The sequence below is a fragment of the Helicoverpa armigera genome, chromosome 12 (genome assembly GCF_030705265.1).
Source record: "Helicoverpa armigera isolate CAAS_96S chromosome 12, ASM3070526v1, whole genome shotgun sequence".
Taxonomy (NCBI): Eukaryota; Metazoa; Arthropoda; class Insecta; order Lepidoptera; family Noctuidae; genus Helicoverpa; species Helicoverpa armigera.
The window spans coordinates 7,410,042-7,482,130 of record NC_087131.1 but is presented as its reverse complement, the minus strand read 5'-3'; the positions used below and the strand labels follow the sequence as shown (position 1 = coordinate 7,482,130).

Genomic DNA, 72,089 nt, shown 5'->3' with positions numbered 1-72,089 from the left:
GTTTGCCAACCTGCGAGAATAAACATGTCATGAGTATTCCTATCTACTTCATAGGACAATTTTCCAGAACTTTTGAAGACAGACAACCATGGTTTCTTCTCTTTGCCACTCACCTCAACTGAGCCAGTGAATGAAATCTTGGCGACATCACTGTGATGAGTGAGAGCTGTTCCGGCACCAGGGCCGAAACCATTGACCACGTTCACGACGCCCTTGGGTACCCCGGCTTCCTTTAGCAGCGCTGCCAGCACCAACGCGGTTAACGGGTCTGCTCTGCCGGCTTGACGATCACAGTGCAACCTTCAAGACATTACGAAAGAAAAATAAATATAGGTACTGTCCTTTTATATTAACGTATTAGGACGTCAATTTATAAAATTATATTTACTTACCGGCGGCTAAGGCAGTGCAAACTTTGTTTATGAACATGCCAATGGGTACATTCCAAGGAAGAATAAGTCCACACACTCCAACTGGCTGTTTCAGGGTATAAGAGAACACATCACCATCTGTTGACAGTAAAGTAAAGTTACATATTATATGCCATTCAGTTCGATACGAATGTGTCTTTATAATACATATGGTTTTGTCTTTACCTGCAGCAAGGGTATCGCCGTGTAATTTATCAGCGCAAGATGATAAATAACGAGCAGTCTTCACAAATCTTGATACAAATTGTGAAGCGAAATTCAGTACTGTGCCATTGTTGTATGATTCCAACTCTGCAATGTACTGGGCGTCTCTTTCGATGAGGTCTGCGAACTTGCGAATAATTTCACCACGCTGAGAGCGTCCAATTGCCGCCATTCGGAATTCCGATGGAAAGCCCGTTTTGCGGCAGCGACTGCTAAGTCAATGTCAGCCTGAAATTTTTATATTCGCTGTTTTAATATCTCTTGAAACATAAAACTTTTACCAAGTCTGTCTTCGATCAATTCGATTTCATTGTGACCTAAACTGAAATCAAAAAGTAGACGTAGCCCTGAATCAGTAACCACCATAAAAAATTTAGTATGATACAATTAATCTAACTTTAAAAATTTTCGAAGGTCCCAACTTAGTCGGGATTTCTAAAAAGAAAGGGAGTGAATAGTTTATATAAATTTTAGGATTTCGATCGCGCGTAGGTTAACCGCAACAACTGTTAAACGAGGATATTATTATTATTGCTTATTTTCGAGGAATTGAAAGAAGGACTGTTTCTTTCTTGAAAGTACTCAACATACCTTATCACCTTCAGCCACTTTGGCGATGACGGATCCATCATGAGGGTTGTATGTCTCAAAAGTCTTTCCACTCTGCGCGTCAACCCACTCATTGTCGATGAACAACTGAAACCAATTTGTTTCGAGATATAAAATAAAAACCCTGTACTCCAATTCTTCTGAATTGTTCGTCACTTTTGCAGTCATCATAAGCAATTTTTCTGGACCCCAAAGATTAAAAGGCATACCTTGGTATATTTTATTTGTGGTGCCATTTTAATAAAATATTATAAATTAATGTTGAGGTAAGCACAATCGGAAACTCGATACAACGACCGGCACTAACACCAGTCTGATATCAACTGTAGATCTGATATATTTATTGTTGATTCTATCGAAACAAATCTATCTTAGATTAGTCACGATGATATGGCTAATACGGTGACCGCCAGTGAATCGTACTTACGTAAATACTGCAGGGGGATAATGTGCCTTGGTTGAAACATCACCATTCTTAGAATAAAGTCCTCAGTGTCCCTAGTCTGATGTAGCCTATCCTTTCTGTTCAGTAAATCTTGAGCAATTTTTGTACGAACGGACTTCTCCATTAGATAGTTCAGATGTAAGGCTTAGGTATGCCCATTTTCTATTTTTTGGAATACTTACAATTTTTTTGGGGCTTATGATCATAAACTTCAATATTTTTATATAAGTAATAATACCTGAGCGTTTCAACCCTAAAAAGTACGAAAATATGGTTCAAAAATATTATTTTTTCAAATCATAAGACAATCCCCAAAAACATACCAACTTCACCACTTCCTATGTGTTATTGCTGACAAGAAAAGTGGTGTAACAAACTCCCTAGCCTGTTAAGTTTGTGGAATCTTAATATAAATTATGCCATTCATGACATACTTGACAAAAAAGATGATATTAAACAAAAATAATGGTTATCAATACAAGGTAAAATATCTCCAATCAATATTGGCTACACACCCCTACAAATCTCAAGATGTTAATACAAATTCAAAACAATGCTATCGTTAAAATCTTTGAATTTATCATTATCTATTAACAAATCCTTGGGTGTCTTATCATAAATTGTTATTCACCTGAGTTGATAAACCCACCTATTAATGGTTATGTAATTAACAGAGCCTTTTAACCTAATTTACAGAGCATTTATTTAACCAATGGAATCTTCTAATAATGTTTACTCGTTGATATCTAATAAAAAAGAAAATTGTAGGTAAGGCGGAAAATAAAATGCTTTTAGGTTCTAATAAACATTTAATTATATAAAACGTAAATTAATAATGACCTTTCTGCATAGTCAGTCCTTTCAAAATAAATTGCCGTTTTCAAATCTCAACAAGTCGTTTATTCTAGTTTACACCTTCTTGGGCAGGGAAATGGTGACAGTCTTGACTTCGAGGTAAGCATCGAGAGAACCCATGCCACTGAAACAGATGATACATTCCATTACCAAATTGATGAAATCAGTGAGGAACACTGAATCCTCTAAATTAACTTGTTCAGGAGGTTAGGTTGGTTAAGAGGCATTGTACGGTTTACTTACTTTTCACGTCCAATTCCAGACTCCTTGAAACCACCGAAGGGTGCTTGAGGACAGAGACCTAAGTACATGTTGACCCTGCAAAATTAAAATACAGTTAGGAAGCGTAAATGATATATGTATATACAAAGCATTTAAAAGCTTTAATAGATTAGTCAATGAGCAGGGTCTTCATTAAAATCAATCCTACCAGACGACGCCAGCCTCAGCATATTTAGAGAACTGTAGTGCGGTATTGACATTTGTTGTGAAGATTCCAGCTGCCAAACCATAGTTGGTGTTGTTTGCTCGGTCTATGACTTCCTCTAAGGTGTCGAACTTCAAAATACTTTGTACCGGGCCAAAAATCTACAAGAAAGTCGAAAGGAATTGTAAAAAATCATCATTATAATTCAATCATGTAATGAACCCTTTGAATGAATTGTTCACGGTAAAATTAAAGTTGAGTTACCTCTTCCTTTGCGATAGTCATATCATCTGTAACGTCAGCGAAGACTGTAGGCTGGATGTAGTAGCCAGTTGTGCCGATTCTGTTACCACCGCAAAGCAATTTTGCGCCTTCCTTTTTGCCCTTTTCAATGTATCCAAGTACCTTTGTCATCATAGTTTCATCGACCTGAAAATTAAGTCAATTTTGTGTTGATTCATTATCGTCATTAAAATTAAGAGTTATTTTTATTCCAGTTTTAACTTTGTTTCTTTTTTTTTACCTGAGGACCGTTCTGTGAGGTTGGATCCGTGGGGTTTCCGACCTTGATGGTTTGTGCGTGCTTCACAGCTGCTTCAACAAACTTGTCATAGATACCAGACTGAACGAACAAGCGGGAAGCTGCTATGCATATTTGTCCTTGATGGAAGAATACTCCATTTGCAGCATAAGGAACCGCTATGTTTACTGAAACATACGAAGTTAGTTTTAGAAAGTTAATTTTAGTGATTAGTTAACATATTAGTTAAACAAAAAACCTACGATCAGCGTCGTTCATGATAACAAGAGGACTCTTGCCACCCAGTTCCAGAGTCACACGCTTCAGATTGTTAGCTCCAGCTGCTTGTTGTATCAGTTTGCCAACCTGCGAGAGTAAATAATGTCATGAGCATTCCTATCTACTTCATAGGACAATTTTCGAGAACTTTTGAAGACAGACAACCATGGTTTCTTCTCTTTGCCACTCACCTCAACTGAGCCGGTGAATGAAATCTTGGCGACATCGCTGTGATGAGTGAGAGCGGTTCCAGCGCCAGGGCCGAAGCCATTGACCACATTGACGACGCCCTTGGGTACACCGGCTTTAGCAGTGCCGCCAATACCAACGCGGTTAATGGAGTCTGTTCTGCTGGCTTGACGACCACAGTGCATCCTTCAAGACATTACGAAAGAAAAAGAAAATATAGGTACTGTACTTTTATACTAACGTATTCGGTATGGGACGTCAAATTATAAAATCGTTATTACTTACCCGCGGCTAAGGCAGTGCAAACTTTATTTATGAACATGCCAACTGGTACATTCCATGGAAGGATAAGTCCACAAACTCCCACAGGCTGTTTCAGGGTATAAGAGAACACCTCACCATCTGTTGATAGTAAAGTAAACTTGTAAATACATGGCCATTTTGTAAAATATGAGTAATCCATTTTGTTTTGTCTTTGAAATAAAGGAATTAATAAAATTTACCTGCAGCAAGGGTATCGCCGTGTAATTTATCAGCGCAAGACGCTACAAAACGAGCAGTCTTCACAAAGCTTCCGACAAACATTGAAGGAAATTTAGAACTGTGCCATTGTTGTATGATTCCAACTCCGCAATGTACTGGGCGTCTCTTTCGATGAGGTCTGCGAACTTGCGAATAATTTCACCACGCTGAGAGGCGTCCAATTGCCGCCATTCAGAATTCCGATGGAAAGCCCGTTTTGCGGCAGCGACTGCTAAGTCAATATCAGCCTGAAATTTTAATATTCGGTTTAGTATTTTTCAATTTCATCTCTTTGAGTATATATTTGAAACAAGTTTTTCTTTTAGTGCTTTTGTATTTTTTAGACAAAGACAGATGAAGTGAAATGTGTAAGTGAAGAGCCAAGACCCAAAAACTGTATGATGAAGTTATTCCAACTTTTATAATTTCCAAAGATCCCAACTAAGTCTTGCTCCTGAAAGTAAAGAAGGGTGAATAATTCTGATAGCACCTTTTTTTCTTTTACCCAATTTATTACCTTTTTACCTTTGTTTTAAGCCTTAGGCGGAAATATTTGTTCATTCTCAAGATATTTAACCGAGGCCTGTTTTTTGTATAATCAAAAATTAAGAGATATACTCAACATACCTTGTCACCTTCAGCCACTTTGGCGATGACGGATCCATCATGAGGGTTGTATGCCTCAAAGGTCTTTCCACTCTGCGCGTCAACCCACTCATTGTCGATGAACAACTGCAATCAATTCGTTTCGAGACATAAAATAAAAACCTCAAATGAATTGTTCGTCACTTTTGTATGTATTGCAACCAATTTTAGGCCTCAAAGATTAAAAAGCTTTTCATTGAGTTCTGACATAAAATTGAGTAATTTAATAAAATTAGCACGTCAAATAACGAAATAACCAACCTTGGTGTATTTTATTTGTGGTGCCATTTTAATATAATATTATAAATTAATTTTCAGGTAAGCACAATCACAAACTCGACACCACGACCGGCACTAACACCAGTCTGATATTTACTGAAGATCTGATATATTTATTGTTGGTTTTATCGAAACAAATCTATCTTAGATTAGTCACGATGATATGGCTGATACGGTGACCGCCAGTGAATCGTACTTACGTAAATACTGCAGGGGGATAATGAGCCTTGGTTGAAACATCACCAAACTCAAAACATAGTACCCAGTATTTTTTTTTAGATTATTACCTATAGCAGATCTAACTCAAAATTACTTAATGGATTTTCACCATGAGATAGTTCAATAGGAAGGCTTAGCCCATTTCCAACTTTTTTGTTATAGATAAATATTTTACAAAATTTTTGGGGCTTATGATGATAAACTTCAATATTGTTATGCAACAATTGGGTAAATTATTTAATTTACTTCATTGTCATAAAGTGCTTTGTCATGATGTGTATGTAAAGTTACATCGATGTAGGTACTTATGCTTACACTAGATTGGCAGTGATATGGACGAGCCCCAAAATACTTTTTACGCTAGTGTGAGTGTGAAGTTTATGTGTGAGTAAATCGTGCGTTATAAAGATATGCACGTTTAATGTATGTACCTGTCTACTTAAATCATATTTAAAATCAACTCTAGTAAAAGGATTATTATTATAATTTTCAGGTATGTATTGACAAAATTCAACCATATTTTCACAGCTCAGTTGCCCTTCTCGAATCTCGAAGTGGATTTTGATACGATAATATCCCAATGTATAAAACCGTGAAAAACGCCGTTTGCCTCACGTGTGGATTTATCACTACAGTCTAGGCAAGATTAGCCGAGAATCCGCCGAGACTGTAATGACGAACAAACCTACTGCACTTGTATCAAAATATGTACAATAACTTTCAGTAGCAAGTAAAAGAAGATTACCTATTGATGGAAGAATTACCTAAGAAGTTTATACTCTAAATAAAATCACGAGTCAAGATACAGCCTCACCCGCGTCCTGTAGGAACTGCTGCCGGTACCTGGATAAAAGCCTACAGGGCACACAGTAGCTTTCCCACAGCTAAAGATTTTTCAAATTAGTCAAACAGTTTCAGAGCTTATTCATGTAAAAACGGACAATAATATTAGTGCAGCTGCAAATTGAGAACAACATTTCTTCCTGAAGGTTGTTGAAACTTCCCAAGTGAACATACCAACATTAAAAAACTCCTTCCAATTAAGAACCTACTACCTTTTCAAGACCATAAAAAGAGAAACCGACTTCAAAAGACACTGAAATCTATGTTTAATCTTTGTATAATTTGCCACCGACTGTGAATTTAGCGTACCGTTCCTTAAATGTGGATAAAGGTACCATTATAAGATCACTTGCAGTTCTATTTTTGGGTGTTTGAAGAATCTCCTAATTATACTTTTGATCATTCCGAGGGTCAGTTGACTTACAAAGTGTGTCGATCAAACAGTGCATTTATTCCAGTGACTATTTGTTTGCAAATGCCAAATAGACTGAGGTCCATTTTCAGTGACTATATGAACAAGTTTATCTTAAAACTTTTACTTTCAAAATTGATAGGTGAAAATGTGAATTTAGGTCAGATCTGAGGGCCCGGTCTTACTAATTTTGCATGTTGAAAATGAGAAGTAGTAATAGTAGTAGGTACATAACAAATAAATAAAAATACCAAGCTTATTATAATAATCATTTACTTAAAGAATAATAAGTAGAATTTAAAACAATATATTTTTGGTTAATAGCGTTTTCTTCACGCACAGGTACCTTCGTCGACAACAGTACATTTCAAATGTAAATGTCTTCAGACCTTCTTGGGCAATGAAAAGCATACAGTCTTCACTTCGGTGTAAGATAGCACAGAGTCCAGGCCACTGGAAAAAGAGAAAGCTATTGTAACACTCATAGAAGGTAGAGTAGGTAAGAGCCTAAAGAAGAATTATTGACCACAACATGAAGCCCCACACTAAACTTCTTCGCACTTGACTTCCCAGTTCAGTAAATTATTAAGAATGGTTATTGAGATTTTTTTAGGTTATTTCTTGCCCGGTTCAAAGGTCATTACTTCTTCGGCTAATGTGTGGGACTTCAGAAATATGAAAGTTGATGTGTCGAACGTATTGTGACAACTTACTTTTCACGTCCAACTCCAGACTCTTTGAAACCTCCGAACGGTGTCTGAGGAGTGAAGTGTAAGTATGTGTTGACCCTGCAAAATAAATATTTTTAGTTAAATACCTTCATACAAATATTGTACTTTCATACCTGCATAGACTGTTTATTCACAGGCAAGAACATAATAATCAGAGAACTACTTCTACGTGAACTTTAATATGTTCGTTAAAAAACATCTTTATTTAGAGTTAACCAGCTATCCCAGTCTTTTTAAAATCATTACTTAAATATCTAAAAAGGTCTTACCAAACTGTGCCAGCCTCGACGTGCTTGGAGTATTGTAAGGCGGTGTTAACATTGGTGGTGAAGATTCCAGCTGCCAAACCATAGTTTGTGTTGTTGGATCTGTCAATGACTTCCTCCAGGGTGTCAAACTTCAGAATACTTTGCACTGGGCCGAAAATCTACAAGAACAACAGAAAGAAACAGCTGTGAATGATAAAGGCCAAACAAACAAAAAAGGCAAACTTGATAATAATTTTGATTATGTATTGATTATGAAATTATCATAAATGACAAATGAATTACCTCTTCCTTTGCGATAGTCATATCATCTGTGACGTCAGCGAAAATTGTAGGCTGGATGTAGTAGCCAGTTGTGCCGATTCTATTACCACCGCAAAGCAACTTTGCACCTTCCTTTTTGCCCTTTTCAATGTATCCAAGCACTTTTGTCATCATTTCGTTGTCAATCTATGCAAATGAAATATGTTTTAAATAAAAAAGATTTCAAAATAGTTGATTCTTATGATAACTGAAATATTTATGAAAGTACCTGTGGACCGTTTTGGGTAGCGGGATCTCTTGGGTTTCCAACCTTGATAGTCTTTGCGTATTTTACAGCTTCTTCCAAGAATTTCTTGTAGATGCCAGATTGAACGTATAAGGGAAGCTGCTACGCATACTTGTCCTTGATGGAAGAATACTCCATTAGCAGCAAAAGGTACCGCCACATTCACTGAAAAGTATTAAATAAGTTAGTACATTAGTTGCAATGTATAGTTTGGTTAGTAAGTATGTATTCCAAGTGGCCGAAGAACTCACAATCAGCATCGTTCATGATAACCAACGGGCTCTTGCCACCAAGCTCCAATGTCACCCTCTTTAAGTTATTTACTCCAGCAGCTTGTTGGATCAATTTGCCGACCTGTGGGGGTAAGGCATACATTAGCGTGTTTAATTCAGGCACTTGCATTCAAACGTGTGAATTACATGATATTGTCACTATGCGTATGATTCTTACAGTGTATGGCTTACCTCAACTGATCCTGTGAAAGAAATCTTAGCAACATCGCTGTGATGAGTGAGTGCTGTTCCAGCGCCAGGGCCGAAGCCATTTACGACATTGACGACGCCCTTGGGCACACCGGCCTCGGCTAGCAGTGACGCCAGCACCAACGCAGTTAATGGAGTCTGCTCTGCCGGCTTGACAACCACGGTACATCCTTAAAATAAACATCATTGTAAGGTATCATTTCAGAATTCCAATAAATCGAAATACAACTCATGTTATGAAATAAGCAAGGTGAGTTTCGTAATCCACGCAAAGGTCTACAAAAAGCCTAAGGTATTTCAACTCTGATTCCTCCTGATTCTCAAATTGTAATGACTTGTTAGTGAGTATATTTTTTTTATGGGGACTAACTGTCAACTAACCTGCTGCTAATGCTGTGCAAACTTTGTTCGCGAATAGGTAAATGGGACCGTTCCAAGGAGGATGATGCCGCAGACACCAATAGGGTGCCTTGTTGTATATGTGAACACCTCGCCATCTGTTGAAAAGCAAGTACTTGAGTCATAAATGTCCTCTAAACATTGTGATACTCTTATTAGCCTATATTGTTATGGTTACTTATTTACCTGCAGGAATGGTGTCTCCATGCACCTTATCGGCACACGAGGCTGCAGACCGAATAACGTTAACAGCACTTCCAACAAACACTTTTGCATTGTTGAGTACCATGCCATTGTTATAGGATTCCAACTCAGTGAGATAGTCTATATCTCTTACGACGAGGTCAGAGAACTTGCGAATGATTTCACCACGCTGTGAGGCGTCTAGTTGCCGCCATGGGGAGTTACGGTGGAAAGCACGCTTTGCTGCAGCCACGGCTAAGTCGATATCCGCCTGGAATACATAAAAATAATTGTATTAAATGCTAGCTGCATCACACTGCGTCAAAAATATAAAGATTCGGTCTCTCTTGTTGCATTCACATATTTAATACAGGATTACTTATTTTTTGGATCAGCAAGACTAATGGAATCATAGCGACTTTGCGAAAGATTTTGAATGTCACTGATCTGTTCTAAGCTTTTTTCTTTCTTGGTTTAGTTAGGATCACAATAATATATAAAAGATCTATGTATTATAAAGTTAAGTTATCTCAACAGTGGACTCTAAATGCTAAATGAATTTATTCTCCATTAAACTAAACGATTGTGACATTGTTATACTGGTTTTACCTATTTACAACAAACGTTTCCACATGAACTTTGTTTTCCTTAAAGAGCTATTAATTAACGTAGAACAGTTTTGCTGCAAAACTAGATGCAACTTCGTCTATTTTCCTCAAAGGACGGAAAATAGTACGTACAGTCACAATCAAAAGTAATTTGCTGACTTGCGGCTTTATCTTGCCTGAACGCAGAAATATTTTTATTTTGTTTCTTACACACATATTCAAAAGAAACCCATTTACAATATTCTTGGGTATTAATTTCCCAAAAAAATAATATTTACCGATGAACTTTTATTTGTCCTCGTATGTACCGACTTAGTTGAATGTAGGAATGCATTTACATGAATTTATGTTCTACTTAAACCTTTTTTATTATTAATCTTTATTTTTTGTATTATTTTAAATATTTAGTTTAGATGTATTTAATTAAAATATTATTTTAAGAAGGCTTATAGTTACCGGAACAAGAATTGGATTAACTGATTATCCTTTAAAAGTCGTGGTGGCCTAGTGGGCAAAGAACCAACCTCTCGAGTATCAGGGCGCGGGTTCGATTCCAAGTCAGGCAAGTACCAATGCAACTTTTCTAAGTTTGTATGTACTTTCTAAGTATATCTTAGACACCAAATGACTGTGTTTCGGATGGCACGTTAAACTGTAGGTCCCGGCTGTCATTGAACATCCTTGGCAGTCGTTACGGGTACCTAGTCAGAAGCCAGTAAGTCTGACACCAGTCTAATCAAGGGGTATCGGGTTGCCCGGGCAACTGGGTTGAGGAGGTCAGATAGGCAGTCGCTTCTTGTAAAGCACTGGTACTCAGCTGAATCCGGTTAGACTGGAAGCCGACCCCAACATAGTTTGGGAAAAGGCTCGCAGGATGATGATGATGATTATCCTTTACTATTGCTTCTTAACTTTTATGTTAGATTAAAGGTAGGCAACCATTTATATTTTTGTCTTAGATTCATTTACTTTCTTCCTTATCTACTTGTAATTTACAAATATATAGGATTTTTCTGTTCATGCGTCATATGCAATTTAAGAAAGAACAGTTTCGTAGTTATTATTGTTAGGTAGTATGACACAGTTCTGAGAAAGAACCCCTCTGGTTAATTGTCATACTTTCTCTGTAGGAAGTTATCAGGTACAAACCTTGTCTCCTTCAGCCACTTTGGCGATGACGGATCCATCATGAGGACTGTATGTGTCAAAGGTCTTGCCACTCTTTGCGTCCACCCACTCATTGTCGATGAATAACTGAAAGAAGAGAATAATTATAGTGCTTATTAGTTCTACATAGGTCATTATTTTATTTTTGACTTCAAAGTGCTTTCATCATTTCCTGAGCCTTTTTCCCAGTCTTGTGGGTGCCTTATTATTTAATAATTCCATATAGACTGACAGAATTTTAAAGTGGTCTAGCTAAGTTTACCCGTTTTTAAGGTTCAGTTTTTTTGTGTGTTTCACGGGTATAGCTTATGACAATCACAAATACCGTGGCTAGGATCTTGGTACCAAAAGTACTTTCCTCGAGAAATAGGTGAAATGATGAGGACATGTTTTAGTGCTAAAATCAATTTTTATTCTTATGTATTTGAATTTAGTAATTTTACAAGTATTTAAAAAAAATACCCGCTCAAATAAATATTCATAATTTCCATACCTTAGTGTACTTAATTTGCGGAGCCATTATAATGAATTATAAACTTATGGACGGTATCACTAACACAACACGTCTGCCACGAGTAAAGTGCGAGTCGGGTTTAATGTTGATGTTCTGAGCAGATCACTTTATATATTGTATAACAGAATCTAAATCCCGATATGATAAGAGCTGCCGGCTAGCAAAACAAAAACATTGTCGGCCAGCATTTTTAGAGCTTTGTTTTTATTTTTTTATGGTTGCAGTTTTATGCATACTTATATCACATATTTGAAGGCGTTATCTTTAATTAAAGAGATTCCATTGCCAAGATTTCCTTTGTTTTCATTTAATAAAATGGAGATAGTGTAACTGTTAATTATTTTTCACTTGCGTAGTTTTTGGGGTTCTTAGATAATAAAATAGTTTGAAGTTTATTTTATAGGTCAATTAGTACACATTGTATTGATAACACAGTATACCTTTTACACCATATATGTAGTTCGGGTTTTCTCAATTTATTTGTTAAAAAATACAAAAAAATATTTTACCTATTTTAATATTTTTATCCGGACTAGATACTAGCTATCTATTAAAACGCTCCAGTGAATCAAAAATAATTATTTTGGCGGTGACTGTTACATAATATTGTGCAATCGTGAAATAAGTGTTGCCATGTGTATTCAGACTTCATAATAACTTTTGTAAAAATGTGAGATACATTATACTCGAACCACGGGCTACTTTCCAGATAGTAGGGGTCAATGACATTAAAGGTCAACTGCTGTTTTGTATCGGGAATGCTGCGATAGTTGGGAACACTGCAAAATATTCGATCCACTAGAAATTGCCGATAAAGACCTCTAATAGTTTGAGCTTGAATACTCTTGTTAAAAATTAAATTCCTTTCCTTCCAAAATTTAAAAACATCTTCCGTTGGAATCTAAAAGTAAAAATCTTGATGGAACTGTTTACAGGATTACATATTAAACAAATAAATGTACAAATTTTTTTTTTTTTATATTATGTAATTGTGATTATTGTATTTACTCTCTATGATTTTTAGCCACAATAAATAATGGAATTGTATTTTAAAAATCAAAATTCATGTTTTTTTTTATTTAAATGCCTTATCAAATGAATTTATAAATATATGTCACTAGAAAAACTAATCTGTTGCTAAAATTATCTAGCAAAAATCCTTGCGCAATGTTGGGCAATAGTAAACCGATTTGGGATATTGTTATGAAATAACATTATTCCCTCACGTTTTCTAAGGGTGTATACATACGGGTTAGTTAGCAAACGTGCAGCTGGACGATTATTAATTACAAAAAAATATATATTGTCAAAGCGATTCTCATGTGAGCTTAACACGTGTTACATGATCATCGTGCTTCTTTTGCACCTAGGTTATTTTCTAACAACATTTTATTGACATTTTCAGTAAAACTACTTTTTACCTAAGGTTACCATTGGTTATATTTGACCTTTAAAATGTGTTGATATTCAGTCTAATATAAATAAATGACTTTCCTTTTATCTATATTTTCTCATTCTTGCCACTTAATGACAGTCGGTTCTGACAGACACGAACAAGAGAGTTGTTATCGGCAGCAAAGCCATTATGTACCCTGTCAAAGAATATCCGGTTTGTTAGACGTATCAGATTCAAATTGATCATTATCCAGTTAAAGTTTCCGTAGTAATGCGGGCGACGGCACTTAGTATACATAGTTAGGGATAAAGATACAAACTTGTGCCAGCGTATATTGTACGTAAAAATGTTCTGTGTGATCATGCCCTAATAAGTGACAGTCAACTGTGAAGATAGCGTATTTTTATGAATTTTAGTTTCCTTATCAATATCGTATAAAGTAAGTAATAACATTTTCACAACATTGCAACTGTAAGGATTAAAAATGATCCAAAATTAGGTATATCCTATTTTTTATGAATATTTTATATTCTGTTACGGAAATATACTTGTATTAAATAAAGCATTTTATTATATTTACTTAAGATGTAACAAAAGTTAGCACATAGTTATTTTATAATATAATTTCATTCATACTTTTCTTAGAAGATCTTAACATCGGAACCTGAACAAGAATTTGTTCGGTTGAAAAATAATAAATAGGTTTTTGGAAGCGGAGTTTCTTCTTTCCGACACGAGTCTAAAGGGTTAATAATGCTCAAGGGATTAACCCAACATTTCCCGATGACACTTTCCATTATAACACGAATAATTTGCTTACTTATTTCATAAAATTGTTAACATCAAATTAATTCAACCTTGTCATGCCTGACCCATCTACTGCACTAAAGCACAAATTAATTTGTGTTAAACTGGCTATCTCAAGGAATATTTATCCTTGCTGGCACACGGATAGTCCAAGATCATACAAAGGTGTTCGTGTCTATGTAAACAGTCTTCTGTCTCTTGAGCTTGAGTGTGTGGCATCTCCTCCATGACTTAGTGAGTTCGTAGAATCACAAATGTGACGTTAAGGCGATCTTATTTACGTTTGCGTTTCGTTACCAACCGACTGTTTATCCGATTTGATGGCCATAAAGACTAGTATCTTTGACTTAAAACGGGATATTTTGTGAACTTACATATAATATTATTTATCAAACATTGTTTATTTCACAAACTGAAATATAAGCAAGTACTGTTCGCAATATAGGTGCTCCTGACTAACTGCACTTGAATTTATCATTAATTAAAGTAGATAATTGATTGTTTACTAACATGCTTATTACCCCTGATTATAAGATAATGATAAGCGTGGTTTTTCCATGGTTGCCAAGGTAAAAGTAATGGCCATGAACCTAGAGAACTGTCAACGTTACGATACATATTCTGATTACACTAAATAAAAGGCGATGCCCTGTTTAATAATAAAATTAAACAGCGATCTTAATTTAGCATGAAAGGTCTTTTCAGTCTTAGTGTAAAACTGGTTCAGTAGCTCACTGAAACGTAAAAGGACTTAGAGCTTGTTAACCCACTTTTTAACAGTTGTGGAAATCCTTATTAATTGTAAGAATAAAGATTTCATACAATCCTACTACTACCTACTACTTTTAGTAGAAAATTGGGTGTGTAATAAATTAGAATCACAGTTGTCTTGATTTGGCACTTATCGTTAATACTCCTACGCATAAACAATGATAGGCATCTAAGACTCTTGACCTATAACGGCTTCCAATTTGATAGTAGATATCAACTAGAATCCCTTGTGAGGACTCTCCACAAGGATCGCTAGAGATATCAATATGTGAGGCATAAGTTTGTAACCAAGTATGTGAAATGTTTGTGTTTGTGCGTGACCTCTTTTAGGGTAATGAATTCCTGGAATAACTGACAGTAGACTCTCTAGTCCTTATTACTAAGCTGAATTAATTAATACCTGCTCAGTACTCAAGAATTACCTATGAAAGGAATCCATGTCAAGAGAAGGCCTTGTCTAGAAACTTGAGTGTTATTCGATTAACTGGATTTCGGTAATTTCAAATACCTACATACTTACGTACACATTATAAGTTAACCGAGTATAACATGATTCTGCTTACTCCTTACAAAATCACTGTAAGAAAACCGACTGACAAATTATTTCAATTCCGTGTGTAAAGTACCTATATTCTGCTTACGAAGAATATTTTTTGAAGATTGTCGGCTCTGGTGCCATGCTGTGGTGACAGAAGCAATATCACTCTGCTGTATTCAATTTAGATTTTCTCGTTAAGCACGACGAAAAAAGAACATATCAATCACACTCAACTAGGAAACAGGCAATTCACCGTTTTATTTGTTATCTTTGTAGTTTATATACATCTGACCTTGCGAACATGTTATTATGTGGAGACACGGTAATCATGTCCATTGTTACCGATAGCCATAGACTGCAGTACATATAGATCAGTTGCATTGTAATGGACTGAAATTCAACGTTGATCGTACCGTGGTCTATTTGCTGCGCGAACATTGTCGAGCCCGAAATTCTTTAGCTATAGATAGCATACGAATAGCTTTTGTTATGTGGCGACGTGTGTCCAGAGACAATTTTGTTATATAGGTGGCACAGTGAGTTGGTTGCTTCATCTACATTTCTGCTTTTTGATGAAGAGATAGTTGCTGCTCCATTTATTTTAATACATAGGTACACAAGTTTTCTAATTAATGTTTAGGAGGAAGAGGATTTACTACGAATATTTTGATACTACATTTGTATCAAAAATATATAAAACATTATCAAAAAATTAAAAAAGAATTCGATGATATCTTTGCAAACCGACTGAGCTTCGTGACTAACGTTGATATTATAACTTCGGAATGAATAACGAACAGATAAAACCTTTGTAATCTTAATCAGTGTCTTTGTTATCACTTTATTTCAGCAAACAACTACATATGTTCATAAACAAGTGTGAATTTGTGCGATAGGACTTAGGCCAAAGTCCACATTTCGGTTCTACTTATATCTATCTAATGTAAAAAATGGGTGTGACTAATAAAATTAACAGTGGTATCAATCATATATCTTAACCTTTAGACAGTTTGTGGTATGTATGTAATAATAAAATGTATAAATGTAAATAATAGTTAAAAAGGTTTTGTGCTTAAAACGCAAAAATCGACGACTTGCGCTTGTTATGAAAGAACTATTAAGGATCGATGTTTGTGATCTATTTTAAAAATAGAACTCACACTGGCCTTGACTGGTGTCCGAATATGTATTCGGAATTTAAACAATGTCTCGTTTGTTATTGCATAGCTGTGACTTTGTCTATGGGTGTGCTAAGTAATTTGCCCGGATTTGTGTGATATGAGGTTTTAATTACCTACATCAATGACCTCCTCTTATTAGTGTGATTTTTATTTTCAAGCATTTAAGTTCGAAAATGGTCAAGATAAAGTAATGAAACCATATTAAGTAGGTATATTTTTATCTGCGATGTCTACAATATTTTTAGATGTATTAGATGTAGTATTTTCCCATTTATATTTATGTTTTTCAACGATTGCATTATGGTAATGCCTACTTTAGTTTAAAACAATAGAAGTGAAATATTTACATGACGTCACAAGATAAAACTACAAGTAGGTACCTAATCGCATTGTTAAAAGCGGTTATGCACTCAATGTTCTTTCTCTCTCAGCATGCCTTCCCATTTACTGTTGATATAGTTCAACATAAATAAGTACTAACAACAAAATTCTATTAAGTAAAAGAATTATTTATTTGCTTAAAAATATATCATTTATTGCACTTTAACGCAGGCTGGAAACCGCAAAATACTTAGGAAAAGGCTTTGTAGATAAAGTAAATAATGAAAACATTGTGTAATACTTATCAAATTAGCTAATATCACGCACTCCACATTAATTCGATAGCGGGAAGATAAGCACCTATCTACTGAAATTGAATGCAGCACTCACAATCTCATCTGATAAGGAAATCGAGTAGGTATTATATAGGTACGTACATACATAGGTAAGTATATCATTATGTTTAGCATAATATTTACTTACTTATCGAATGTTTGCCGCATGGGGCGGTAATGTTGATTACAAAATCGTTCTTACGAAGGTCATTAAAAGTTTTGATATAGGTACACATTTAATTCTGACTGTAAGTATATTGGGAAGATGTTTAAGATAAAAAAATATTTTTTCCAATATTACACAGCCAATGGAATAACGATAATATTTATACGTTTACCTTGAAGGTTCGATCGATAGCAAAATAGAAATACTTCTATGACTAGAAGCCTAGCCCAGTTGTAACCTAACCTACTAACTACTACTACTAGTAGGTATAACCTACTGTTCTTAGTAACTTCCTTGTTGAGTAGTGGTATTAAATAAAGAGCATTTGTACAGGATCGTCTTGTGAGAACTTACTCTGTGTAAGTTTAGCTCTCCAGTACTTAGTGAAAGATTTTTTTAAAGCGGTTCGGTAGTTTCGCGTGCCATAAGGGTACAAACAAACAAATAAAAAAAATCGCCCTTTATTATACGATGTCTACCAGTGTTTTTTTCTACAGTAACAAAATAGTAACTCCTTGTCGAATGCGTTCAGGCGTGTAATGACGTCCCACAGTGTCTCGTAAGACAGTTAAGTGGTTCACAAAGAACTTGGAAGTCCGTGTCAGTGCAAGTTTAATGTCGATTGATGTACGACTTGCGACGAGATACCTACTTCAATAAATTTTCTCGGACGCACAGCTGGTACCTTTTAAAGCTGAGATATTACCTACAAAGTCTTTGCTTTTACTCAGTTAGCTTCAATTTATTGTTTACTATTACTACGAGTATTTGAAATTATTTTTGTTTTGGAATTTCATTGTAATACTGTACTTATGAATTTTATTTAAGTATTGAACAAAAATATTATTTAAAACTATGCCTACATATTTAAACAATGTTATAACCTAAGTATTATACTTTTATCAAAAATATTTCTTGCGTTCAGTACCTAAGCCAAGACACAGATCCATATCCTTTTAAACGTAAGAAATGATACAACTCGCGTCGAAATTAATCAGACATACCTTTTTAGGGTTCCGCAATCAACTTGGAACCCTTATTACGTTTAATAAATGTATAAGTAAAATATTTTGCCTTCATTGGAAGTTTTAATGTCAAATCTTACACAACGCCTTGAGCGATAAGTGCAAAGTTTTCACATCACTTTCAAACTTCTGTAGTTACGCACCACCTGCCATAATTTTAAGGTAGCAGCCTGAATTTTTCAAATTACCGCCTCAAAGATTCTGTAGTACTCGAATCTTTATAATTATATATAATTTATTATTATCTATATAATTTATAATGCATAATACCTTACGTTACACTATAGTCAAAACACATCATTGTTATGAGACACTAGGTACCCCATTGAAGCGATAAGCAATGTCACATCATACTACGCGTCAGAATCCATTGCAACAAATCATTTAATACACACAGTGTACCTATCAGGCTGGGTCAATTTTTATTTTGTTCCTTCCTAAACAGCTACACAACCGATAATGATGGTAAACAAAAGCTTTTCAAGATGACCACTTTCAAGACTCTTCATATGTCTCTCTCTTCTCTTCCAAGATTAATCATCGTTGACTACCGACTGTCTAGGTTCCATAAAAAGCCAAATGGAAGTTGATTTCCAAGTAGAAACTCGTTGAAACATGTAAGTATTGCATATCTCGATCATGATCAGCTGGTCACAATGATGTATGTTTATTTTGTGATTGATTGATGATATTATGTGTTATTCCCCATGTGTTCTGTAAAAAAATGTTTTCATCAATTTATGATAGGTACTTGATAGGCAGATAATGAACAACTCTTTATTAAATTGAATTTATCAAAGCTAATTAAATCTAAAATATTGTCCAATTTTCAAAAGTTTATCCCAGAGTAAACTTATAGTTTTAATTAACTAAAAGTTTCTGGCGACAGGCTATAATAGGCGCTTCAGTTTAAACAATAAACCCGACCCTACGTCACAGAAAGTATAAATATAAATCATTTAATGGAGGAAATTTTGAAATGAAAGCTTGTTTTGTCATTTAATACGAAGAAAATTAACAAAGTCTGATTAAGTAAAGTCGCTGGATAATTTTATGACACCTTAGCTTTGGTGTTGATATACATATCATGATACCTAGACATTGGAACAGGTAACATGATATCAGTGGTGCAGAACAAATGACTGACGTTTAATATTGGAATCTATTTAGGTAATTTCAGCTGGACAGATCTATAAATGTCAAGGTACATAGTTTGAGGAAATCGTCTTACCAGGGTCCCTTAAACTCTCAACTAAAAGAAACAAATTGAACTTCTAATAAACAATATTCAGAACGACAGTTACAATATATTCAACTTAGTGTTTCAGTGTTTTGCAAAAGTTCCTGCGCGACCAAGTTTAAATGCGTGATAGACAGACAGACAGACACGGCAAACAAATTGGATTAAAGTATGGAGGCGACATGCGGGATGTCGTTGACCGAAATTATCCCTTTGTCTGGAAATAGGACGCTCTGTGTCACTCTAGCAAGGACATGTTATTTGGAGGAACTGAGATAATCTAAGGACACAGTAGTTTCACTATCTCTTAAAATATCGACCTCCAGTATATTTTTCATCCGTTGGAGTTTTCATCAGTTTGGAGTATAAGAACATTGCTCGGGAAACTCTTGGAGACAGTTCATATAATGTCCGTAATATTTCTATTATAGGATTGCAGCTGTCGTTTCCCGCTATTCGTACCTGAGAGTTACTTGATGCGACTGTCCGCACAAAGCGTGTTTTCCAACCTTGCTTATTTTTCATTTAAGTAATAAATTAGTTCAACGATTTAGCCATGAAAGTGTAAATAAAGTATGTAAAAAAACTTAGATTCTATCTAATCAATAACGGATAAAATTAATAGAAGCGAGAGCGTTCTTTGTAATATAAAATTAACGTTTATTGAATATGAATCTCGGGTGCTCTGGAACTTAATAAAAAATAATATTCCCTCTCAGAAGATAAGAGTCTATTGGTCTACATTTTATGAAGGACGCTCTTTTCATAACTTTATAGTGGGGTTCGCTTTAAAATCATAGTTTATGGCATGTTAAGTTGCATTTTAATGGGTATGTAGACACGTTCCCTAATAAAACCCAGAGATAAACGTTGGACCAGACCTAGTCACGTTCATGTAGTAGGTACATTGACTAGAGTAAGTATTCTATTTATCTAGCTGAATTTTGAAATAACTAAAAACAATAGAACATCGCACAGTCTTTCAGTTTCGATCAAAGACATCAAACATATTTTGAACCTCTTTGGCTTCAAACATGTCAAACCACAATTCCTTCAGAGGAAGAACGAACAGAACAAAGGAATTAACAAATGTTTACTTATAAAAGCGGTGAGACAGCGTAGCTTGGTGAGTCCCAGAGAAATTATTCAACTGCTCAAGAAAATACCGCAAAATAATTAAATTGGTGCTATGGGAAATAACTATAATTTTATTTATACAAACAACCACTTTTCTGCATATGAGGTGCCGAGAGAGACATACTATTACGATACCAAAAAAATATTGCACTTAAAAAGGAAATATTTAATTCGCTGAATTCTACTTAATTATGCACAAAGCATTTTTTATATAAAATTGCCACCACCCAAAAATATTGAAAACAAAAATGTATTCCCTCGTCACATAATTTTCAAGGTTCAACACTAAACATTTCTGATTCCATTAAACAAGCTTATTCACTGGATAATAATGTGCACATTGTTCTAATACAAGGACAGAATTTAGAACATTGGTAAGACAAGCTTCAAGGGAAATAATTAACCGTGAACTGTATAAAGGGGTATTTTAGGTTACCACTAACATAGTGAGTGATCCATCTTCACTTATGAATGCACATAATAATTAATGTCGTGATAGAAAGCCTCATGTTTGTGTGTAACTAAGTAGATGTAACACACTAATATTATATGCTAGGTAGGTGTTTTCCACTGTTTTGTCGACGCCAAGTATGTTATTCCTTTGAAAAAATCGTCATCCAAATTCGATATCAATTCTTCCATAATCTAACAATTAGCCAATAAACCTCCGTGTGAGTCAACTAGTGTAATTTGTAAATCATCCTTTTTACGTCCTTTCCAAGTCACATTACCGTCATTTGACTTTTGAGTGAGCAATTTACGCCGTGCTGTGTAACTACGGTCCAGTTTTTCAGGCGCTTTGTGCACTGTCTATGTACCTACACAATCCTGAAAAAAATACTGTCTTAATTACGTATACGTGTATTGACGTGACCGAACGTCAATGTGCGTTAATTAATTTAGTTGGCTCTCTAAGGACAACAAATTATTGTGTTATTTTTAAAGTACTAGTAGGTAAGTATTGTGTTGTTTTTAAAAGTATTATTTTCTTGGAACAATTATTATACGACGGGGAATTAACTAGCCCATTGACCGCCAAAAAATATGCTTATTACATTTTGGTCAATATTAATATTTTTATGAGATCCGTCACTTGCACAAAGATCTATTCAAATTAAAGCTTCATTAAATCTTTAGCTGAAGCTTTTTATCTTGTTGACAAATAAAGAGTCAGCAAATGATTTATAGAAACTTTAACTTTAATGGAGCTTTGTGCAACTGACGGTTTATTCAATAGCTTTTGACATTTAGTGGTACATCATAGTCACAAAATAATTCTGAGATAAATCTAGGTGAAGGGAAACATCGTCTGACAGATACGTACTAAAACAAAACCTGTGTTAAAAAGGCAGATGTGCATATAATGGATGGTAACCAAAAGGCCAGACACTTGAACTATTATATAATTAAGTTTAATTAATTATGCATTATTAAGTAATTAATATAACAGTTATAATGTGTTGTGGAAGCGATGCGCTCCCGTTTCGGAACTTTGTGGTCGTTTCTTCTCATAGAGATCGCACCCACGGGCCGAAGCGCGCCGCATTACAACCGGGAAAATAACTTTCAACGTGTATATATCACTTAAAAATCAAAATTTTAATTACCTAAATCCACAAATAACCCAAATTATATTTTTTTTACACATAGTTTTTTTTGCGTCAAGTTATTAGGACACGATGTGAAGTTAAACGAAGTTTGAAATCTCGTAGTGCGCTCGTAGTGAAATATTGTAAATTAACTATGATAAATGGATTTGAAATGTCACCGGAATATGTTTTAAAACTTTGGCAATTGGTAAGTGTTATATTTTATAGCTTAAGTGAGGATTTCTGCTTACAGTTGGATTACTTCTGCCGTCGTGATTAAACTATTTTTATTGTTACCATAATGTGTTCTGACTTAATAAATAAAAAGCAATTTGGATTACTGTATATTAGTCTCTAATCTACTTATTATATTCTAACGTTAGCATTTAATAAACATGCTTGATGTCCTTGGTCGTCGATGTTAGCTTAGTTACTTAATCTCTTTTAGGGAGGCAAGAACTCAAAATTAACGCACTTTCATATTACTAAAGTAAGTTTGTGTTAATGAATTGGAATCAATTCAAATTAGCTCGTTTAAAATACTTGTAATGAGTAATTACCTATCGATGTTTTATTACATTCTTTCAAAAACCTTTAATATAACAGTTTATTAATTGTGATGCAGTTTTTACTGAAATTATACCTTATAGCTACTTCATATTATGTAGGTAAATTCGTGGCATTGTTCATTAGTCGGCAGTTTGATTTTGCCTTTGACTACAAAGGGTGCTTCAAATATGCGTAGGTACCGTGCAATTCATATGTATGTGTAATTAATTGTGAATCACAAATATAAAGGCCTGTTATAAAGTCAATGATTGCTCCATGGCAATTATGTTTTAAATATTAAACCTTTATAAAAATCTTGTTAATCCCTGGCTGCGGAATTGTCAAAACGGAAAAGTTACCAGGGCCCTGGTACACAAAGGGCTCAGGAAAGAACGTGGTGGGTTTTAGTCATTAAGAGGTATACTTACTTATGCTGCTCCGCTCCCATAGTAGGTCATTTGATGATTTACCACCAAAATATGACAACGATTGATCCAAGTTGTAATGTTGTTGTTTTACTAATTAGGGATAAATCAATGTTGTCTGACTGTATTTATTTAGACTTGATGTTTTATTTGCTGTTATTTGAGCTTTCATCCGAATACGAACTTCAATACCTCATTACTGGAACAAGGTTTTTACTGGAATTAAGGGGGCCTTTTCTGTTTAAAAACCAGGACACCTATAGGACGTTTAATTGATAATATTTCTTTAACGGAATTTGGGCTTCGATTGTACGTTGGTACGTGTCAAAACCATCTGTCAGTTGTCATAGACCACATAGTAGTTTCGAAAAAGCTTTGTTGGAGTTAAGACCGAATCTGGTCGAGTAGTCGTAAAACGTAAGGCTATTACTCGAATCGAAGTAGTCAAAAGCCGCTTTGACAACTCGCGCAAACAAGATCAGTTATAAAATATTGAGATTGGAAATTGTAGATTCGATTGTTTGCAGAATACTCGTACTTGATAGACATACAATAGAGTTGCCTTTTATGTTTGTTCTAGCATCTACAGAGGTATACCAAATAATCGAAGACATGTAATTCGTCATGCCTAAGGCTTTGTCTTTGTGAATTTCGGCAAATATTATAAATAGATTGTTCTTTGGTTCCTTATCTGAGTTATTTACCTCCGATGAGCAGTCCTGTTCAAAGAATCTCTAAGAATATAACATGGAATTCTTATTTTGTTATTTGGAAATGTATTACCGGCCGGAAATGGTTGCAAATACTGCTGTAATAGTCTACGAAAGTAGCTCATGTCATGTAAATTGGATCAGTAGTTTTGGAGTAAAAGACATTAGAGCAGAATGATTTTTGCATTTATAATATAAGTAAGGATATTTGTCCTTTTTTGACATCTATCGGGTCAACTGTCGGCCTAGTGTTTAGTTTTCAGTGTGCGGGTACTTTAACTGTACATGCAAATTCAAATTATGCATTCACATTGAAAGTTTCTAAGGCTTATTAAGTTTCATTCGCTAACTTTGCAATGAATTGTTCCTTTGAATTATACATAAAGTTGATCTCGTGACGTTGAGATGAAAGATTCAGCAGTTAGCGTAGCTGTATTTGCTTCTGTTTGCAGCTGGATAAATTCTTATCATAGAAAATTGGTAACTTTGTCATCAAACAGTGTAAAGTTTCAAATTATACAAGAATGTAGGTGTCTGTCTAGGATTTCTAAGTACACTCGTTTCTTTCTTGTGCAGCGTCTAATGATTGCTATAAAAAAACTTTGTAGCGGCCATAAAGGTGACCATTCCTGTGTATTCGCTCGATTACATGTTGACTAGACTACATGTGTATTGGAATACATTTCACCAGAATACAATCTTGCCCCTGTTGTTATATCCTATCTTCGTACTGTTGTATCCTATCATCGTCTTCATCATAGACTTATCTGCCAATGCTTAAGTTTCAAAATATGATGGTTGATACTAGGGGCACTCATTTTTAATTAGTGTTGCCCAAATGCAAGAACAAGACGAGACTTAGCCAGTCTTGGTCTTGGTCTTGCGCCAATACACCTGGTCTTGGTCTTGGTCTTGGTCTTGCGCTCCCAGTCTTGGTCTTGGTCTTGGTCTTGCAGCAAGAGTCTTGCAAGTCTTGCAATTACCTATTAGTCTATTACTATTTATTAAAGTTTACTTTAAATCTTAGAAAACGTATAAGAATTGGAACATTGTGAGCTTGAATTAACATAGCCATAGTAAAGATCAAGCAGATTAATAAATAACTGAAGATTTGATAAGAAATTCGAAAAATCAACTGACCTATATGTCGTTTTCCATGGAAGTAACTGTTTCTTAATAAACATTTATGATTTACCTATAAGCTTACATTTGCTAAAACATGTAAAAAAATGTAAGAAATATAATGACTAAATGTACAATAATAGTACCTAAGTAATTAGTTTAAAACCATATAAGTAATCAATATTATAATATATACTTACTAGAATGAATTAATATGACATCTACTACCTATCCTTACCATTTTATCCTAATCATAATACTACTTGCGTGATCAGTATAAAGTATTCATTTTCATTCTAAGCACTCTGAAACTTATTTATTCTTTGGAACACCTGTAGGTACTCTACTAGGAAATTATTTTGCATGAGTATACCTACACCCTATGGCGGCAATCAAATAGTGTCAAATGTTATGATTTCGGCGTGGCGGCAACGATTGTTGTAGATTTCAAAAGAAGCCGCCGGCGCGTGTATCATAACCATGTGCTTCCGAAAAGCGGCAAATTTCTTTGAGAAGTAAGTACAAAACCTTTGATGCCGCATTATCAAAGTGCCGATGGTTAAAACATAACTATGCATGCGCTCAGTTTGATTTTAATAGATATTTTTTAATTCGCTACGTTTATGGTATTAGTCGTAATGCGCATAGGTCCAGTTTTTCATATTCCTTGATACAGTTTTTTGCGTCTCATAGAATTCCTAAGCGTACCTACCTATACACCGAACTGTTAGGTACACCTAACTACTCAGTGAAATAGCGCTAAGTCCTAGCTGCAAGACGCAAGAGTCTTGCAGGCTATGTCTTGTTCTTGCTCAAGTCTTGCACGGTCAGTCTTGGTCTTGGTCTTGCTAAAAATACGCGGTCTTGTTCTTGGTCTTGGTCTTGCAAAAACGCAAGAACAAGACCAAGACTGCAAGACCAAGACTGAATTTGGGCAACACTATTTTTAATCTAGTTTAAAGTGACGGAGGATTAAAAAAATCCTCATAAGATGTACTTAGATTTTTATTTTCAACAAATTCCAGCGTTATGGTCAGAGATCTTAACTATAGAGTTGATGAAATCAGGGTTTTTACTTAAGAGTTTTGATAATCTGGATTGAATTCCTGTTATTCCTGTTAGCTATTCTTAAAAAGTTTTAACCAAATATTTTCTTTCAAAACCTTACATAGGTGTGTAAGAGGAGACAATAGGTTGTTTGAAAACAAAATGGATTAAACGTGTACTTCAACTTGGCGGCTCAAACAGGTATTCAGCTACAATATAGGAGGTTATAAAGCAAATATTGTGTTTCATGTTTATTCACACACAAACAAAGCGTGTCCGAGGGGTAATGTGCTAGCCTATAAATCAACAGGAGGGTAAATTCCGTTCTTTCCGTCATTTACCGAAGCGTAATGTTAAATAATGTATTTGTTCTACGGGTACTCTTTTGAGATTTTGTAGAGCCCGTTTGTAATGGCAATTTATTTGGACGAGAATGGCCAAACATTATATCTCTTCTTTTATGTTTGATCAGCCTTCATAAATATAACGAATATTTAATATTACTTATTTTATTCTGAGAAATTATGGTCAAAGCATTACAGCTAATTTGACCTTTTTTAACGACGTAAAATCATCAATGACCCTCCCGCTGTGGGTTAGCAGCGGTGAGGGAGTGTCAGACTTTACTGACTAAAATCGTCGTGTTCCGTCATAGGCCTTTATGTACCAGGGCCGCGGTATCTCTTTCGAACAACCCGCAGCCCCGGCAGGCCTTGGCCTGCTGGGCCCCGCTGGGGTTGCTGACGTCTTTGAGGAGCGCGTGGAACAACGCGCGCCGTCGACACGGGTCTGTCGTCAGGAAGACAGAGGGACGATGAGCCACCCGAACTCACCGCCCACAGACCCACGCCTACGGTGGCCGGGAGTCATCTCGCGACACCCGGCGCCCATGGTGTCTACCTGGTCCAGCGCGGCGGCCGGGATGAGAGGTGCGGACTCTCTGGCGTTCCGCCTCCTCCTTCGAGCATGACCGCTTCGCAGAAGGAGGCGACGGCATCCCATTCCTCTCGCCCGGACCATGGCCTGAACCAGGGCCGGACGCGAGAGGTCGCCGCCGCCCAAAGCCTCGACGAGGACCCGGCGGTGCCCCATGCGGGGCACACCTGGACTGTGTGGTCCACCGTGTCCTCGGGGCTGTCCGCACAATGGTGACACCTGGCGCCTCCTCACGACCGATGCGGTGCAGGTACCTCCCGAAACAACCGTGTCCGGTGAGGACCTGCGTCATGCGGTACGTGAGGGCGCCGTGACTCCTCCCGAGCCACCTCAAAGAGGGGACTTACCGCCACGATGGTGGCGTGCCCTAGCTAATTTGACCTCAAGTAATTATGTTATCACAGCATACAAAATTACGTACCTAATAGGATTAATCACGAAGAGATTTTGAAATTAGCTAGATGATAACGCAATTTCCAACACGCAACAAGATAATTTTAGTTAGACAAAGGGTGTTCTCTCGCATCGATAGTAATTTTCTATTCGAAAGTACGAAACAGGCTTGAGCGTCGCAGTTTCTTTCTTCTGCCAATTAGCGTTAATTAAAGTAAGACCCAAAATCCCTGAGACTTTCAGTTTTAGGACGTTACAAAATGTCCCCGTTTTGACGTTCCTAAGATTAAGAGGCTTAGAAAGGAGCAGCTTGTTCAATCTCCATGTCAACAACGCGAATGCTGATGAGGCTTCTGAAACTTTAAATATAATATTCTTTCATACTTTACTTCATTTATTTTACAAGACGCGACTTGCAGATGAAGTAAATGAGGTTACTATGTCCTGCTTTGAAAATTTCATTTGATAAGAAAAATATTTTGCAGCGATATTTACTGTACGATATATTTAATCATATTTAGTATTGCTTATTGATAAAAAATACTATTACTTTCGCACTCACTTTGGTTAATGGTTGCTACTATTATGGAAATGCTCTTTTATGAGATTACATTGTCGTGAGTGATAAAATAGAATTACTACACACGGTCGTAAACAGAAGAAAAACATTGTCTTTGTCTATCTTATTCGTAACTGATAGTAAAAAGGTTTTCATGCAATAAGAAGCTAATGTTTATGATATTGGATAGTCTAGTCCAAGTCAGGTTCAGGAATGGAACGAGATAAAATCGTAATAACCATGTGAGTCAAGTTTACAAAGATACACATTCAGAAAGGTATAGCAGACTTGACAATACGGTCTTCAGAACTCCTAAAGTCAAATCGATTTTTGCGCCAAAACGGAGTTAACTAAAGTTAAATCGAAAGCTAAATGAATTTACAAAAGTATCTTGTTTGAACAGAAAATGGTTTAACTTACTGATAGTTAAAGATATAGGTACGTTAAACGGCAGCTCTTTTGTGCGAAACTTAAATGTTAGAATAATATTTATGTAGAGTACTGTACACAGAATTAGAATTATAAGTATTAGAATTATAAGTATTTATTTATTCAAGAAAAACATCAACAGAGATCTGCATATGCTTGTTAATTTAAAACGGTGAATAAATATAACCTATAAAAAGGGCGTCTGCTGGCTAATTAGGTAACCTACTATTCAGTATTCAAAGTTAATTACGGAACGAGAGCACAGTCATCGTTGTTAAAGGATGGTACGTTTGCTCATAAAGCCCTCTAGTTTTGGTAATTCGTCCGGTTAGTACAAAGACAAAACGTAGATATTGAGTGACTTCTATGGTAAATATTAGGGTTGGGTTTCCCCAAGGATACCTACTATTCTCCAACAAATATATATTTGGTTAGTCTTACCGATAGTTGCTTAAGTACGAGTGTACTGAGATAGATACTGTTTGTATTTGTTACCCTTCTATTCTCGAGATTATTATAGTGGGGTAAAATTCTTCATTTCAAAAGTTAAAGTTAAAGTTATGGCTAAGTAATGTCTAAAGTAAAAGTAACGGTTAAATTCAATTTTTCTATTAGTTTTGCTGTCACTTTGGCCTTGAAAAAACGAATTTGACCGTTACTTTTACTTTAGACATTACTTTAACTTTAACTTTTGATGAAGAAACTGGCCGTAAGACGACACTGCTACCTCTATTACAAGTTTCCAGATAAGAAATATTGGTTTTAAAAACAATATGTAACAGATGCGACTGACAGTCTGAGTAAAAGGATATTTCTTCGAATCTCAGCAGACTGAGTTGAAACGCGAATGTATTACTAGAATTATATACGTGAAGCTTTATGACGAAGGATGGAAGGGTGAACGGATCTTTGTTACTCTTCCAAGGAAAAATCACTGAACGGAGTTGTGTGAAAATTGACACACAAATAAATGGTCCATATTCTGAATATCTTAATTTGCATCTCTCTTAGAGGGGTGTGATTTAGGAAAATCAAGTTGGGTACGTCACGAATTTAGTTTAACATTCATATGGAATAATATCCTGTGACGATTTCAGCTACAAGTAACAATTTTCATCAAGTGCTTCATTATGTTGTGTTGCGTGCAAGTATGTGTCTAGTACTCTCGCTTGTGATCTGAACATAGTTTCTACGTCATACATTTGCCGAATGAGGCATATTCACGACTCACAGAGAACAGTTTCTCCATATAGGTATATTGTACAGATTTCAAGGTGCGATTCAAAATGAAATGCACGTGATTTAGCGAATTATTGAAGAGTTTGCCAATCGGAAAAGTTTTAAATACTTGAGTTTTTACGCAACTGACCCGTGACCATTAGGGGTTGTATAACAAGCTAGGTACGAGTCGTCACGTGGCCACCGTCTCACCTGTGTCGCTCGTAGCCCGTAGCTTTCGTAGCGTAGCAACAACTTAGGACTTGCTTAGCTCGCATGGCCTACGTCACTTTTTGTCGTAGTCTTTAATCTTTATGCTGCCGTAGCCTTGAAGCTATCATCTAGGTTTTACAAAATAATTACCGTAATTACTCACATATGATACTCATTTTCACCAACCCAGCACAAAATACTTTCTTATACATCTGTATAAAAACTGCCAGTCATCGTAATGACTGGTATATTCCTGATTCCATTACTAAGTTCTGACATTTTTAAGCTGTGCTTACGTTCAGTGGATGCCGTAAATTCTTCGTATCTCTCGTCTGTTTGCTCGTTAAATGTTAGGACCTTACAGTTATGTATTCTACTACAGTACTTTCCTCTCAACGATGTTTTTCATTTCGCACTAGTCTGAATTCTCATGTTTTATGAAGACTGTTAGTGAGGAGATTATTTTACCCAATCTCAGATATATTGTACGATTATATTGAACAGTCACGTATAGCAAAGATCTTAAATATTATAGATTAGAGCCAATATCGATACGTAAGACGAAGAGAAAACTTTGCAAAGCATTTTGCCATTGAGAGATGAAGGATAGTAGGTAACTTCGTATTCGGTGGCCTTCTTAAAATGTGGATGTGAGAGCACAGAATAAATGTTTTCAAATACAAGGATTTTATCAGATAATAAACATTAAACCAACCAGTGTGCGACTTCTATACGATACTTATATATTTACGTGCCGACATGCCAGAAGGCAACTTATACTAAAACTTATTTACCCCTTGTACCAAAGTAGGAAGATTTGTAAACTAATTTGGGGCAGGGTAAACTCCTCTGGCGCGATGTTGCGGCCTTTTCTCAACTATATTAGCTAACCTTATAATTAATAGCATCCTAAATTGCCTCTTCACGCGCTTCTAGCAAATTCCGACTAAATTTTTCAACGCCCTTCCTTTTCAACATTGTATTTAAAAAGGTCTTAAGTTATTGCATTAATTTGTTGTTTTTATTCAAACTTTTCCTCTGTAGTTGCTCTATTCAGTAATTGGAGTAGGCGCTTGATTTTACGTTCCCAAAAATCTCTAGTCAGAACCAAGTGCAAATAGGACAGCGTAACGTCACTCGTTCCAGTACCAGTCGAATTGTATTGCAAACGACATCAATGTTTACAAGTGACTCGTTGCTGTGCAAATTGGGTGTTACTATGTGTCGTTTTTGTTCCAGAATGTCAGTTTATCAAGTTACATTCAAGCTACATAAGACCTTTTGCTCCAAGGACCACCGATTTGTTTTCTTCAAGTGACGTAAATACGCTCATGTTACGCCTTATCTTCCGTCCAATTACAGTTTATTTCACTTGTGAAGTGTGTCACCGTTTTTGCAGTCGTAGAGAGCAGTTCTTTGTTTACCAAAAGAAGAGTAGTTCTTTGGTTCTTTTATAGCTATTTTAAGACTTTAAGTCTTAGCTTCCAGAGTGAATTAGTCCGTGCGTCAAAAATGCAAATTTACTCACGTGTTATATAAAAATATTGTTATTTTTCGAACATGAAACTTGACAGACTGCCTATACTTACCTACATGCAAACCGCTTCAATAGCTTAAAAAAATGTAAATATATCACAAGCACGCTCGACATCGAATCGTTGAAAACAAAACAAAATCACAAAAGTTGTTCATTTAGTTTTAAACGGTTTTATTTAGCTCACCCCGTTTGTTTTATTTTTTATTATTAAACGGTTTTATTTAGCTTACCCTGTTTGTTTTATTATTTATTCTTTCTTGGGTCAAATTTAGTAATTCAAATTTAAGTACCTTGCTGTTGTCAGATTGATCTGAAATTTGGTACACACCTTTAATTCCGATGACAATACAATATACTAATATCAATAACATTGTAAATCCAAGATGGCCGCCGGTACAAAATGGCGGATTACATATTTTTTCCACAACCCCCTCAATATGGGTATCAAATGAAAGGGCTACTCAAGTAGAATACTGTCAGCAACCCCAGCGGGGCCCAACAGGGCCAAGGCCTGCCTGGGCTGCGGGATTGTCCTGGTACATAAAGGCCTACGTCGAAATACAACGGTTTTTAGTCAGTAAGAGTTTGGCACTCCCTCACCGCTGCTGACCCATATATAGAATGAGGAATATTCGGTAGGCATTTTCATTAAATACTAAAAACTAGAAAATAAAAAATCGGTAAAAAAACTTTTAAGTTAAACGGTTTTATGTTGCTTTTGGGGATCTTTTGATGCTTCAGTACTACGAGGATATAGCAATTTAACCATTTATAAAAATGTTCAAGATACAACTATATCTTGTACTTGTGCTTAAACCAATTTATTACAATTCATACAGTAATACACCAAAAATAATTCTATAAAACTGAGAGTTACTGACAATTTTCCGTACAAAACTATATTTTTTATCTATGAAAGTATAATCCAAATTCAAATAAAAAATCTATACATATAATAAATCTGTAAAAAAACTGTGTCTGTACATTGAATATATTAAAAAAATAATAATTGGGTGGGGTTTAGAAAAAGTAATGGAGCACAAATCCAAAAAAAAAATTCTGTCTGTATGTCTGTATGTCTGTATGTCTGTATGTCTGTTTGTTTGTACACGCTAATCTTCGGAACTACTAGACGGATTTCAATGATTTTTTCTTTGTTGTATCAGTATTAAACCTGGTCAACATATAGGCTATAATTTATCTTCGAAACTTGAAGACCTGATGCAGTACACCAACAGACCAACAAAACTATAAGAGATACCAAAATGGTGCCATAGCAAAAATTGTTTCATGTGATGAGCATTTTCAGCTGAGATCATAAATTTTAAGATCTGGAACACCTGATGTGGAACCCCAAGAGCCCAGCTTCTCTGTACCATATACAGGTATGACGTTTTAGCAAAAGTTGTTCAACTTGATAAGCACTTTCTATTGACTTATACAAATTGAAGATCTAAAACACCTGATGTGGAACTCCAGGGGCCCAGCTAGACTATAGCATATAGAGGTGTGACGTTTTAGCAAAGTTGTTCAATCTGATAAGCACTCTCTGTTGACTTATAAAAATTGAAGATGTAAAACACCTGATGTGGAACCCCAGGAGCCCAGCTAGACTATAGCGTATAAAGATATGACGTTTTTGCAAAAGTGGTTCAATCTAATAAGCACTCTCTACGTATATACATCGAAGATCTGGAACACCAGCATGTCGATTCTATAAAATATCACAACTCACTTCGACATCACTCTCACTTCGACTTCGATCTAAAGGTAGAATTCCGTGGACGCGACAATAGTCAACCTATGAAAATGTATGGCACCGTTGCCGAGGCCCGTGACAGTCGCGCGCGGCCGACGAATTTCGTAAGCTGCTCGCGGCATTGTCAACAATTTAATTCTGGTTTTACTAAAATTCTATAGATGTTATTAAGCGCTAGACCATGTTGAGAAGCGTACGGCCGCCAGCGGCTCACGAAATTCGTCGTCCGCGCGCGACTGTCGCGGCCCTCGGCAGCGGTGCCATACATTTTCATAGGTTGACTTTTGTCGCGCGCGGCTGCGACAATCGCGACCCACGGAATTCTACCTTAAAGTTTCGTGATTGACATTGTCAAACTACACTAGCGCTACACTATCGAGCGTGTTGACAAGTTGAACTAAATTAAAGTCGAGATTTTGACAGATCTGCCAAAATCTGTCTATCTATAGGGGAGGTAGGGGAGAGATGGGCGTTGGGAGACATGATCAAATCAGATTAAAAGGGGGGGGGGGGTCCTTTTATTCTGATTTGATCATAGTTTTTTTTTTATTGGGTAGTTTACGTTACCGACTGGTAACGGTGTTCATCCATAGACTATCTGTCATTTCTGTGAGTTGTCAAGAACAAACACTCGTAAAAGTACTTTAATATTTTGTTGCGGTTTCGGATCGTTATAAAGAGAAAACTAATGAAAGGTATGTGTATTTTCTATTATTAATGATTGATTGTCAAAATCTCCAGTTACGATTATAGTAAGTCGATGCAATCCACACCTATTATACCTCTAGAAGAGGTACTACAGCAATAGTTTATGGGCCCCACGTTTTTATTTTAGTCTAATATGACCGGGACCACCTACGTAGGTTGACAGGTAAGTAACTATTTTTTATTTTCTAGTTTTCAGTGCACATAAGATAAAACCGTTTTACTTAAGTTTTTTTACCGATTTTTTTTTTATAAACTAAGTCAAAAGTGTCCAATGCTCCCTATGGTAGGGAGGCTTGGACATACCATGTAATGTATAATTTGTAAATTTTGTTCTTCTTCTTCAGTGAAAATTTGTGAGGTTATAAATCTGCGCTAAAATCCTTTATAGAATCTTGTTTCAGGTACCGTTGCCAACTTGATCTAGGGACTCCATATTTATCAGCTGTTAATTTTATTTTTAACCTTTTGATACCTCTTGTATTGCTCGTTATATAAATCTTTATTTCCGTCGCAAACCATTCTCCCCGACGCAAAAACGAATGTTACGTGTCTGTGTGTGTGTGTGTATGTGGCATCGTAGCTCCCAAACGGATGATCCGATTGTAATGCGGTTTTTGTTTTAAAGGAATGTCATTCGGGAGTGTTCATAGCTATGTTTGGTGGAAATCGGTTCAGGTCTTCAAGGTCATCAGCTCGTTTGTTAGGTGTGATAGGAATGTTACACGCTCAGTTTACTTGCAAGCATCTGTGGGATCTAAAATTTGAAATACTAATGTCTTCTGGAACCACTGAGCTGGTCTGCTGTTAGGACACGAAGATAGGTAACCCTGAACTGCCTTTTAGTAAACCCATCGAGTTTGGGCTCGTTTAATTTGTCTTGACTAGTTTTCTTCATGTTTCTAATTGACGAGAACCTAATTCTGGAAATGGGATGTGGCGGATGAAACCCTAGAATGATATATAACCCTGGATCAACAAAGGTCCATCTTTATTGTTTCTCAATCTGTGCAATTCTCCCAGAGCCAGTTTGTCATGAGGATTGTTAAACAGCTTCCTTTGGCTGAGATCGCATTAGCGAACCCATCATAAAAAGAAGGAAACATTAAGGAGCTCCTTTAAAACCATGAAATAAAATAAAATTATAAATTAAAAAACCCCGACCCAAAAAGTACGCAATTATTATGACAAAATGTTATAAACGATAAACCCTATAAAAAGCAAAAAGTAACTTTAAACACTACGTAAGTACCAACTAAAGCATGTCAGACTAAACAAAATTTTGACGTGTCGACGGTTTTATTTAAACCGTTTAAATATCTCGTAATGTTGAAACTGATTGTAATTTTTAGGATAGCTCTTTGATTTTATCTAGCCAAACATAAGAAATGGCAATAAAAGTTGATTATCTGTAAAATCTGATTTTTTATGCAATAAATGTGAAAAAGTGCCCATCGCTCCCCTACCTCCCCTAAAGTATGAAATGACATTACGAATCGAAGTGAAATGCGAGTTGTTGATCGAGTTTTATAGAATCCCAATACAGATGTGGAACTTCAAGAGCAATACTACACTTGAAATGTATAGAAACGAATGTTATGAAATAGGTATGGTGACACAAAACCTACGATTATCCCTTTATACACTATAGAAATATGAACTCAAGGACAATCCCCGGTGGACGTCGTTAAAAAAGACAATCCCCGGTTCTGTTCTAAACTATTGCTAACTGTGGATGAAAACTACATGGGCTATTGTGATGGGATGCTAATGGACTAGGAATGGGGAAACTACGGGAACTATGGCACCTGCCGATGACAATGTATTAGATACATGTAAAAATTGCAGGTGGAGACTTCGCCAGCTCACTTACTGGGCCCCCGGGAATCAGTCACTGAATAGCAACAAGAGGGCAACAGGGACATGAGCGGCTGAAGTGTGAGAATACCTCGGCGGATTTTAAACGCAGATTACGCGCTCCCTGTGGGTCACTTACCACGAGGCATCCTCCGAGCAGGGCTACTAACCCTGCTCTAGCGACTCCACTCTGGACGGCCAAGCCAAGCCAGAGGCTTGAGACCTACCCCCGTCATGGTTCACTCCGACCGGCCGGAGATGGGGGCAGTATACTCTCCCTGGAGAACTCAGTATATATAGCCCCGCGGGGTAGCTACTCCCCGTCATCAGCCTCAGATGTCCTGCGGTGCTTATATCTCATTATTATTGTCGTTATTATCTCAAGAGTGTTCCTTCCGGTCACGATGCAACTGAGTACCAGTGTACAACACCCCTTGGTAAAACTGGTCAGACTTACTGGTGTGACTACCCATAACGACTGCCAAGAATGTTCAATGACAGCCGGAACCTACAGTTTAACATGCCTTCCAAATAACGGTCATTGGTATCCAAAATATTCGTAGAAAGTACCTACATACGAACTTAGAAAAGTTGCATTGGCAGGTACTTGCCAGACCTGGAATCAACTGGACGCACGCTCATACTTGAGAGATTGGTTCTCTACCCACTAAACCACCATGACTTCCACTAAGTCATCACGACTTTGTCATCTCAGTAACATTTAATGTTTTTTACGTAATAATACGTGTAATATTTTTGCCACACAACTTAAATGCGGACTAATTAGAATCACTACTTTTATCCTTATGGTCGCCTCTTTTGCGGTTCAGTTCTCAGCGTTTTGTTTAGTCTGCTGTGCTTTTGCCGTTGTAGTACAAGAATTAAATATATGGAACGTTTCTAATGCGTATTCCGTTGTTTTCAAGTCAACGGGCTCTTAAAATTCAATATCAGACGATTAAGATCTTTGATTTTGCTGACCCCGTAGTCGCTGGCATAAGGGACAGGATCCGCGTACGAAGTCGCGGGCAGAAGCTAGTATTTAATAATTAAGGTGGTATTGTTATAAAGCTTGAAAAAAAAATGGCCTATTTAAAAGTAAAACAATATTTTAAAATAATTTTTGTTTGCAATGCAAAGAATCAATATAAATCTTGTGACGCGCGGCGTTCAACTTTAGTCAGCGCCAAGCGCTTACCGAGGAGGGACGTATCGCTCGCTGTTGCGCAGCGTAAACTCGCCGGAGTTCGAAAAATATAGCGCAACCTACGCATCTAACACGTTTTGATACTAGTGAGTTTTTATTTTATTTATTAGTTATAATGTTCTGATTGAAATGTAATATACATAAGTATTAGGCCATGATATTCTAATGCGAAAATGTTATAGATTGGGTTCTCTTTTTTTGATGTTGGTTATATAGAAATATGTACGTAAATGTCATCGTCGTTAGTTTCGCTGTTGCATAATAATATTATTGGATATCTTTGATTCTTGCAGGATAATGAAAGCATATTTAATTCAGATTATCAGACTCAATCGGATACCAGTACAAATAATATGGTAAGTATTTTTTGTCACTCGCGACAGACATATTTGTTTTAATAAACTATTTACATTCCTAGTTTTTATTGTTGCAGGAAAATGAAGATACAATACATGGAAGACGAATTATAGATTTTAGTTTTTCTATAAATCAATTACTTATACCTAATTGATAAACATGGTGAAAAGTTTGGTTGTCGATTAAATAATTTAAAAATTGTAAACGATTATTTGTTTATTGTAACTCAATCGAGCTATTCTAGGTTATAAAATTCATCAGTACAAATAATATTTCATAAACTATAAAACCAATAAACTATTTCGGAAAAAAAGTGGCAAAGTCTCAAGTTTGTTTGTGCCGCGTAGCGGTCCGCAGGTGTGCGTTGCGTATTTCACTAGACGCACACGCGCGCAAGTGCTGCCGGCTATCGTCTAATTTACCTAAACCTGAGCGATTCGATTTTGTAATAGCGCTCTTAATAATGAGATGTTGGTAGTGATATTTTTCAGTGGCGAAGGGTGGTTTAATGAAATAGGAAGCAGCAGCAAAAAATCTGGGGAGTACTCAGGGATGGGGGAGGTAATGGAGGTAATTTCTCAGTCCACCTTTTAGCACTGACTGAGAGACTGATAGTTTGAACATGTTTTCTCGAGGAATTCGGCAGATTATTAATACATATCTATAAAACTTTATTATCTTTAGTTAGGTAGGTATATTAACTACAAGAATCTGAGAAAAGTTAGCACTAGAAACAATACATTTTAAGTACCTATTTAATTTACAACGGCCTGTTAGCCATTGATATTTATCGTAGGTATATGTTTCATAAATCCATCAGGACGTAGTAATTTTAATATTGACGTCTTATTGGTAGGTAATTCACCCGAGCGGCGTGCCCGAGTTTTATAACACGTTTTTATTCTCAAAACTTAACCTTGAAAAATAAGTTCCTTCCTAAAGTAAATAATCTGTCGGAAAACAGTCTAATGCGATAAATGCTATCCTAGTTAAGTTTTAAAAGTAGGTACACTAAAAAGAAACCTCATGCAAACTGTCTACATATCAAAATAACTTATTTCAACGTAGGTCTCTCTATTTTCACTACACACAACACACTGTACTCGTACTGAGTACCAGGTCACAGTGCGATCGCAGGGATTAGTAGGGAGTACCGATACTGCCAACCACTTACAAAGTGAATACAAAAAATTATAAATTCCCAAGTAGGGTCATTAAATCGCGGAGAATCTTAACACCGCGATTCAGGATTTGCATAAAAATGCACAACGCCATCTATGTTGACATAATGTAACTAAAACACTTAAACTAACATAAAATATTGTACGTACACACGAACTAGGTATGTTATTTCCAAATGATATACACACTTATAAATTCAATTAAGTAATACAAAGAACAAATTGTTAATGGTATTATCTAAAACAAAATAAGAACTAGAGTTTTGATTGGCTGGAAGCCGCTCCGTGAGCTCCGTGAGCCGGCTTACCGCTCGCCCATATTTTGCGAACATCGCGCGGCGCGGCGTGGATGACGTCACGCAAGCGTAGTTTTGTATGGAGGAGGAAGCCGCGGCTTGTTTAGTAGGAGCAAAATGTTTCAAGTAATTTATAGACAATTTTTTTTACGGTGGTAGGCGTTTTGTTATCTACATATTTAAATTGTGTGGTTTAAATGATTACATTAAAATTACTTTCTTGAAATTCGAAAGGGAAGCCGATGGGAATTGGCTTATAAGGACGGACGACTCGCCACTGATATTTTTTTAAATTAAGTTACCAAACAAACGTGCTATTATATTTCTCACTTATCGACACTTTTAATTATAACTATAACAACAAGGAATAGGGAACAGTGTTTCAGTCTATTTTTTTCTGCCACTATTCTCAACGAAGGTCTCACTTTTACATCTTCATAAGCTTGTTTGTACGTTGATAAGTCGGTTCGACCTTTCGTAGTCTTCATTTGGAGTACCCTTTTCACCTGAAAAACAATAAAGTTTAATTAATAAACTGTTTCAACCGTACCCACAAATAATGTTTCAACTGTCCCCATCCCCCCATCTTGGTATAAAACGGTTCCTATTAAGAATGATAGTTAATAAAAACAAAAACTTATCATACTACAATATTGTACAAACTTCAATTCAACTGTAACAAAACTCTCAATCATCTAAGTATAAACGAAATCTTAATAATTGCAAAAATTTTGAAACATAAATACTTACTTTTCCGTCAAAAAACACAATGGGCCTAGGGCATGCAATTTCGGTAAAACAAAAATTACCGGTAAAAATTCGGTAATAAAAATATTTTTACCGGTAAACCGGTAAAACGGTAATTTTTGTAATTTTTTAAAATGTGATATTTAACAATAAGATTGGGTAGTCTTAAAGCAAAAACTAAATAAATATGCAAAGTATAAGGTGGTAAACGTTTTTTTGTGACGTGGGCCGTAACAAAAACATGTCAGTACCATCCGTACGCGATGTCGCCGACAAAATGCAAGAGAAACGGCTGCGATGGTACGGACATGTAAAAAGGAGTGACACCTGAGGACATCGGCAGTGTGAATGTGATACTCAATCTCAATATACCCCGTCAAAGGCGCAAAGGCAGGCCGAAACCGTGGTGGTTGAGTGTCGTAATGAATGACATGAAAATCTACGAACTCGAAGAGGGAGATGTCTATTCAGGAGGATAGAGCGAAGTGGAAGAAGGAAGATACGGAAAGTCGACCCCGTCACAACACGGGATAAACGCTAAAAATTACCGTAAAAATATATTTTTTCATTGAAGTGAAAGCCCTTTTATGGTAAATCATCAAATGACAGACTGTTTCTGTCTAAGACCCATGTTTTTTAGTAGGCGTTTTATGGACCAGGGTCGCAGAAAGTTAAGGACGCACAAGTTTACTTTCCTAAAAAACAGCAACTTTAACACTCTTACAATACGTTATGTATGCAACATTACATTATATTCAAGCTACATAACAAAGATTTGACGTTAAATGAACAATTGCTATATTTTATCAGGAAAACGTAAAAACCGGTAAATTACCGGTTTCATATTATTTTTACCGGTAATTTAAAACTCGCAAAAATGGGCGATTTACCGGTAAAAACGAAACCGGTTAACCGGTATTGCATGCCCTAAATGGGCCCTCCTATAGATAAATACAGCGCCCGAATAGCGACGCAATACTTAAATTCAAGTTTCGACTTGTCGCCCGCTTCGAACTCCCCTTGTACCCCTCACCCCATCACGCACTATTCACGAGATATTCACTTTGTTTCAACCGTCCACCGTTTCAACCGTACCCAGTCTACCCTAGAAAGATCAATCGAGTTGAATGCACCTGTGAATGTTAGCGCAAAGTAAATAACTATTCATTAAGGACTTTGTGAAGTCTTTATGAATTTATATGTATATGGCACAAATGGGTTGAAATTAGTTATTGAGGGGGAATTTTAAAATTATTACATCATTAACTGTAAATTTTTTGCAAGTTTTAAGTATGTTTAGTGAGATAAACCTATATGTGCGATAATAGTCGTATGTTAATCCATGTTAAGTACCTATTCACACACACAGCCAAAATGCCGTTTTATTTTGGTGGAAAAATATTGACGTTTAACGACGATTTCAGACAGATTGATTTATGATTGTTTTGTTTAATGATGTACAGTGGGAGGCAAAATTGATTTGCGCGAGTTCATCATATTGAGCATTGTTTGACGAATAATAAAACTGTTCGGTATTAGATTCCAACTGGCAGAAGTTACAATATAAAGTTCTTATTACGAAGGTAACATCATATTTCTTGATGTTGTTTTTCAAGTTATGTAAGAAATTTTATTTTCATTTCGCTCTTTGACAAGCACGTTGGGCCCTGTTTTATAGTCATCTCGTGCATAAATTTCCCTTCATCCAAACTCGCATTTCTTTCAACTTTTGTGTTTACAAATTAAGGTGTATTTTATTTATTATGTACATAAAATCTTTGCATCCAAGTATTGTTAGATTCAGAATTAAATCAATATGTTTTTGTTTCAGGACATCGTGAGGAAATTCAACTGAATACATAAATGATGTACGATAGTGAAAAGCTTCAGTGGATAACTTTTCGTGCACGAATTGCAACAATGAATCTTATTACAATAATAACTATTCTTATCCGGACGAACTTATTTGTATTTTTCATACGGATGAAGACATTGCCTCCGGTGTTTTTAAAATATTTGTATACGTGATGTATATAGCAGTGTTTGTGGCGGCATTGTTAGGGAACGGTTTAGTGTGCTCAGTAGTGCACACCACGCCGCGAATGAAGACAGTGACGAACTACTTTATAGTGAACTTAGCGGTGGGAGACATTTTAATGACATTGTTCTGTGTGCCGTTTTCGTTTGTGTCCATGTTATTGTTACGGTACTGGCCGTTTGGTGCGTTTATGTGCAAAGCGGTGAACTTTTCGCAGGCGGTGTCAGTGCTTGTCAGTGCGTATACTTTACTCGCGATATCGATAGATCGGTATATAATTATAATGCACCCACTGAAGCCGCGGCTGGGCAAGACGGCAGCTAAGTTCGTGGTGTTCGCTGTGTGGATTGGGCGTTCATTACAGCGGCGCCAATACCAATTGTATCAACACTGCAGAGGCCTTCACTATGGCACCGAGCATGTGAAGTGTATGTGTCAGTTAAACTTAATATCTGCCGGGGCTGCGGGTTGTTCGAAAGAGATACCGCGGCCCTGGCACATAAAACCTATGACGGAACACGACGGTTTTAGTCAGTAAGAGTCGACACTCCCCACCGCTGCTAACCCACAGCGGGAGGGTCATTGATGATTTTTACGTCGTTAAAAAAATGCACACATGCGCACAAATTGCACCATGGCTTTTGTATTGTCAGTGCATTGCACTTTTTCACTACTTATAAAATCGAAATCCTAAACGCAAAAAATGCAACATTATGTATCAGGCCACGGTGCACAGCAAACTGTATTCCCGTTTTTGTTTCAGTTTTAATAGAACCCAGCTAAAACTCTCTTTTGTCTATCTGCGTCTTATTTCATTTTTACAAGAATCGTGTACAACAATGTTTTTGTGTCAGAATTCTGAATACGCGGATATTTTGTTGAAATATTTCTTTGAAGAATTCGTGGGATTTTAGAATTGATTTGTCACGTAGAAACAATTCCCTCCTAAAAAAAGATTTGTCCTTCAACATTCAAGTACAAAAACCCTACAATGATTGGTTTATATTCGACTTAGTTCATTTACTCGAAAACACAATCATTGTTTTCAGAATAGACAGATTTTTGCGTATATTTTTACTAAGCAGCGTGTACAGTTTGACTTTCAGATTTTCAGCGTACAAATTATTACTTCAGTTAAACATTAGTTAGGTACTCGACTCGGTTTCATGGGCTCATGAAAATGCAAATTCATAAAGTAAACACGACTAAACACGTGATCCGAGTTGATAAACACTAATTTGCTGAGATTAGTTTATGGCTAGTAATAAAAGCTTCGACAAAAATAAGAATTGCCCTTACTCAAAATACTAAAGCTGCTGACTAAAATACTGACTTTCCGACTACTTTTCTCCGAATAAAAATTATGAAACGACCGAATGAGATACTAAAGTCTTCGAAAGATAAACATCACTGTTTGTTGCTATAATACTTTTCTACCAGTATAAATTACGTTCTACTGAAAACTATGCTTTGTAATTTTAATCTTTACTTGCCTACTATTAATTCATAAATTACCTTTCATATTTCATAGATTTGGTGCCATTTTAACTATAACATTATAATGAAAATATTATTCTCAGTGGTTAAACAATACTTAAAAAAAATATAAAAATGTACTTGTAATAAAACTTTTACTTGCTTCATATATCATGAATTTTACTTACCACGGGTATGCTTCGATATCGATATTTACTTCAAGTTCAGGAAAAAGTTTGAATTAAAGTAGTATTTACGCTTTAATCTAAAACTAAGTAGATTTTGGTTTCCTAGAATATTTTTAACCGATTTCCCAAAAAGGAGGAGGTTCTCAATTCGGCCGGTATGTTTTTTTAACCGACTTAACAAAAAAGAGGAGGTTCTCTGTCTTTTTTTCTATGTACATCAATTACGCCGAGGTTTAAGGACCGATTAACGTGATTTTTTGTTCGACGCGGAATAGCTGCCAGTTGGTCCCATAAGGTCAGGATCTGATGACGGAAACCCTGAGAAATCAAGGGCAACCTTCGAAAGTTGTAGGCATTTGATCAACACCCATCTTTCAAACAGCTCAAACAGCCGAACGCGACCCGAACCCGATCTCGTGTGCCAAAATGTTGAGGTATTTTCATTATTATTGAGAGTTAAAAATAAATTTAATAACCAACAATAGAAATTATAACAGTTCATGCAAGTTCTAAAATATGATTATTTTGTCAAAACCTCTGTTGTCAGTAACTTAGTAATTTTGTCGGAAGTTCAGTATTCTAGTCGGAACTTTAGTTTTATTACTGGAAGATCGAATTTTTTAGGAGAAAAGTTATTTGAACCTGCTCATATTTGTAGTTAAAATTGATATTTTTGTCGTTAATGTTTTGAATTTTTTGTCGGTAATTCATTATAACGCTGGTTAATAAGAATAATAGTCGGCCACAGATCGCTGGAGATTAATTTGTTTTTCGGAACCATTATTATTATCCTTAGTTTATTACCTAGCTCTGTTTTGGAATCATTTTGTTCAAGTTACAATTAAAACTTAATTTTAATATTCTAGACGGTTGTTGCAATTTGTTTTGACAAATAGGCAACTTTAAGATTCTAATTTCAGAATTCAATTGTTTTGTCAAAAGCCATAGGTTCAATATCACCGTCAACATAGACGTCCGTTTTTCTTAAAAACAACGATTTAGTTTGAATATTGAATGAAAAGTTTCGTAGCAAACAGTTGTTTTAAGAAAACTGACGTTTATGTTGTTGGTACCTACATTTGAGCCTTAACAGTAAAATATTTGGTGTGTTATTAAGTGACATTTGTGGTGAGCAATGGTCGAGTCCGGAGAAGAGCCGGCAGTACACATACGCGCTGTTGGTGCTTCAGTTCGTGCTGCCGCTGAGCGCGCTAATATGCACGTACGCGCGCATTGCGCATACTGTGTGGGAGGCCGGCCGCCCGGGAGGCGCAGGACGCGCGAGATTCGCGCATGCAACATTCAAACGAAAGGTATTGTACCTATTAATATACTTTTATTAGGTACTCGAAACTAATAGTTATTTAAATACTTCTTGCACAAACAGTACAATGGCGGAATTAATGCCTTAGGCGTTCCCTACCAGTTTACCTTTAGGTGGTGGCGGAGATAAAGCAAATTTGAATGGCTTAGTTACATAAACTGTGTGTTTAATTCTTGTCGTTAGCCCGTAAAATCTGTTCTCAGTTTTAATTATAGCCCTCATACTTTTAATTGACATGTAGGTATCAAATGAATTTAGGGATGTGACAATTTATATGAACAGGCGCCCGGATGGCGAATCCCGTTGGAATAAGTTCTGATATTTTGACAGACGATCACGTCGCCCCTCTGTCATAAAACAGGAATCGATTTGTCATTATCAAAATACATAATGAATAGCAATTACTCGATTTAATGGTTAGAACGTGATTTATCTCTTTCCTGTATATTTATAACGGAATATTTTTATTCAATCCCCTGCCGACTTTTTCAATCGTCAGATAACTTTTATCCGAAAATTAAATGATATTTTTTCCTCACGAAATATTAAACACATTTGAAAGGACTGGAAAATCGCATCCTACAAAAAATTAAATATAAGAAACACGGACTTATCCCATAGGCATTTAAATTTTATTAACGAAGTTGCGCCAAGAATAATTCATTTGTGTGTGTTCTAAAAATGATGTATTTTCTTTTAAACCAGTAGACATGAAAGTATGCAACAGGTTGGCAAGCTCCTTAAAATAGCATTGAGCTACACGAGACATGCTATGGTTTCTTGAATATCTTTCAGACATTGTGCAACACTTTTAGGAGTATTTTCTATGTTATTGTTTTTAATAATTACAAACTTCTTTTCCTTTTCACAGATGATCAAAATGATGTTGACAGTGGTCACTGTGTTCACGATGAGTTGGCTGCCCCTTAACATTTTTATAGTAAGTAAAACTTTTACTTATGTAATTTTTAATTAACATTTTCAATAAACAACAGTTACGGCACAGTTTGACGACAAAATAAAATACAGCAAAAGTTAAATAAAAGTGTTAAAATTGTTAAATCCCTTACATTGAAACTCTTTTTAGAGTGTCCTTAATTTTTGACGACTTTTTGGATTACGGATTAAATTAAAAAGTCTTAACAACGGGAACAGCTTCGTAACCAATTTTATTATTTACATTTTACGATAAACTTTTGTGTTCCTAAAACGTGTTAATAAAAACGAAATGTGGCGTTTCGATCACCGACTAAACTTTGGCGCTTACCTATGTTTTTACAAAAAAGTAACATAATTAAAGGGAATCAGACAAAAAACCCCGCGAAGTTTACAAAAAAATATACTGGTATTCCAATTAATTTCAAATATAACCGCAGTCGAATATAAAATGAAATAGGGAGAGGATATGTTATCCCCATCTAGACACACGGTAGTGTGTCCGCCAAGTTCGAGCAAAAAAGCGACACACCGGCCGTGGGTTATATTACACGAACCATTTCGGGCCAAATTCGACCCCCCTGTAACTCAAAATCTATTTTATTTAGTATAAGTCTATTTTATTAAGTAATAAGTTTTAATAGAAAATTAAATACTTGATTCATTGCGTTTAGTAGGTTTATGACAAGGTGTATGAAAACTTGCCAAGTAACATCGTTAAAAAGTAACTATTTTTAACTGAGGTATGTGTATGGAACTTGGTACTTATTCAGATCTCACTTCTTTTATAGGCGAAGCATTCCCATATTATCGAACTTGGCAGTCTTTCACATTTTGTTTTTTGGGTGGGATCTTTTCATCAGTCAATGTTTCAGCGAATTTCAGCTTTAATAAGTAAGGTTTCGGAAAACCACAACGCGCAGCCCTCACAAACTTTATGTCAAGTTTATTTGAAACACGTCAAGTTTTGCTTTGTAAGCGGGCTTAAAAACTCTTTGCTTTTGCAACAGTTTAAAATCGGCATTTTCAAATTGGTTTCTAAGTTCAAACAACTCGGAATGATTGCAAAAATTTCGAGTAAAAGTCGGACTTTAAAACGCTTCATTCCCATTTTGTTTCATAAATATGGAGATGAATGGTAGTGCGCACAATGAAATTTAAAGTAGGTAGTGTGCAAAATCTCATTACAATGACCTTCATTATTATATAACTCTTTACATCAATACAGCAAATTCTGTCAAAATATTTGGTCCAACTGGTATATACTTATACCCAGTATAAAAATATGGAAAAATACGTAAATATGGAATAATGTTTAAATAAAACTACTTTTACGGATTTTATCGCGGTTATATTATATTATTTAATCCCGACGTTTCGGATCCTTTACAGCATCCATGGTCACGGGCAGACTAAGGTGTTGGTCGTCTTGATATATTAGTTACAAACAGCTATAAGTAAAGTTCAACTCAGATTTGCGCGCGGCCCTATGTGTGCGTCGGCTTGTAAATATACAACTTTCATTCGTGTGACAGTGACGTCGTCCGAGCATGACGTGTTCTTATCGCTTTTTGTTATGAGTACAGTCGTTTACGAAAATACTAGTTATTCACGGAGAAATTATTAAGGAGTTAGGTAAAGCGGTTCAAAAAATGAAACAACATTTCAAATCAAAGCTTTTTATTATTAAACTAGCTGTTGCCCGCGACTTCGTCTGCGTGGGCAATATAGAATTTTATATAGCCTATGGAATGTCACTATCACAAAGGATCACAAAAGTAAAGAAAGTTCTCGCGCACGTAGCCACAAACATAGAAGGATGCACTCATAGATATCGTAACTCGTACCACGTGTTCTGAAATGCGACAGGATGGATTGACATATTAGTTGGTTGTCAAATCTAATGTCAAATATTATGATTGCGTTCAGAAATTTAACTTAAGATTTATAATTTAATTTCTGACAAAACTTAAGATTTATCTTTCGATTTCTTATAGTCTTATTAAAAAAATAATCGGACAGATTAACAACTGAAGTTAGTTAAAATTGAGTTTCTCGAAGCCGACCACTATTTATGTACTATGTATTTTGAGACTATGCAATTTTGTCGCGTTTGTTGAGTTTCAGAACGCGATATTAGATCCTCCAACGCGCACGCGAATTTGAACTTTATGCAGCGGTAATAAATTACAAATTGACTCTCCATTTTATTTAGAAAACGTTTGTACGGGAAATCGAAAAATGCTATTTTGAAGATTTTCCCGGCAATTATTAGAATTTTTCTCACCTTTTAAACCTTCCCTGGACCTCTACAAACATTTTAAAACCAAAATCAGCTCAATCGGCCCAGCCGTTCTCCAGTTTTAGCGAGACTAACGAACAGCAATTCATTTTTATATATAGAGATGTAGTTTTTCATTATTTTCTCATCCGTCTTTTCAAATTGACATTGACAGTATCTAAGAAATAAATAAGGTGAAATATCTAAGATGAATTAAATACTCCTTACATATTTTCTAGCTCGGGGTACGCGGAAAATAAATAAAAGTCATCATCCTCCGAGCCTTTTCCCCAAACTATGTTGGGGTCGGCTTCCAGTCTAACCGGATGTAGCTGAGTACTAGTGCTTTACAAGGAGCGACTGCCCTGCCTGACCTCCTCAACCCAGTTACCCGGCAACCCAATACCCCTTGGTTAGACTGGTGTCAGACTTACTGGCTTCTGACTACCCGTAACGACTGCCAAGGATGTTCTATGACAGCCGGGACCTACAGTTTAACGTGCCATCCGAAACACAGTCATTGGTGTCTAAGATATACTTAGAAAGTACATACAAACTTAGAAAAGTTGCATTGGTACTTGCCTGGAATCGAACCCGCGCCCTCATACTCGAGAGGTTGGTTCTTTGCCCACTAGGCCACCACGACTTTTAGGAAAATAAATAAAAGTGTGGACAAAGAATGTAAAAAGAGGTATAATCTAGTATAATAATGTAAACAAAATGGGTGGGGAATTTTAAAAAATTTTATTGCTTCGCATAATGTCGACCAAAATAAGACGGATATAATGAAACTCATAAATGAACGTTTAAGTCAAATTGATGAAGGGATGTGGGGTAATACTTGTCGACATGTACAAAAGAAAAGAGAAGAATACTATAAGTAGACATTTTGACATGGAGTCAGAATTTATAATTCACCTTGGAGAGTAGCGAATCCGAAAATTCATCATTTGATTTTTCAAGTAGCGATTTAGAATCATTATAAATAAATAAACATTAAATTACGTAATAACTGTTTTTCTTTAAACTCCCGTATACACCCCTAAATAACTGTATTGTACCCGACTGTACCTCTTGTCACGCACACAAAGTCATTGTATATGTACAAGGGTTACCCATACATAAGGCCGCGCGCACGACTGAGTTGAACTTACTTTACCCTACATTTTGCTAATTATTATTATTGACAATCCGATTCACGCAAAACGAGCTCACTGTATCCTTAGGTCGAGCAGTTGTAGGCTTGGATTTTTTTTTGATTCCAAGCAGGTGGTATGCACCAGCCATCTTCTCTATTGAAATTTGGATGTTTTTTAATTTCAATAGCCTCGCGAATCATCCTAGGTAGGAATCGGTTTTCTTTTGCAAGGACTTGTGGTTTATCAAATCTGATGTAATGCTGGGCCTTGTCTAGTGTGTGTTCACAAACTGCTGACTGTCTGGAACGGCGGTGTTTGACATCGGCGATGTGTTCTTTTACGCGGGTCCCTATGCTTCTTTTAGTTTTGCCTATGTAAGAGAGACCACAATCACATTCAAGCTTGTATACACCCGCATCTTGTAGAGGTATGTGACACTTGACAGGTGGTAAGAATTGACTAATCTTCTTCAGCGGCTTGAAGTAGGTTTTGATTGAAGCTCGCTTCAAGATGTAGCCAATCTTGTCTGTGACTCCTCTTATGTATGGAAGAACAGCAGGTAGACGCTCAACTGTGGCTGGTTTCACGCGGGTTCTGCGACGAGGGCGCGGTACTCGGAGCTTGTTGTCGTGCAGTACTTGCTTAACATGTTGAAGCTCAGCACCCAGGTGTTGTTCATCACAGATCCCACGTGCTCTCTGAAACAATGATTTACCAACGGTAGATAACTGTGTTGGGTGGTGGTGGGACTCACCATGAAGGTATTTGTCTGTATGGGTTTTCTTCCGATACACAGTGTGACTCAAGGTGTTATTAGGGTTACGGATAACAAAACATCTAAGAAAGCTAAGGAGTTGTTTGCCTCTGACTCCATAGTGAATTGAATTTTGGGGTTTATGGAGTTAAGATGATTTAAAAATGCTGTGACTCAATCCGTAAAAGTAGTTTTATTTAAATGTCTAATATTCGCGTAAGTGTCAGAAATCAATATGGAATAATGTCTTTGTTTCACCGTAGGTGCTATGGACGGTCCACGAAGACGATGACGAATGGAGCATGTGGCCTGGCATGCCATACTTGTGGTTCGCATGCCACTGGCTGGCGATGTCCCACTCGTGTTACAATCCCATGATCTACTGCTACATGAACGTACGGTATCGACGAGGATTCAAAGAGGTAGAGTATTTTGTTTTTGAAATTTAAATCGCTTCAACTGTTCGGGAGCTATGATGCCATAGAGATAGACAGACAGACACGTCAAACTATAACAAAAGTAATGTTTTTCATAAGGGTTACATCATTTAAAAAAAAGTCATTTTAAATGCTAAAATATGTTAGGACAAAAAATTATTTCAATAAACTCTTTATAAATGAATCCTAGCAAATAAATTCAGTTGCATTCCAAATTTTTGGTCTTCATGGTTGAAACTAATCATAGTTGCTACCGAAATATTACAATAAATCTGAGCATTATGCCAAAGACTATAAAACCACTTGACTGCGCATACAGTGCCCCGACGCTCGCCAAAAGTTAGTGATTTTGCGCGTACTATAAGGCTCAGTACGATCCTTTAGTAGCGACCAAGTCTATGACCTGCAAACACGCTAAATTATTGAGGATTTTATTTAGTAAAAAAAAAAAAAAAAAAATGCCTACATGCGCGATGAAATGGTGCGGGAAACAATCCAGGACATCTAGTTACAAAAAGAATGGCATCGGCAAGTATCAATACCAAAATTAGGCTTTGATTTAATTATATTACGAAATACCACAGGGGTCTATTTAAATTGGTGGTTGGTGAACCGCGCTCACGCTCGTTGATGTCTTTTGGAAAAGTCCCTTTCTTTCATTAAGAAATTCTAATACGTCCATCTCTTTCTTGCCCTTTGTATTCCTATCGATGAAATTCGGGCTGTTACCTTTAAGGATGAAGTGGATATCGATAATAGTAAAATATTAATTTAAAAATATGTTTTATTTTGGCTAATGAGTTAATTAACTGACTATAGCGTCGTTAGAGGCAGCTGTTCTTGGTGCCTCCACAAATTACTTTTAATGTAATTTAAAATAATGCCGACGTTTATTTAGTTCAGCGATTCCAACAATGTTTTTGCCTATCTTAGTAAGTTTTTATAAAACTCATAATTTTGGAATAGGTAGTTACATCGTGTATCTATTTAAAATATATCAAGGAATATGTAGACGATCGATTATCGTTTTTTACCAAAAACATCAGGGCCCTAAAACAATAATTCGAAAAACTTATACTAAATTAACACATTTTAAGAATCAAACATTTTCTTGTACGGAGTTCTTTTTTGTAATAGACTGATTTTTATTAAATATTCTTATACGATTTTTATTGAGTTTTTATTACTACGATGAAATACATTTTATCGATATTTTTTAATTGAAAGAGAGCAATCCCTTGCTGAGCGTTCTCATGCAACTCGACCTTGAACTGACCAATAGTAGCCGCGGATTATGCCGCGTCCCCCCGCCCGCAGTGGCGAGTCGTGTTCTTAGAAGAAATTGGCGAGTGCGCTCTCTAGTGGTTATTTACTTTATGATCTATGCCGATTACATGATTTGAAATTCAGATTTGTTTTCCCCTGAACAGACGCTATTTTTCGTTGCGTGGGTGTTTTGTACGCATCCGAGAGGGTTAATAAAGCTGTGGTTCCACTACAGATCTGCAATATTACGCAGCTATACGGTAGGCCACAGGTATACCAATTTTTACCAAAAGGTGTTTGGTGTTCGAAAAATCGAGTCTTCCTATTGGTGGAGATCAAAAACATAGCTGCGCCGCTTGGTAGATCCGTAGTGAAACCGCAGTCTTATTAAGTAGGCGGCAGTGACAATGGGTACATATTTTGAGTAATGAGCATGACGGGGAAGGCGACAGTGGAATATTCATTAGGTTTCGACTTACTTTGAAAGACTGCTTTACGTAATGACAGTTATAATGTACTCCGGTTTCATAGTCATTGTTCTAGTCAGATTTACGGAGTCCATTAATTTATTACATAAGTATGGGATAGATAAACGATGTTAAGATTACTCGTGTGCAAGTGTTTCCATAGTTGTTGCTGACTAATATAATTTGTAGCCGTCTTACCAATCAGCAGCCAATTACCAACGTACCGTATTAAGCTGCGATCCAGTAATGTATTGGTTTCCAGTGTATGCACCGACATGTCTAGCTCAGACCGACCCACACAGCCATCAGCCGCTTTGTATACCGAAGATTACAAAGCGAACCCACTTAGTATAACAAGATAGTATGCTTGGAATTACCTAAAAGTAGCTTTTTGGTGGTACTGAATTAAGAGAATACGAAACCTACTTAAATTAAGCATATTTAAATTTCTTCTTAGAAACTTATAGTAACTAGAATTTGAGAAGATAAAACAGTATTACTTATTTACCGGTATTGTCACAATGGTTTCTCCTGAGTCTTAAATTTTCGGCTAATTTTCCTGTTTTTTGTTGTTAAGAAAAAGTGGCAGTGCTGTAATTTTATATTAATTTGTATATGTCACCGTAAGATTACAAACATCGTTAGATTACAATCTATCTCGAGAGATTGTAAACTGTCGAATTATTGTAAACCGTAACATCTGATTGCAATTTAACGCATTATTTTTCGCTATATTATAATCTATCGATGAGAAATTGTCAAATTGTCAACTGTTCGAAAGCTCTCCCTGATTGGTCAGTCTTTTTGTAAGATCGACCAATCACGACCAGCCGTTCTGTTCCCATGGAGTTCCCGTAGAGTTAGGAATGAAATAGAGGTGTCAGTTAAATAAAATAAATGCTCTTCAAAAATTCTTCAAGTATTAAATTTATATAAAAATAACTCTTATAAAAATACAGTTAGGTATTTTGTCTTCAAATACAAACTAATATTTAAAAATAAAATAAAGGGGTGCTAATTAAACAGGCTTCTTTTTAATATCTCGAGATAGATTGTAATCTAACGATGTTTGTAATCTTACGGTAACATATATATGAATCTTTTGTTTCTATAGATACTCGGTGGGTTGCTGTGTTTGAAGAAAAAGGATTCCGGCAGGCCGTATCAGCGCTCAAGTATTTGTGAAGGCATACCTTTGTCGGGTAAGACGGTTTATGTAATCTGTACCGTAACCTAAATATTTGTAATGTCGGTTTTCGGTAAACATGAGTTATGACCTATTGAAGATCGTTGGCCTAAAATGCTATGTAATGTGTGTCTTGCTCGTACAAATTATATATAACATGCCCCAGATTTAATGTTAATTTAGCTATGCTGCTATCAAAATAATGGAATGTGAAACCAAATAAATGAAGAATGCTTATTTTTGCTTTATAGCAATGTATTTCGCAACTTCAAAGTTTAATTTTGTTAACAAAGCTCGCTCTTAAATGTACACCGAGTAATTACATTACAATGTTTAAACACGATCCTGTGGGTATGTTTGAGTTTTCCTCGTTACATTTTTGGTTAAGAATTTAGAAGCTTTGATTGTGGGTTTTTGTAATTTTCTGAGTTACAGACCTATTTCTTCCATTGAGAACGCGTAGAATTTTAATCAGGTTATTTATGCTAAGAGCTCACTGCAAACTTTTAGTCGGCCGATAGTTTGTTTGGGCTAATCAATCAGTATGAATATAAGTGGCCGTAAGCACATTAATACAAAGATCAGGTATTTAGTCGAGATCAGACCGACTGAAAACTTTGATTGGAATTTTTTGACAAACATCGGGTCCACTGTCGGCAACTGTTTAGTCCGCAGTGTGTCTGTAGGGTAAGATTATCACATTCATGTAGATCCCACCAAAAACATTAAATGTAAAAAAAAGCCAAGCCTCTACGCAATTCTTCCACCGTAAAAAGTTTTGAGATCGCATAGAAGCCAAGTCCTGTTCAACTATATTCGTAATAATAAATCAATATTTTGTGACTATATCAATAGTTTTGTTAACATTACAATAATATTGACTTGGCCATGAGCACAATAAACTATAAATATAATACAGCATATTATCTGGAAGAGGTGAAAGTCAAACATGAAGTTTAATATCACAGAATTAAATACTTTTAGTTTATTGTTACTAAATGACCGACAGTCAGTATCATGCAAGATCAATGAACTGCACATGAACTATGGCGCATGTTTAGTCCATGGAGATCTCAAATTCCAATCAGTCCATAATCAGTCCAATCGCAAAATCATGTCCATTTATAAATCCAACGGTATTTACACTGGGACACACAAGGAGCGACTTTTAACTTGTGCTCATGGCCAAGACAATATTATTGTAATGTTAACAAAACTATTGATATAGTCACAAAATATTGATTTATTATTACGAATATAGTTGAACAGGACTTGGCTTCTATGCGATCTCAAAACTTTTTACGGTGGAAGAATTGCGTAGAGGCTTGGCTTTTTTTTACATTTAATGTTTTTGGTGGGATCTAATTTATTTTTTGTAGGTCTCTTTCTTCTCTAAGTATATAACAAATTTAATTAGCTTACATGCAACTAACTAAATATTTAACAAAACAAAGTTTCACAATATATGTACATATATACACTCATCAGAGTTTTGGTACCAGGCGTTACTTTGAGGAAATTCATTACATACTTAAAGCATAAAATGTTAGGAAAAATATGTGGCGTTCATTTCGTCGACGAGTCAAAATTTCCTCAAGATTTTCCGTAGAGGAACCAAACACGTGTCGAATACCCAAAGCCTCAATTAACTGTCTCGCGAAAATTAACTATACTATACATTATATTTATATTATTCCTTACATTTTAAATTTAATATTTTACGACTGTACGTGTTGTATTTATATTCTTTTTGCCTAACATAATGGATAACTTATTCATAAAATAATTAAGTACATGTTAGTAACAATATTTCTGATAAACGAATCGAATAAAGACAACACGTAGCAAAAGTTATGATCAAATTGAAATTGGATTTCAAATTGAAAATAAATAGGAACGCTTTGCTGTTATTAATTATCTACATAAGCATTAAAATATTTTCAGTCATGCTCGCTCAATGATATAGATTGCCAATTTGTAGGATTAAAAAAATGTATCATTTTTTAATGTTCCAAATTAGCCAATTAAGCGCGTTTTTCATTGCTTTTATACCTCACTAGACTAATACTTCAGTACTTTTTCAGGTAGGTAGAATGTTCTGAGTGACAGTCTCAATACTCAGCAATTCTGAGACATAAGCACAGTAGTGTTGAAATTCCGTAAATTCAACGTTTTTGGCCAGAATATTTCAGAATTAGTAAAATATTTGTGTTGGAAGCTCGTAGCAAAGCGCCGTAGCACATATTTTGTAGCTTTGCCGCGTAGCGTTTGTGCTCGTAGCCAATTCGTAGCAGCTTATATTTGAAACAGGCACAGGTATATGCAATCGATTTGAATATTTCCCTATAGAATAGACCGATCTAATCAAATAGGCTAGATCTTGTACTACATATCTTGATATGGGATATAACCCTTGGGACGGCAGTTGTTATTGTTCAAATCGTAGATATGAGATTATTGTAGTCAGCTAGTCGGGGCATTGTGTAAACAATACTTAGACCAAAAAAATATATACACCAGTAATAGGGACTACGCTCAGAGTTATGTGAGGGTAGATGGAATCACTTCCGGCGGCTGACGCCCAAGCTGATGGGTGCTGCGGGCGCACTATCATCGTTGCTTCCCAACTTGGGGGGACCGAGCGCCGCCTGTAGGCGGTTGTACGTGGGGATCGTGCGGTCCATGGCCCTATATGGAGCCCCTGTGGGCGTTGGACATGACGGCCGGCAGTCTCGGCATCCTGCGCAAACCGCAGAGGGCGATGGCCGTCAGAGTCATCCGAGGGTACCGCACGATTTCCTACGAGGCGGCTTGCGTCCTGGCCGGATCCCCGCCCTGGGACCTAGAGGCAAAAGTACTCGCGTCATTATACCGATGGCGCGAGGAAGAGCGGGTACGGGGCTCGAGGCCGGTGCAGCGGGAGATCGAGCTGCGCCGAGAGGAGCTCCGTCGAGTCCTAGTGGCGGAATGGCGGCAAAGGCTGATGCGCCCTACCGTCCTTGCTACCGTCGAGGCGATCCGGCCAGTACTCGACGACTGGCTCGGGAGAAGGCACGGCTCTCTGTCATTCAGGGTGACGCAGGTACTGTCGGGGCATGGGTGCTTCGGCAAGTTCCTGTGTCGCTTAGACAGGGAACCGGACGCTCGGTGTCACCACTGCGTCCATTGCGGGGAGGACACGGTGCAACACACGCTCGCTGAGTGTGTAGCTTGGGAGGAGCAGCGCCGTGTCCTCACAAACGAAATCGGAGACGATCTGTCGCTGCCGGCTGTGGTACGGAGGATGGTCGGCAGTGCAGAGTCGTGGGACGCGGTGGTTTCCTTTTGCGAGGAAGTGATGTCGCAGAAGGAATCTGCGGAACGGGAAAGGGAGATTTTGACTCCCTTACCCGGTCGCAGAAGGCGCACCGGGCGTAGGAGAAGGGCGGACAACGCCCTCTTCCGCCCCCATGAACGGGTTCAAGGGCGAGGGACTTGGGGAAGTTCCCGCCCCTACTCAGTGGACCCGAGGCGGTGGCACGCGCGTGTGTCGGCGCGTGCCCCTGAGATGATGCACGGGGTAGGCGAACACCTCACTACCCCGTGCAAGAGACGAGGCCCGTGTGAGGGCCAGCACTAGTGTGGGGCTGCGGAAGAATCTGGATTCCCGCGGCCCCGCGCACACGTGCAAGGAGGACACAAGGGGGTTTTAGCCGGTAGGAGTCCGGCATACCCCTCCGCCTTTCCCCAGGCGGAGGAAGTCCATGAGGATTTCCCCTTCCCAAAAAAAAAAAATGGGTAGATGGAATAGTGTGTCTATTTGTTACTTGTTAGGATGTGTTTACTCCACATAAACCATCTCGTGGTTGTAGCGGTTTGTAATCGTCCTATTTATCTTCCAACTACTGAGGGAGGACCTACAATAAAGAGGCACGACCATTGATCACACGGCTTACTCAGTAAGGATTGTGGATTTAACACAATGTCTAATTCAAAGTCTGTTTTATTTCACAAATATATTCATGGCAATCTTAGTGTGTCATCATTAAAGTCGGCCTTTAGTTCGATTGGGTTCGTAAATCGGTGTAGAGATAAAAGGCAGGTTTACAAAAGACTTCTAATTTAAAATTAATCAAATTTTTAATTTATTAGGATGCATGATTCTGTGCAATATAAAACTGTCGGCTATCCATCGCGTCAACTAACGGGCCGACGACGGTTTAGTTTGCAAATTACGATCTATTTATAAAGACTCAAAAAACAACTTTTTGAGTGTCAAGTCATAGTTGTCCATGGGGTAAAAAGCCCATTTCCTAAATCATAAGTTTTAAGCACTGCCATTAGAAGGCCATGTCGAACATATTATATTGAAGTAGGCTGGCGTGTATTTGGACCTCCTACTTGCTCCCACATGGTTTGCAGAGCATAATTACTTTTGAGAATAATTTCACCCCTCGTTTGTATATATTTATGTACCTATGTATATTTTAGATAAGCCTTTCAATGTTGTGATTATATTTTACTAACATTCATATTTTCAGATGTATTTTTTAATGCTAAGCTAATTTTAGAGGTTAAAATTGTCCTAGGGTGCAATGTAAAATATAAATTGTTCGCAATTAAGAAAAGACCCCTACTGACTAGTGTGACAGCGCTGTGATGTAAAACCTCCTAGAGATTGCTAATGGGCTCCAATTTCTGAACTCTCAGTTCACTTAATGATAAGTATTCGTAAATGGTTCAGTGTTCTGAGGGCTTAGCACGAAATCACCTTAACTTGAGCGATTTTAAAACCGAACGACCACTTTATTTAAATTGAATATTTTGGATGAAAGCTTAAAAACGTTAAAATATTTTCAATTTAAAATCGCTTGCTTTTAAATAGTAAACATTATACATAGTGCGTTCGTGCTCGAACAGTGTTTTATGGAAATTGCAACCCGTTTTGTAAATTGGGAATGTAAACTGAGACCTTTTATATGCATAGCATTTATACTTAAATAACTAAGTTTCATACTCACTTTAAAAATATAAGCTTACTCAGCGCATTTTTAAGAACGCTTTAAAAATAATAGTCGGAATGTTTTGTTCATAGATATGGTTCATACAATAGCATACCTACATTTTCACCGTCTCTCCGTAGTTCCTAAGATAAGCGAGTAAAAAAACGTGAACAAACCAACCTTTCAGCTTTATACTAACTATTAGTAATTTTGTACAGACATGAGTATCTAAACACTGCCAATCCGAATTAAGGTGTTAAGCTTTCACACACAATTTGTTTTACACATAACATATTGTGGTTATCTGGTTGAACGATTTTAGGTTAGTTTCATCAGGATTAACCTCATGTGTATAAAGGTCATTAACCTTGTTACTTACATAGTTGGAACGTATTTACATAACCACAATCATTCTATTTCGATGTCTAACCAAATCAAAGTAGGTACTTAGCGATTTTCAGTAACAGCTTGGTGTTAACTTTGTTTTACAGTTTTCAGACACTGATTGCCTTCTATGAAGGTTTTTGGGATAATTGGTACGATTACAATAAGTGAGAGCTTTAGTTAAGCTGTGGATGGTTTTCTACTAGTCCAATGATGACGATATAAAAATATTTATTGTATTTGTATACGTTATTTCAAACCACATACAATGTAATTTTTGTATTGTTGTAGTGAGTGTTGTGAAAAAATCCATTGAAACGATACCACAATGTATGGAATAGAAAAAAATAAAATAAATCCAGTGATTCATCATTTATCGATACCGCTCAAAATTATTGTGCTTCTGTTAGCGACGCGACGGCTGTTATATTAAGATTTGAGTAGTAAATTAGTTATTGTAAATTAGGTATTTCGTTTTGGCTTTACATATAATAATACTAACTTACATACGTAGAGCACAAAATAACGACGTTAGACGTTTTCAACTAATTTGTTTTCTCAAAAATGGTACTCAATTATTGTGCTACATACATAATTTTAACTGCGAAACATAATAAATCATTATAATCTTAGCGATGGTAAATTCAAGTAACTGCGTAACACATTCATGAGCTTAAATGGAATGATAACAAAATTAATTGCTCCTTGTTTTAGCGTAACATAACATTTGCCTGAAAAATTATGTTCTTTTAATTAAAGTTTTTTATTGTTTCTAGAATTTATGGGTGGGCACGGTACCGGGGCGTCTAACCGCCGTAGTGCGTCGGTGTGCAAGTGGCAGGCGTCTAAAAGTGCAGGTGTGTCGAATGGCGGCAAAAGTACCAACTGCACGTCGCGACTTCAACCCCGGTCGTCTGGAAATTCCTCAACGGCTCCGGTCGGCGCCATGTCTATACGCTCACAATTCTTCTAAGAATGTTTAGATATGACATCTGAAAATTTTACTTTCCTAAGTTTTACGGACGAGAATCTCAACTTTTTACATCCGAATAGGCTGCCAATTGTGGGAATATGTAACTACTAGCTGGTGCCCGCGACTTCGTCTGCGCAGGTTTAGTATTTCGAACAATATGTTTACAAATTGTAGCCTATGTGTTATTCTGATGTATAAGCTATATTATTGTAAAGTTTCATTAAAATCCATTCAGTAGTTTTTGCGTGAAAGAGTAACAAACATCCATACATCCATACATCCATACATACAAACTTTCGCGTTTATAATATTAGTAGGATAACAATAGTTATAAATTGTCAACAAAGAATAAATGTGACAACAACATTTCAAATTCAAATTGAGCTTTATTTTTATACCCGACATAGTACAATGTACCTTTACTGACCATTGCTACTATACCACTGTCGTTGAAGGCCTGAATTTGATTCTCCTGGATTGCATTCGGCATTTTGTAAGTACATTGATATTTTGCATTTGTTTCTTATGAGTTCTCCGCTTTGATGCTACCTGGACCTTAGGCTCTGGAACTGCCGCGCCATTGCACTGAGACCGAAAGTCCAAGTCAAAGGATATCAGTTTTATTATTATAACATTAATAATCAATTCAAAGTCATACATGTATTGTCATGTAATAGCTCGGGTAAAGTATACTAGGTAAATGTGTAGAAAAATCTTAGCGTTTGATAGAAATTCTTCGTACTTGGTCATCTGGTATGACGGAGGTAGAAATATCCGTCAAGACTTTGTAATATCCGGCAGTCCCGTAGTAAAAAGGGACACCTAGATGTCGGACATTAAAAACTAAGTTACCGGCGACACATTATATTGCTCCAGGGTTTTTAAAAAGAAAATACAAAATCTTGTAGTTATTTGAACACCTATATTTATACTGATTTTATTGTATACTATAAAAAGAGCCTTATTTACTGAAGTTTTTTTTATTTACAATGAAATACTATACAAGCAACTCTAGGAAATAAATTATTTATTTAAAACCTGTGGTATATACTAAATGATTCAAAACAAATAATTACATTAATAAAAGGTCTCAGGAGGAGAAATAATTACTTATGATGTACTTAGATAACTATTGCATTCTATAATGCTTCGTGTCAATATGATGTATCTAAGGCTTAAATAGGATACATTACCTTATAACTTACTCACAAGCATCCTGAAATTGAATAAACAATTGTAAACGCAGACGCAAGTTCATCACGCAAATGCATTGTTTGTGCAAATCATCGTACTCTCCACGGAGTAACGTAAACTTACATTAAATTATTTCACCGGTGAATTTCAGTTTTGTATTTGAATATCAAGCCTCGTTAATCTTCTTATGATTAATCTATTTAATTAACGTCGAACCCAAGTTATTTCCATGTTATTAAAAATAACAACGTTGATGTAATTTGCATTTTTATGGAGGGATTTATTCGGTCGTTACAGTATGGAGTAAGTATGTGCATGTATTTACCTCTATACGGAATTGGGTTCGATTCATTACGCAGTTCCTATCAGAGCGCTTTTACACTGGCGAATTTAGTCGCTCGTCTACGCTAGCTTTTACTACCCGTGACACATTTCCCACAGTTTCTGGTGTCATTGTTTAAACCTTGTACAACTGGTTGTCCATTGCTTGTTGTAGTGCGCAGTAAGTGCCTCAGCCCTCGCTCTTTGGTATGTGTTGGCCGCGCGGCCAGAGCGTGGCCGCTGGTCGCGTTAAGCCCGTACTTCACATACACCATCAAAGAGTATTTGGCCGAAGGGATTGGCCGCACTTCGTGGCTCCACGACACTACACGTGGGGGCACTAATATCCGCGGCAAGCTAGAACGCCCGTACGACCGCGTTGCCGCGCATAAAACTTAGCAGGAAATCCAGAATGAAAGCTCTCTAGCTATCGTTTGACAAATGTTTTTTTTTCTTGATATTCGCACTTAGGTGAAGTGGGGGGAAGTGTTCGAGTAATCCAGATACAAGTACCATCTACCTTATAATTTGCCAGTATTTGAGAAGTTCAAAGAAAACACTTAAGAGGTTTTTATCTTTCCTTTTATTTCATTAACAGGATACAAAGGAAGTAGGATAAGACTTCTGTTTACAAACATATCGAAGCTTCCTTTTATAAAGCTCGTGTTTGCTATAGTCGAGTACTAATTGAAAAAATAAATAATTATAGGAAGCTTCGTTTCTTTGTCGAACAGAGATAAGATCAATTTTCCCGTATGTCTTTAGGCAATATTTTTATGGAACTGTGTAAAAATCTCTTTACACGCTTTTGTACCCGTAGTAAATTTTCATTACCCGCCCCGTAATGTGATGTCTTCGATGTGAGGTGGAAAATCAAAGTAACATTGTATTTTAATTACTTGCTTATTCACCATTTCTACTCATATTTCAGTTTTATATAAGTAGTGCGACAGTAATACCACAGATTATATAATAGTTACGTAATACGTCATTTTACGTTTATGCCGTAGGTTATTTTCCATTCCTATATTGCACGAAATATGAAGTGTGAATTACGGAACGTTATCGTTCCTTTAAAAACCGCTATTTCGGTAGAGCGTAAGGGTTTATGATCGATTTATGATCAAATCACATTTCGGTTATCATTTCGCCTTAATAGACGATGACACACCTTGGTTGCTATGAAGGGGACATAAGAGGCTCGAATTCCAATTTTACGAGCACTATTTACATTCATCGTCTTTGATAGCACGGTATAAACAATTTCGGGGTTCATTGAAAATATACCGGATTAATGGCCTCTAATTAATTTCCAGACTGTTTATCATTCACCTCATTATTCGCGAATTATTTATTACTAAGTACGTTCACATCATTAGCGCGTTCAAGCAAACAAACAAACTCTTCGCCTTCATAATATTAGTATGGATTGATATCTTATTAATTGAAAAAACCGGCCAAGTGCGAGTCGGACTCGTGCACGAAGGGTTCCGTAAATTACAGTTAAATCAACCTATCTCAAAAACTATAAGAGATACTTTGATCAAACCAAAAATCGTTGAAAGAGTTAATTAGCATGCATCACCTCTATTTTTTTTAGAATTTTATACCCCGTAGTTATAAAAATAGAGGGGGGGAGACATACTTTTTACGACTTTGAGAGCTGATATCTCAAAAACCGTTCACTTTAAGAAAAATGTTTTTTAGAAAACTTTATATCATTTTAAAAGACCTTTCCATTGATACCCACACGGGTATGTACATCGAAAAAAAAATTTCATCCCTCAGTTACATGTATGGGGCCCCACCCCAATTCTTTTACTATTTAGTGTCATATTTTTGTAGCGGTTCATACAACACATATTCCCATCAAATTTCATCACTGTAGTACTTATAGTTTCCGAGTAAATCGGCTGTGACAGACGGACAGACGGACAGACGGACAGACGGACATGACGAAACTATAAGGGTTCCGTTTTTGCCATTTTGGCTACGGAACCCTAAAAAGACGAAGCGAGAAGATGTTTGATTGAAATTATAATTTTAATAGCCCAAACAAAACATGTAAGGTAGGCATACAGAAGGTCATCTTATCGCTAAAAGCAATTTTTTTCAGATGAACTTAAGGTGGAGTTGGAATCCAATTGTGTAAGTATAGATAAGGACAGTTAACGGCGTAGAATATGGGAACGATATAAACTTATATGTGCAATCGCCAGCAGGTCAACCTACCCAAAATCTGTCGAATATTAACAATCAGAGATTGACTTTCCGCTATTGTAATATGGTTGAAAATCTATAGAAGAAATATGACAGACTGAGGTAGGTCAATTAGCGGTCTGTACAATAGATAATAGATACAACCGCAGAAAAGAAAGTAAGTTACATTTTAAGCATGCGCCATTGGCTTTGTTAAACTGAATTCCTTATGTAAAATCTTAATATGTAGATATGAACTTCTGTTTCTGAAACCAGTTATGAATCTGGTATGAACTTTGTTGCGGCTTCCGTCTAACTTTGGTGCTCGTTGGTAAGTATCTAGACTTTAACAAAACCTAAGCAAATACTTGAAGAAAAACTGGGGAATTCTTGAAGTACGCGGTTATTCGGACCATCCGCTCTTATTCACATGTATTGGCTTCAATGGTACAGGACTTGATAAGTTTCATATTTGACCCTAATAACCCGGAACTAAGATATTAAGGATTTTTTTCACTCCACCCCTGCAATCATAATTATAGTTATTCATTGATAAGAGTAGGTACTTACTATTCGTAATGTGAACACTTAGTCTATCATAAACTTTATAAACATTTTTCTGTTCCCTGAAATTTTCGCAACATATGCGGTGAGTTTCTATTACCTATGTAGATGTGTATGTAGATGTAAGTACTGCACTATTATGGTTAAGTAAACTTGTGGGTACCACAACTTTATCCATAAATAACAATTAATATTTACAGTGAAATAAATTGATGAATTAATTCCCCGAATACAATAATGATAATTTTAAGTGTTTGTGGAACACAATAATTTTTAATAGAAAATAACAATTACTTCAGTTATTTATTTCTTGTTCCGACAGATAACATTTATATTGTAATAGCTTGAAACCTGATAGGGCCCCACTGGGATAGTGCGATCTCGATCCCGACCCTGATCCATCATACTTATCGCTAATCATGGACCTACTCTCTATCGTAAACTAGTTTCTGCCCTTGGTGTCCCCTGGTTTGCTGAGAGGAAACAAAACTATTGAGATTTCCATGTTCACAGCAGTCAAAAGTAAAGTAGCCATCTAACACAAACATGAAAAAATATTTTATGTTGTAACAAAAAATTCTCTCTATTTTATACCAATTCGATAGAATCCGCGAAATTACACTAAAATATGTGGGAAACAAACAAAAACAATCGCATTTTGTTTGCGTAAGTACATAAGCTGAAACTGGAATAAATCCTTTCAGTAAAAAAATAGGGGGCAAAAATTATTACAATATTCTTCTAACAGGTCCAAACACAGCTATGATACGATGTTCCATCATGAAGTTCCAGTTCATACCCTCAGGGTAGATCTTTAGATCAGTTCGCCGCCAAAACAATATACATCTGCCAATATTTTCATGACGCTACGATCATAGGAAGATGGTTAAATAGTTATCTACTTTAGATTTCATTACATAGTTGTTTACCACACACAGTTTAACCTAATAAAAGCGTGTTATTAGAACAGAATAGAAGTTTATTGTTTCCAATATAACAGCAATCAGAAAAAATATATATATATAGGTAACATAGAGGCTATAATACCGAAAGCGAAAGGTTCGACGTCAGCTTATGCTCAGGCTTCCAGCTCGGCAGGTTTTCAGCTCGAACCCTTGACTGCTGTTTATAAAGGCACATTTTTAACGCTGTGATCATACATTATAGAAAACTAAATAGAATGGAAAAAAATGTTTGTCGGACGTGGCTTTTTCCAAACTATATACCAAACAATGCAGTAGCGTGAAGGCATCAATTTGGTAAATACCGATTTGTTGCTTTTTTTCTGGTTCTTAAAGATAAGCCGTTAAGATGTTTGCTCGGTGACCCTCATCCGTGTTACGATGACCGTAAAGGGACACGCGGCAATGACTCGCTTTATTGCCTCTCCTTGATTTATCGTCCAGGCTCTTTCTCACCTACGTAATCATTATAACGGCTAAGAATAGCTTCTCGAATTATATTGAGGCACAATTACACTACTGATAACCATTCGATGAATGACTTTTTTTAACGACGTAAAAATCATCAAATGACCCTCCCGCTGTGGGTTAGCAGCGGTGAGGGAGTGTCAGACTCTTACTGACTAAAAGCCGTCGTGTTCCGTCGTAGGCCTTATGTGCTAGGGCCGCGGTACCTCTTTCGAACAACCCGCAGCCCCGGCAGGCCTTGCCTGCTGGGCCCTCTGGGGTTGCTGACATCTCTTTGAGGAGCGCGTGGAACAACGCGCGCCGCCGACACGGGTCTGTTGTCTAAAAACAGACATGAGCGATGAGCCACCCGAACTCACCGCCCACAGACCCACGCCTACGGTGGCCGGGAGTCGTCTCGCGACACCCGGCGCCCGTGGTGTCTACCTGCTCCAGCGCGGCGACCGGGATGAGAGGTGCGAACTCTCTGACGTTCCGCCGCCTCCTTCTCGAGCATGACTGCTTCGCAGAAGGAGGCGACGGCATCCCATTCCCTTTCGCCCCGGACCATGGCTTGAACCAGGGCCGGACGCGAGAGGTCGCCGCCGCCCACAGCCTCGACGAGGACCCGGCGGTGCCCTTCCCACGCAGGGCACTCCTGGACTGTGTGGTCCACCGTGTCCTCGGGGCTATCCGCACAGTGGTGACACCCGGGCGCCTCCTCACGACCGATTCGATGCAGATACCTCCCGAAACAACCGTGTCCGGTGAGGACCTGCGTCATGCGGTACGTGAGGGCGCCGTGACTCCTCCCGAGCCACTCCTCAAAGAGGGGACTTACCGCCACTATGGTGGCGTGCCCTATTCGATGAATGACTAGGGTGGTAATTTCAAATCCCGGTTGGAGGATAATTTTACGTAGCAAGAAATTACCTGTAACATATCGGATGAAGTTTGATCTTAATTGTATTGAAATCATCATCTAAGCTAGCGTAGTTAAAATTCCTGCGAGGAAGGTGTTCATTATTTGTAATACAGGATAGTTCGTGTCTTGGAGAGAGACTGTAAAAGGCAGGTTGATTTACATAATTATCCAAATAATGATGTAGATTTTTTTCCTGATTGGGTAGTCTTACGTAGTTATATTACGTATACATGACAGTCAAAATGCGAGTCGAGTCATGTTTAGTTACCATTACTTTTTTAATTACAAAATAAAATACGGTCTCATTTCATTTTGTTTGCTTTCAATGAATCCTAAAGCAACAGATATCGTTCAAAAGTTACCCTACTCAGAGAAACAAGAAAATGGTTATAAAAAAAAAAATCATATTTATTATCTTGACGTGAAATCGGATAGCAAGATTAAATTAATGGAATTCTGTTAACTTTGTCAAGATCGATGTCTGTCTCAAGTTCGTACGACGAATAATGAATCAAATATCGAAATCAATTATTAACGACGTGATTTGATTTAACAGCGCTATAACAAGTTTATATTATTCTATAAATAACACTTAATATTTATCGAAATTGACTTGAATCGATTTAGTAGAACTAGAAGCTATCCATTAGGTATTATCTACTAGGAAAACGAAAGGCTTATGCAGAATGATTAGGTGATCTTCACACTGCCCCGCATCACGCTGCATCTTGCGTGTCGACGCATCTACGCGCGTTCCTGCGGGAGTGCAGATCTGCATCATCGTGCGGGTTTTTCGCGCACTCACGCGCGTAGGTGCGTTTTGTAGATTCACGCACGGCGGCTTCCATTTTCAAAAATACACGTCAGGCCCATGCAAAATCACGCGCGTCACTGCGGGATTCAGTGTGCCATACCTTGCGTCTCGCCCCGCACCTACGCGCGGGGGTGCGTTTTTCTCCGCATGTATGTGCGTGATCCGCATGAACGCGCGTGGATGCATTTTCAGTGTGTTGGACTATGCGTGTTTTCCATACAAACGGAGATATTTCCATACAACTGAAAAAAACGCATCCACGCACTACGCTGCATCATGCGGGGCAGTGTGATAATCGCCTTATTCGAAGTTTCCAAGTGACAAGAGCATGCGGGTGGGTATTTTGCGCTGTCGAATAATAAATTGAATGGACTGCAATCTACGAAACGATAACAATGGTTTTCGTGACTACATAATAGGTCGAATGCCATAATATATCTATGACTGCATAATCTAGCAAAGCAGGAAACAACTGGACCACACAATATTAGTAATTATGTGTATTATTGTGGCAGGCTTTATGCTACTGACATGTTAGTATTACACATATTATACACATTGTGTAGAAATTATTTACTGTACCTATATCAAACAACAAAGGAATGAAACTTTTATATTACATTCAATCTTTCTTCTATGGGTCCATGTGGTGGACACAGCTTCTGCTCAACATTAGAATTCCAAGTTGCCTTGTTTAAGAAACTCTTTAAATGTTTCAAGTTTCTACAATTTGATTCAAAGCAAAATACCAATAAACCGTGGGAAGGCTCAGGCCTATCCATTCCTCGTAATGTTAAGAATCTAAAGTATTACCTTAAAGGCCGAACATTTGTAATACACGCGTTACGGAACCGCATGCGGTTCCGTAGGTAAGCAGAAGTACCTATACGAAACTTTATTTGACATATCTCGAGCTGTCTAGAGCCTGCAAAAGAACGTGCTAACTAATCCTAAGCAAGGACTAACAACTGGGCATATTATTTATTTTACCTCTATATTCGATTCTTATAAATGAATAATCTGCTTTTTATCTTGACGATGGGCATAACATCTCCAGACATCGGGCGAAACTGCGGGTGAAACTTAAGTAAGTATCTTATATTGGTAAGTAATAACTACCTACTTACCTGCTTATTTATATTCGTAATTTTCAAAACATTCCCATTTCTAGCACCGTCCAATAATACGGTAAAACATGGAGTTGTCCTGAGCGCTGCAGCGGAATCATACTCTTAAATTCAGAGCTTCTTAATACTCTTACATCTAAACCGGAATTTCAGGTCACAAAAACGAACATTTCTCTAGGCTAATTTACAAATATTTTTTTCGGTCTATAACATCCGCTACTTTCAGTTAATGGTACAGACCTTCTATCTGTCTAAGTCATCCTGCTGTATGCTAAAATTATTCCTGCAATATTACAGTAGCGATCGAGCATACCGACCTATATTAAGCTTGTTTTACCGGTATTTCAATTATAACCTCATTTACGGAGGGTCTTTAGCAAACAGCGTTTAACCGGTTCCTGTTCACTGTAATTATGTTCCCGTAAGCTCAAGTTCATTGCTGGCATGTCTGATCATGTTCGGGATTCAGGGTGCATTAGTGTACATGTCACTATATGCAAGCTCAACAGAATATGTGGTGTGCATGGATGTGGATCCAGCTGTGGGTATATGCGTGTATACTTGTTCCAAGTACCTAAGGCCCTTAATTGCTACAAGTCAATTGACGTAAAAATACCCCCTTAGGTATTTTTCCTATTTATATCATCTGTGAGACTTTCGCAATTATTTTTGGATCCGGTGTAAAAGGTGTAGTGTTTACATAAAGGATGACTTTCCCTTTATAATTGCGGGGTCATAGTATGACATAAACCACCCGACCTTTTGAGGTATAACCTTGACTCGTTCTTAGCTATGATTGAACTGCCCACGTGTATATTACCGATTCTTGGGATCCTTAGTTTACGCGAACGAAAAACCACATGTTTGTGATCTTCAACAATGTTGAATTCAACATATATTTCATTCATCACCATCAATCAACAATTTAAATCAGCAGCTTCGAAAATACGCTGGCGTGATGTCTGTTAGTAAATAGCATAAATTACATGTGAACGTACGTTTGTATGATAGACGTGGTTTGTTCAGTTCCGTGTCTTTCAACTTATATTTCTATAAAAGAAACAGGTATAAATATTGAGCAAATAGTGTTGAACACCAGTTTACATTAAGGTTGAACGCATTCGTAACTATTTTGATAAATACCTGTGGAAAATCCATTAAGTGTTTGTTTGAAATCTAACTTTAAACATAACATATGTTAGATTTATTGCTCTTAATATGATTAAATAAAATATATTATACAAATGTGAAAAGTGATAAAATCTTTACGATTTTGTTTGATAGAATTTTATTTGCTGACTGAAATATAACTGAATTTAAATAGAACCAGCGAATGCCAATAATAGAGGAAAACCTACCTAGATAACTAGGTATGTTGTTTTAGATGCAGTTTTGAATAAAATTCCTCAGTTTCCTTCAGTTTCATTCCTAGATTCCTAAACTGAACATTATTGTATTACCACGAGACGTAGAGGCCCAAATGACTATGTAATTGCTGCGTGTGCCGCCGGCTCTATTCCCGCACGGGCCTAGTAAAACAGTGGCGGACCCGAGTGTTTGTGCTTATGTAACGGATGTTTGTAAATGCTCCCACGTGATACAGAAATTACTAGAGTGGGCCGAGTGGGCCAAGGTATGTCACGCATCAGCTATTTTTACTCCAACAGTAGTAGCCACCCAGAGGCTTCGATAAAAGTTTTCCATCAAGGCATAAGTATTATAGAAGCTATCTTTATTTCCCGTACGCATCTCACAAGAAGTCCCAAGGGTAAAACGTGAAGGGAAAGAGCTTTTAGATAAGGTATTTTGTTACAAAGGGATATTACTTTGTTTTAAACGATTTAAAGAAGTCATTGTTTTCTATATCTTTGTACTATTAATATGACATACTTACTTACCTACATAAATATCCAACTAAGTCGTGTAAAGCTCTCTCAACAGAGAATACTTCTGAACTAATATTTCAGCGTTCTTATTGCTTTAGTTTTTCAATATGAGACAAAAAGGTAATAATAGTTTTACTGCCAAACTTTATTTACGGACTCGCTTTCCCGACATGTTGAGCGCAAATAATATTATAATCAAAATCGCTGAGCTCAAAGAGAGACAGATGCAAATTCGGGCGTAGTTTAAAAGCCCGTTGCTTTTTTGTCCTGGGTCAACTTACTTATTGCACATAGCTTTGGTCGTTGCTACGGGCATTACAGTAAATTGACCCCTGATCGCTGCTTTTAGGTACCTCATGAAAGTGGCTTCCGTAATTTATAATTACTTAGCTCATATTTCCTTACATCAGAAGGTCAAAGTTCAAAGTAAAACTGTACAAGGTGTTACTCTTAATTTCATTTACAATTTGTAATCAAAGACTTTGATTAATCAAAGTGAAAATAAATGTTTGAAGTGGTCAAGATAGCGTTACTGAGAAGTAACGGCGCTTTCATACTAGCGGATTCTTATCGCGCGTAACAAAGCTTGCGACTGAACATAAGTAGGCCAAATCTGTCGCTCCATTTTTAAACGTCTTTTATAAAAGTAGTTGGCAATTGTTTACCACCCGTAGGTACAAAACGAGTGGTGTCACTCGGTAAAACTGGACAGAAAATCTGCTGCTGCAAAAACGCTGTAACGATTAACTAATAAATGATTTGATATGAAAGGTTTAACCGATCGCAGATGTAACTGCGCGACATGCTTTTTTGCGGGGAAGCACATAGAATAACCTAGCAGAGAATCCTTTAGTGTGAAAACTCTTTAAGAAGGAACGCGTAGTGCAAATTCTACCTTGTTATATTATTTCCATCCTTTTCATTGAACAGAAATTATAACGAGATAGGATTTATGCCTGACATTTTGACTGAGAGATTTTATTATTAAGTATTCTGTAAGTAGATATCAATAATGGCTTTTATTAAATTAAAGAAACGATTAAATGGAACAAGTTTAAGGGATAAATATTAAATATTATAAATGCGTGCTTTATCGGAAACTAAATTTGTAATTAGTGATTTTAAGAGATGTCTGTTTTATAAAAACATGTGTAGATACCTATTAGCTGAATTTTAAAATATGATTATAAGTAGGTAATGTCCTCGAGTTTAAGTAGGTATTTACACCTTTAATCTTGGTTTAAAATATGATTTTGTTTATAAGAAATGCCAACGTCCTTTTTATAAGTAGGTATTTTTTTGTACGAATCAATTCAATTTGAAATCATAAAACTACTTAACGTTTTAACGATTCGTTTAACATCATTTTACTTTCTCCAATAAGCTGAGTTTAATTTTGAAGATCTTATTTTCTTGCTCCAACCTCTCTGTTAGTTCATTGCTCCAAAGTTAAAAAGAGTTAACCCTTTTAGGACACAGATTTCAATTAGTTTTTTTATATGACGATAGGTACTTCTTTTTTCATTTTTAGTAATGTCTAGTCATTAATGTGCAAAGAATAATGCTTACAATGAGTCAAGTAATCTGTCAGACTATTTCCCTTTCCTTGGTATAATATACGATAACCAGCCAATAAGACGAAATAAATTGTACTTGGAGTTCATGAAATATTCATGGTCTGAGTCCTTTCGGAGCATCTGGTGTTTCTTTGAAAATAGGAAGAGGATTATTTCCACTTATCTTCATATAGATTGATTAGATACTTAATTATGTTATTACCATGGGTTATTTTTGTTTTGATTATCTCTATTTGGGAACTATATTGTGTGTTTTTTTGATGAAACGGGTGGATGAATCAGTAAGGTGTGTTGATAAACCTTTTTTTGATACTTTTAGCATATTTTTTTTCAGGAGAAAATGTTAAATAACTATTCCTTTGTTTGCGATGCTGATGAGAGACAAGCTCGTCGTATGACTCATGAAATAGAGGAAAGTTTATATTATTATTTTTATCCGATAAAACTATCCTTGTTCGAGACATATTTAATACAAGGACGGTGTCCTAGATAGTTTATGTCCCACAAACTGCATCTTGAGAAAAACCTTGAATTCGATATGATGGCCAATTCTATTATTTACGCTACATTTGTTGCAAAAGACAACGGTTTTACAGGCAGGAAAAATATTTGTTATAAAATAATTTTTAGCTTGCACTTTACGTTTTGTTGCAATGAATATTCGGTAGATATTAGTAATAGACTACATCGTTACTATCTGCTTCTTAAGA

General features: G+C 36.6%; 4 protein-coding genes and 1 long non-coding RNA gene across 5 annotated transcripts in view; 2 read left to right on the top strand and 3 right to left on the bottom strand.

The window, feature by feature from the left end:
- LOC110384036 (aldehyde dehydrogenase 1A1) overlaps positions 1 to 1,588 on the bottom strand; it is a 3,117-nt gene extending 1,529 nt beyond the window's left edge. The window contains 8 exon segments of the mRNA XM_049838701.2: positions 1 to 10; positions 114 to 268; positions 271 to 300; positions 393 to 509; positions 597 to 788; positions 791 to 863; positions 1,227 to 1,331; positions 1,454 to 1,588. The exon segment at positions 1 to 10 is cut by the window's left edge and continues 93 nt beyond it. Coding sequence (XP_049694658.2) covers positions 1 to 10; positions 114 to 268; positions 271 to 300; positions 393 to 509; positions 597 to 788; positions 791 to 863; positions 1,227 to 1,331; positions 1,454 to 1,480 — 709 coding nt within the window. The 5' untranslated portion in view covers positions 1,481 to 1,588.
- An 890-nt stretch (positions 1,589 to 2,478) lies between these two features.
- Positions 2,479 to 5,538, bottom strand: LOC126053465 (aldehyde dehydrogenase 1A1). Its single transcript, XM_049838700.2, is given in 13 exon segments — positions 2,479 to 2,668; positions 2,788 to 2,862; positions 2,975 to 3,132; positions 3,236 to 3,400; positions 3,495 to 3,679; positions 3,755 to 3,857; positions 3,962 to 4,083; positions 4,086 to 4,145; positions 4,245 to 4,361; positions 4,463 to 4,543; positions 4,546 to 4,729; positions 5,109 to 5,213; positions 5,388 to 5,538. Coding segments are annotated over 13 exon segments (1,452 nt in total). The 5' UTR covers positions 5,415 to 5,538; the 3' UTR covers positions 2,479 to 2,598.
- A 1,596-nt stretch (positions 5,539 to 7,134) lies between these two features.
- LOC126053450 (aldehyde dehydrogenase 1A1) lies at positions 7,135 to 11,916 on the bottom strand. The gene is given in 13 exon segments (XM_021345070.3): positions 7,135 to 7,332; positions 7,593 to 7,667; positions 7,880 to 8,037; positions 8,162 to 8,326; positions 8,409 to 8,520; positions 8,522 to 8,591; positions 8,678 to 8,780; positions 8,891 to 9,078; positions 9,290 to 9,349; positions 9,352 to 9,405; positions 9,494 to 9,761; positions 11,248 to 11,352; positions 11,759 to 11,916. Coding segments are annotated over 13 exon segments (1,455 nt in total). The 5' UTR covers positions 11,786 to 11,916; the 3' UTR covers positions 7,135 to 7,262.
- Positions 11,917 to 37,096: 25,180 nt separating this feature from the next.
- Positions 37,097 to 37,513, top strand: LOC135117684 (uncharacterized). Its single transcript, XR_010277051.1, has 2 exons — positions 37,097 to 37,307; positions 37,385 to 37,513. It is a non-coding gene; the product is annotated as an uncharacterized LOC135117684 (long non-coding RNA).
- Positions 37,514 to 39,991: 2,478 nt separating this feature from the next.
- LOC110383999 (RYamide receptor) lies at positions 39,992 to 60,291 on the top strand. Its single transcript, XM_064037261.1, is given in 8 exon segments — positions 39,992 to 40,040; positions 41,417 to 41,914; positions 41,917 to 41,998; positions 44,352 to 44,547; positions 45,430 to 45,498; positions 49,932 to 50,090; positions 52,953 to 53,040; positions 59,167 to 60,291. Coding segments are annotated over 8 exon segments (1,338 nt in total). The 3' UTR covers positions 59,364 to 60,291.
- Positions 60,292 to 72,089: the final 11,798 nt, after the last annotated feature.